At 41.7% G+C, this 71,744-nt stretch overlaps 3 protein-coding genes across 4 annotated transcripts in view; 1 reads left to right on the top strand and 2 right to left on the bottom strand.

The window, feature by feature from the left end:
- The first annotated feature begins 12,016 nt into the window (after positions 1–12,016).
- Positions 12,017–20,123, top strand: prune2 (prune homolog 2 with BCH domain). The gene is made up of 11 exons (XM_072454717.1): positions 12,017–12,187; positions 16,177–16,234; positions 16,926–17,123; positions 17,213–17,398; positions 17,637–17,739; positions 18,064–18,195; positions 18,264–18,350; positions 18,709–18,807; positions 18,886–18,924; positions 19,307–19,354; positions 19,470–20,123. Exons 2-11 carry the CDS (start codon positions 16,204–16,206, stop codon positions 19,513–19,515), a joined length of 969 nt encoding a protein of 322 aa, XP_072310818.1. The 5' UTR covers positions 12,017–12,187; positions 16,177–16,203; the 3' UTR covers positions 19,516–20,123.
- A 369-nt stretch (positions 20,124–20,492) lies between these two features.
- pcsk5a (proprotein convertase subtilisin/kexin type 5a) lies at positions 20,493–35,204 on the bottom strand. The gene is made up of 37 exons (XM_072454716.1): positions 34,905–35,204; positions 34,091–34,195; positions 33,375–33,536; positions 33,119–33,262; positions 32,897–32,955; positions 32,598–32,683; positions 32,344–32,516; positions 31,450–31,656; positions 31,257–31,357; positions 31,073–31,176; positions 30,863–30,983; positions 30,526–30,714; positions 30,125–30,255; positions 29,917–30,033; positions 29,708–29,810; positions 29,405–29,595; positions 28,940–29,024; positions 28,588–28,691; positions 28,335–28,473; positions 28,042–28,157; positions 27,719–27,821; positions 27,441–27,577; positions 27,141–27,341; positions 26,922–26,990; positions 26,753–26,795; positions 26,487–26,629; positions 25,039–25,239; positions 24,683–24,766; positions 24,374–24,572; positions 24,081–24,295; positions 23,768–24,010; positions 23,054–23,293; positions 22,791–22,968; positions 22,487–22,704; positions 22,311–22,411; positions 21,472–21,676; positions 20,493–21,202 (listed from the first exon to the last, which is right to left on the bottom strand). Exons 1-37 carry the CDS (start codon positions 35,049–35,051, stop codon positions 20,721–20,723), a joined length of 5,646 nt encoding a protein of 1,881 aa, XP_072310817.1. The 5' UTR covers positions 35,052–35,204; the 3' UTR covers positions 20,493–20,720.
- Positions 35,205–47,775: 12,571 nt separating this feature from the next.
- Positions 47,776–71,744, bottom strand: part of LOC140367892 (uncharacterized) — a 24,243-nt gene continuing 274 nt past the window's right edge. Inside the window, exons 1-3 of one of the 2 annotated variants that reach the window (XM_072454660.1) lie at positions 68,286–71,744; positions 65,238–65,309; positions 47,776–48,482 (exon numbers count right to left, since the gene is read on the bottom strand). The exon at positions 68,286–71,744 is cut by the window's right edge and continues 274 nt beyond it. In XM_072454660.1, the coding sequence (XP_072310761.1) occupies positions 48,293–48,482; positions 65,238–65,309; positions 68,286–71,744 (3,721 nt within the window). In that variant the 3' untranslated portion in view covers positions 47,776–48,292. Of the gene's footprint in view, positions 48,483–65,237; positions 65,313–68,285 lie in introns of both variants that reach the window. The other variant, XM_072454659.1, reaches the window with a different exon arrangement.

Here is a 71,744-nt window from a genome sequence, read left to right as displayed (position 1 = left end):
GTAGTTGTGGTCTCCAGGTATCACACACACCTTTTACTTTTTCAAATTAACCCTTTGTAGATTTTTAAGGAATATTTTTCGTCAAAAAACAAGGATTCTTTTCAATAGCTCCTAAGTCAGCTGACCTAGAAAGTCAAACCCAAGTGATTATAGTAGTTGTGATCTCCAGGTATCACGCACACCTTTTACTTTTTCAATTTAATAACCCTTTATAGATTTTTAAGGAATATTTTTCGTCAAAAAACAAGGATTCTTTTCAATAGCTCCTAAGTTAGCAAACCTAGATAGTAAAAGCTAAGTGATTATAGTAGTTGTGGTCTCCAGATATCACGCACACCTTTTACTTTTTCAAATTAACCCTTTATAGATTTTTAAGGAATATTTTTTGTCAAAAGAACAGGATTCTTTTCAATAGCTCCTAAGTCAGCTGACCTAGAAAGTCAAACCCAAGTTATTATAGTAGATTGAGTCTCCAGGTAACACCTTTTACTTTTTCAATTTAACCCTTTTTGAATTTTAAGGAATGTTTTCCGCCAAAAATCAAGGATTATTTTAGCAGTTAGCAAACACCGTAGAGTTGCTGAACTGACTGGTAAACGGTCAAGGAAACGGCCTGTGCTACTGGACCCTGGACCACAGAATGTCAGCAGAGCTTTGAGGCCTTAAAAGCCAAGCTCACCACGGCCCCGGTACTTTGCCTACGCTGACTTCTCCCTCCCATTCATTCTGAGCGCAACATGTCCAACTACAGCTCCATGAAGCTAGAGTTGTTGGCCCTTAAGTGGGCCCTGACTGAGAAATTCAGGGAGTAACTGCTAGGACACAAATGCGTGATCTATATGGACAACAATCCCCTGAGTCATCCCTCCTCAGACACACTGGGAGCTGTTGAGCAGCGCTGGGCCGCCCAGTTGGCCTCTTTTGATTTTGAATTAAAATATCGTTCAGGTAAGTGTAACCAAAATGCTGACACTTTGTCTCGCCAGCCTGGCACTTCCTTACAGGAAGTGGCACCGGGAACTTGGGGCACATGTCTGCCTGGGCAGTTAAAACAAGCCCTACAAGGAATGGTTACACAGGCAACACAGTCCTTGTGACTTTTCTACCGCAAGTTGCCCCTGCTGACCTCCGCGAGCGGAGATCCTGACCTTTTGGCAACAAAATCGACAGCCCACTCGTGAAGAGCGACGAGCCCTCTCTTCGACTGCCCTCTTAGTGCTGGCCCAGTGGGACCGCCTGGTAGAGTTAGAGGGGCTGCTGTATCGGCAGGTGTTTCGTCCTGACGGTGGTGGGGCTGTGTATCAACTCCTTCTGCCTAAAGCCTTGGTCCAGAATGTCCTCACCCAGGTCCATCAGGAGCATGGACACCAAGGAATAGAGAGGACTCTGGCCTTGCTGTGTTCCCGGTGCTATTGGCCAGGTATGTCACGGGAGGTAGCCCAATTGTGCCAGGCTTGTGAGAGTTGTCAGCATGCAAAGGACAACCAATCGGTTCCTCACGCCTTTATGGGCCACTTACTGGCTTCACAGCCAAACGAGATCCTTGCTATCGACTTTACCCTGTTAGAGCAGACCTCCACTGGTCTGGAAAACGTGCTGGTCATGACTGACGTTTTTAGCAAATACACACTTGTAGTTCCAACCCGCAACAAGCACGCTTCCACTGTGGCGCAAGTCCTGGTCACAGAGTGGTTTGCAAAGTTTGGTGTTCCGGCACGCATACACTCGGACCAGGGACGAAACTTTGAGAGCCCTCTCATCCAGCAGTTGTGTAAGCTGTATGAGATTACAAAGTCTCGGATATTGAACTATTGGCTATTGGCATGAGGCCATATTATCTGCCCCGGGAGTTCTCGCATGTGATTTTGATCGTAGTCTATGTGGCCCCGTCTGCCAATGCTGAATATGCTTGTGAAGCACTGCTCTCCTGCACTTGTAGGCTGCAAACACAGCATCCACAGGCTCTCTTCCTCATCTCTGGTGACTTTAACCACGCTTCTCCCTCTTCTGTTCTACCAACATACACCCAGTATGTCACCTGCCCCACCAGAAACAATAGAACATTGGACTTGTTTTTTGCCAACACCAAAGAGGCTTATTCTTCTTCCCCCCTCCCTCCCCTGGGCAGCTCGGACCACAACCTTGTACATCTGAGGCCTGTGTATGAACCCATCATGCGCAGGCAGCCTGTGGTGTCCCGTGAGGTGAGGATGTGGTCTGCTGAGAGCGAGGAGGCTCTGAGGGACTGCTTCAGCACCACTGTCTGGACTGAGCTTTACGGCCATGGGGAGGACATCAACACCATCAGAGAGTGCATCACGGACTACATCAACTTCTGTTTTGAGAACATTGTTCCCTCCCTGACGGTGCGGTGTTTTCCAAACAACAAGCCATGGATTACCCGTGAACTGAAGGCTCTGCTGAAGGAGAAGAAGAGAGCCTTCAGGTCAGGGAACAAGGAGGAGCTGAGGACTGTGCAGAAAAAGCTGAGGAGGAAGATCAGGCAGGCTGAAGCCGGCTACAAGAGGAGGATGGAGGAGCAGCTGCAGCAGAAGAACATTCAGGGAGTGTGGAGAAGCCTGAAAACCATCTTGGGCTTCAAAATCTCCCCTGCCCAGACAGAGGGGGATCTATAGTGGGTGAATGATTTAAATGCTCACTTCTTGAGATTTGATTGGTCACCCGCCCCTCCCCCTGCACAGCTGCATGCGCCCTCTTCCACAGCTGGACAATGCCCTGCATCCGTTCCTCTTCATTTCTCCGCCCCGGACCATCAGCTCCCCACTTCGCCTGGATTCACCCATCCCCCCAGCACACAGTCCCCCTGCCAACCACTGACTGTCACAGCAGCACAGGTGAGGAGTGAGCGGAAGAGGATTAAAATGAGGAAGGCAGCAGGACCTGACGGCATCAGCCCCAGGCTCCTTAAGTCCTGCGCAGATGAACTGTGTGGAGTTATGGAGCATGTCTTCAACATGAGCCTGAAGCTGAGGGTGGTAACACAGGTCTGGAAGACCTCCTGTCTGGTACCTGTGCCCAAGACACCGCGCGCCAAAGACCTCAACAGCTTCAGGCCGGTGGCTCTCACGTCCCATCTGATGAAGACACTGGAGCGGCTGGTCCTGGACCACCTCCGCTCCACCGTGAGCTCAGTCATGGACCCGCTGCAGTTTGCATACCGGCCTTGCATTGGAGTGGAGGTCGCCATCATCTCCCTGCTGCACCGCTCTCTCTCACCTGGAAAAGCCTGGCAGCTCTGTGAGGTTCCTGTTCTTCGATCTTTCCAGCCCCTTCAACACCATCAGCTCCTGAGGGACAAGCTGGAGACTGCTGGTGTGGAGTATGACCTGGCAGAGTGGATCCTGGACTACCTCACGGACCAACCCCAGTTTGTGAGAGCCCGGAACTGTGTGTCTGACACTCGGACCTGCAGTGTGGGGGCGCCCCAGGGCACTGTCCTCGCACCCTTTCTCTTCACCCTTTACACTGCAGACTTCAGACACGACACTGCAGAAGTTCTCTGATGACTCTGCCATCATCGGACTCATCACGGACGACGATGATGCAGAGTACAGGGGACTGGCGCAGTACTTTGTGGACTGGTGTTAGCGGAACCACCTCCTCATCAACGCGGGGAAGACCAAGGAGATGGTGGTGGATTTCCGCAGACGCCACCCCACTGCCCCCTTACCAGTGAACATCCAGGGAAGGGACATTGAGAGAGTGGACTCATACAAGTACCTGGGTGTTCATCTGAACCACAAACTGGACTGGACTCATAACACAGACGCACTGTACAGGAAGAGCCAGAGTCGGCTCTACCTCCTGAGGAGACTCAGGTCTTTTGGAGTGACAGGGCCACTCCTGAAGACCTTCTATGACTCTGTGGTGGCATCAGCCCTCCTGAACGGTGTGGCCTGCTGGAGCAGCAGCATCGCAGAGAGGGAGAGGAGGAGGCTGGACAAAGTCATCAAGAAGTCCAGCTCCGTCCTGGGCTGCGCTCTGGACTCGGTGCAGGAGGTGGGGGACAGAAGGGTCCTGGCTGGATTCACATCTATGCTTGACCATGAGTGCCACCCCCTGCAGTCCGCTCTGGAGAGCAGCTTCAGTGAGAGACTGATCCACCCTCGCTGTGTGAAGGAGAGGTTTCGCAGGTCTTTCCTTCCTGTTGCTATCAGACTTTATAACAAACACTGTTAGTCCTGAACACTCGCAATACTGACTTAACAATGTGCAATTCCGTCATATGTGCAATATGTGCCGTCATGACACATATTCATGTGCAATTACTGTCGTGATCACATGCAATGGTATTTATGTATTTATGTATTTATTTTTATTTTTATTATTTTTCCCCTCCATCCCTTGTTGGGTAATGTGAGTTTTTGTTTATAAGAGATCTTCTACTGAAAGTGTTTTTCAAACTTCCTATAAGTGATCTGTTCTTTTCTTCTGTATCTACCTCTGTATCTACCTGCGTTGCATCAATGAAATTTCCCCATGTGGGACAATAAAGGAATATCTTATCTTGTCTTATCTTACTCCGTACCACCCAGCAGGAAATGGGCAGTGTGAGCGGTTCAATCGAACACTTCACAATATGTTGCGTGCTCTTCCTGCATCCCGTAAGAGGGACTGGAGTGGTTGCTTACCCCAGGTTCTCTACGCATATAACACCACTCTCCACCAGTCCACTGGTGAGTCTCCATTCTTCCTGATGTTTGGGCAAGAACCACGTCTGCCTATTGATTGCTTGTTGGGTAGGGTGCAAGACCCCGGGGGGGGGGGGGGAAGTGTGCATGAGTGGGTGTTACGACCACCCGGCTCAACGGCAGCCAAACAAAGAGGGGAGTCCACACAGCACTCACAATAATTAATAGTATATTTTTATTATAAATAATCAGGCCCTGCAAAAGAAACTAATGTATCTGTGTAGATGGCAACTAAATAAGTGTAGTGTGATATGTATCGTTGCAATGAAAATGTGCAAAAATAAACATAATTAAACTGTGCTGCCACACAGTACAGCAACCAGTCTTGGGGCGTGGCGAGAGAGAGAGAGACCGCTCCCACCAGCCTCCCTTATATCCAGGCTGGCTCCACTCAAGCCAAACGATCCTAAGGTGTGTTAGGAGGGACCTGCAGTGGAGAGAATCACCTGGCAACCAGGAGAGGGTGCTGACTCCCACTGCCCAGGGAGCTGACACCCCTACAGAATCCCTAGGTTCGTAACAGTGGGTGAAAAGAGCACCAGACGCGTCTTCAGGTGGCTTTCAACGGGGCAAGAGAAAGATTGCGTCTGGCGGCCTCACGCAGAAAGGCAAATCATGACCAACGGGTCATAGATGTGCCATTTAAGGAAGGCCAGCTGGTGCTACTTCGCGATTACAGTGCTAGGGGTTGTCGGAAGACCCAAGACCTGTGGGGTCCTCAACCTATGTTGTCCTGCAAGCCCCAAGGGAAGATGGTGTGGTGTACATGGTGGCTCCTGTGGATCAACAAACCAAGGTAAAAAGGGTCCACCGATCCCCGTTGAAGGCCCTGCTTTGCAGTGACTCCCCTGCCACTGTCCCTGGTGTGAATCCTCCGGATGCACCTGTAGCACCAATCGTAGAAGATGAACAGTCATTTGAGGATGATTTGATTTTACAGCCGCCGGTGCGGCAGCCAACAGTTGTGCCCCAAAACTCCTCCCACGTCCCATTACACGTGCCGAGTGCTCAAGAACCATTAGTTGCTCTCCCCACCGTGGTCACTGACCAGGCTCTGCCAGCAATTGACGCTGTGGCCAATCCTGGCTTCAGCGAGGCATCTGTACGCCGGTCCACTCGCACGACCGCTGGCCAATACCTAAATCCCCACCGTATTCCAAGGTCCCTAGTTGAACAACTATCCGGCCAAGGTGCTCCTGTGTCATCCTCCAGGCTGACACAAGTAGTTTTTAGGCCTTGGTGTTAAGTTGTGTTTCATCGTCGGGGCGACGATGCATTTCGGGGGGGGTGGAATGTGGCAATATGGGCTGTAGAGGCCTGTGCTGAGGGTACACTTACCTGCCGCTCCGTGGCGCTCAGCTGGCAGACACTTTAAGCGCGCCCTCCTCATCCGCCTCTCGTTTCACCCACACGCTCCTCCGGGCCTTGGTTGTTGGCCACTCCGTCCTCCATTCCAGGTAATGACAATCCCGCGGCTTCGATTCATTTCACAAATTCATGAATTAAATTCTTCCGGTAGTGCCGCTGCAGTGCCACAGGCACCCGTAATCCGGTCCGGGGCTCTGGCAAATCACCTAGCAGGTAATGAACTCCCAATTCTCCTCAGTCATTCAGTTTCAACGCTCCTAAATCCCGGTTTGCCCCAGATACACCGGTCAAGTACACCCGTTTGGCTTTTAACGCCTTGTCCATGACCACGTGCCGCAGATTGCGGCGAAGGCGCTGTTGTGCGGCAACAGCTGGCCAACGTTGCATGCGCTGGTCCACTCAGTTTGGATGCAGCCTGTGGTGTGGAGCGATCCCATTGAGCAGCTAAGGAAGTATTGTGTGCTACTCTGTCAACCATGCCCGGTATGTGCCGAGAATTTATTTTGATCAGTTTCGATTGAATGTAGTAATTCCACTGGTAATATTGCAGGTCTCCTGTGGTGGTCCGCAGCGGCTTGGGCACGCCCCCCTCTGCTGTTCAGTTCCTTCTTGGCTTCTTTTTGTTTTGTTCCTGCTCTGTTCTGATCCTGTATTGTGCCTATTTTGCCGTCCCGTTTTGTTCCTGTTTTGTCCCTATTTTGATCTTATTTCGCCTACTATTATAATAACTTGGGTTTGACTTTCTAGGTCAGCTGATTTAGAAGCTATTGAAAAGAATCCTTGTTTTTTGACGAAAAATATTCCTTAAAAATCTACAAAGGGTTAATTTGAAAAAGTAAAAGGTGTGCGTGATACCTGGAGACCACAACTACTATAATCACTTGGGTTTGACTTTCTAGGTCAGCTGACTTAGGAGCTATTGAAAAGAATTCTTGTTTTTTGCCGAAAAATATTCCTTAAAAATCTATAAAGGGTTAAATTGAAAAAGTAAAAGGTGTGCGTGATACCTGGAGACCACAACTACTATAATCACTTGGGTTTGACTATCTAGGTTTGCTAACTTAGGAGCTATTGAAAAGAATCCTTGTTTTTTGACGAAAAATATTCCTTAAAAATCTATAAAGGGTTAAATTGAAAAAGTAAAAGGTGTGCGTGATACCTGGAGACCACAACTACTATAATCACTTGGGTTTGACTTTCTAGGTCAGCTGACTTAGGAGCTATTGAAAAGAATCCTTGTTTTTTGACGAAAAATATTCCTTAAAAATCAACAAAGGGTTAAATTGAAAAAGTAAAAGGTGTGCGTGATACCTGGAGACCACAACTACTATAATCACTTAGCGTTTAGTATCTAGGTTTGCTAACTTAGGAGCTTTAGTAGAAAAAGCTTCAGTTGTAGTCATCTGGACTCAGTTTGAAAAAATAGACATTTCGACTCTCATCCAAGAATCATTGTCAATAAAAGAATTTAGATCGAGAACTCCGATATTAATACTGTTCTGTGGTAAGTCCAGCCCATTGGGAGGAGCCTTCCTGAAGTAGAAAGAGTTGTTTGTTTCAACAGAAACCTCCCCCTTGTATCTACCGAGCTAGCCTATTCAGAATCTTAATGGGCTATTAGAATCCTCTTTGTCTTTGTGAGACACTGGCTCAACCACCCTGAGTACCTGATTAGCATCTGAATGTCCTCTACCTTTCCAGGGGTTCAGTAACCCATTATAAATAACAGGAAGATTAAACCTTAGCCCTCCATTTCTGTTTAAAGAAGGTCTTTCTTTTTTAACAAAAATAGCTTCCTTGACTCCTCTTTCAAACCATCTTTTCTCCCTGCTTAAAACCTTCACCTCACCGTCTTCAAACGAGTGATTAGAGGCTTCAAGATGGAGATGCACGGCACTCTGTGGTCCTGAACTTGTATTTCTTCTGTGCTGATAGAGCCTCTTGTGTAGAGGCTGTTTTGTCTCACCTATGTACCGTTCTTTACAGCTTTCTTCACTGCATTGGATCGAATAAACTACATTGCTCTGTTTTTGAGTCGGCAACTTGTCCTTAGGGTGAACCAGTTTTTGTCTTAAAGTGTTTCCTGGTTTAAAATAAACAGGGACTTCGTGTTGTCTAAAAATTCTCTGCAGTTTTTCCGACAGGCCAGACACATAAGGGATAGAAATACCCTTCCTTCTCTGTTCAGTTTCCCTTTTGTCCTGCTTCTTGGTTCTCTTCACTCTGTTGAGAGCCCAAGCGGGGTAACCACAGGCTGAGAGGGCATTTCGGACATGTTTTTCCTCTTTCTTCTTGCCCTCTGAGCTGGTGGGCACACCTTGAGCTCTGTGTTGTAAGGTTCTGATCACACCCAGCTTGTGCTGTAGTGGGTGGTTGGAACCAAAGAGCAGATACTGGTCCGTGTGTGTAGGTTTCCTATATACCTCTATTTGGAGTTTCCCGTCCTCTCCTCTGATCGTGCAACAATCAAGAAAGGCCAAGCGATTCTCCTTAGCGTCTTCTCTTGTAAACCTGATATGTGGGTCCACAGCATTGATGTGATCAGAGAAGGTTTCCAGCTCTTGTTTCTTAATTGTTACAAAAGTATCATCGACATAGCGGAGCCATAGTTTTGGGGCTATGCCTGAGAATGAGGACAGTGCCTTCTTCTCAAAGTGCTCCATGTACAGGTTGGCCACTATTGGAGAGACGGGCGAGCCCATGGCACAGCCATGAATCTGTCTGTAAAATTGTCCCCGGAATTGAAAGTAAGTGGTGTTCAGACAGATGTCCAACAGTTTACATATGTGTTCAGGTGTCAGTTTGGTCCTTTCCTGTAGGGTGGTGTCTTCCTGCAGTCTGATCCTCACTGCTGCTGCTGCATCAGTGGTCGGGATGCAGGTGAACAGGGACACAACATCATATGAAACCATGAGGTCATCTGGGTCCAGTTGGAGATGTTTCACTTTATCCACAAAGTTGTGCGTGTTTTCCACATGATGTTCCGAATTCCCCACAAGCGGAGCCAATATAGTTGTTAAATGCCTGGCCACATTGTAAGTGATGGAATCTGTGCTGCACACTATGGGTCTGAGTGGAACCTCCTTTTTGTGTATTTTTGGAAGGCCATAAATGCAGGGCATGGCTTCACCAGGATACAGTCTGTAATACAGAGGCCGGTCTATCGCTTCCTCTTTTTCCAGCCTTTGTAAACAGTCTATCACTTTCTTCTTGTAGCCACTGGTCGGATCTCTTTTCAAGCGCTCGTATGTGGTCGTGTCCTCGAGGAGGGTGTGGACTTTGGCTTCGTAATCAGCTGCGTTGAGAGCAGTGCAACGTCCCTTGTCTGCTGGGAGGATGTTGATGCTATGATCTTTTTCCAGTGCTGAAAGTGCTTTTCTCTCTTCAGATGTGATATTTGAAGGCGGTGGTTTGGCACTCTTCAGGGTCGCTGTGACACGTAACCTCAGGTCTGCAGCCTCCGATTCAGTCATTTTGTTGTTTCTAATTGCCGTTTTAGTGGCTGTGATGTAGTCCTCTGTAGGGATGTGTTTAGAGGTGACAGAAAAGTTGAGACCTTTAGAGAGCACCTCCTTTTCTGCCTGTGTCAGAACACGATCTGATAGGTTCTTAATCCAATTGTTTTTGCTGGTCGCTAATTTGTCTGTCTCAGTCCTAATGTCTAGCTCGACCTCACCTGCATTCTTTTTGTTCAAAAGAATGTTGAACTTCTTGATTTGGCGTTCTTTGCTCTTCCTGTGCTGTGCTTCTTGTGCTGTCTGTGTAAAATCCAGCACTCTTTTGAAAGCTTCTTCAGGGAGTATGCTGGTTAATTTCTCCTGTAAAGTTCCTGTTCTGTCTTTCAATTTATCAATTCTGACGTTGTTTTACTGGATCCTTTCACTGAGCATCTGCATAAGGCTCCTTCTCCAAATCTTCTCTGATCTGTGTCCTCTGACCGGTGATTTGATCTGCAGGCTCTTCGGGATCATGTTGTTCTGTCTGCATCTAAGATTGAACCTCAAGTGATTCCTGTTGTCTGCTAGTTTCCTGGCTACAGATTCGAGTTCCCGAACTAAATCCAAGGTTTTTGGCCCAAAATTCTTGGAAATATGTCGGTGTAATCCCTCATTCGTCCAGGCGTGTTCCATAGTAGAAAAAGCTTCAATATCGGAGTTCTCGATCTAAATTCTTTTATTGACAATGACTCTTGGATGGGAGTCGAAACGTCTATTTTTTCAAACTGAGTCCAGATGACTACAACTGAAGCTTTTTCTACTATGGAACACGCCTGGACGAATGAGGGATTACACCGACAACTTAGGAGCTATTGAAAAGAATTCTTGTTTTTTGACGAAAAATATTCCTTAAAAATCTACAATGGGTTAATTTGAAAAAGTAAAAGGTGTGCGTGATACCTGGAGACCACAACTACTATAATCACTTAGCGTTTACTATCTAGGTTTGCCAACTTAGGAGCTATTGAAAAGAATCCTTGTTTTTTGACGAAAAATATTCCTTAAAAATCTATAAAGGGTTAATTTGAAAAAGTAAAAGGTGTGCGTGATACCTGGAGACCACAACTACTATAATCACTTGGGTTTGACTTTCTAGGTTTGCTGACTTAGGAGCTATTGAAAAGAATCCTTGTTTTTTGACGAAAAATATTCCTTAAAAATCTATAAAGGGTTAAATTGAAAAAGTAAAAGGTGTGCGTGATACCTGGAGACCACAATTACTATAATCACTTGGGTTTGACTTTCTAGGTCAGCTGACTTAGGAGCTATTGAAAAGAATCCTCTTTTTTGACGAAAAATATTCCTTAAAAATCTATAAAGGGTTAAATTGAAAAAGTAAAAGGTGTGCGTGATACCTGGAGACCACAACTACTATAATCACTTAGCGTTTACTATCTAGGTTTGCCAACTTAGGAGCTATTGAAAAGAATCCTTGTTTTTTGACGAAAAATATTCCTTAAAAATCTATAAAGGGTTAAATTGAAAAAGTAAGGAGCTATTGAAAAAGTAAAAGGTGTGCGTGATACCTGGAGACCACAACTACTATAATCACTTAGCGTTTAGTATCTAGGTTTGCTAACTTAGGAGCTATTGAAAAGAATCCTTGATTTTTGACGAAAAATATTCCTTAAAAATCTACAAAGAGTTAATTTGAAAAAGTAAAAGGTGTGCGTGATACCTGGAGACCACAACTACTATAATAACTTGGGTTTCACTTTCTAGGTCAGCTGACTTAGGAGCTATTGAAAAGAATCCTTGATTTTTGACGGAAAAAAAATCTTTAAAAATCTATAAAGGGTTAATTCGAAAAAGTAAAAGGTGTGCGTGATACCTGGAGACTCAAACTATTATAATCACTTAGCGTTTACTATCTAGGCTAGCTGACTTAGGAGCTATTGATAAGAATCCTTGATTTTTGACAAAAAATATTCTTTAAAAATCTACAAAGGGTTAATTTTTCAGCCCAAAAGGACTATTGCATCTAATATTAGCAACTTGGATTCATGCTCAATATTGTTGTTTTTTTAAATATAAATACGTTTGATATTTTTTAAGACAACACATTTTTAAACAAACGGTACTTTAGAGTTGGTCCCTAACTGGCGTACCAAGCGGGACTTCAGCGCGCAGCTCCCCGCGTCGAGCTACTGCAGGCGGGGCACACTCAGAGGAAGCTCCCGCTCTACTTGCGGAGGCGAATGTCCAACGTCCAACGTGAAACTAACTTCACCGCGGTATTCTTAATAAGCTTTTATTCAATATCAGAGGCCTTCAGTGTAATAACGAGTAATAACATGCGTATGGATTTTGTTGTTGTTGTTGTTATTTTATTCCGCCACACAAATATATACAGTATGTTGTAATAGGTCACAAGCGCGTGCAGAGTCGCCGCGCGCGCAGAGCCGCGCGCGCGCGCGCGCAGAGCTGTCGTAGCGGGTTATTGTCCTTATATGGGAGAAGCCACGTGATCGCAAAATGGTGGAAGCTGTGAGCTGTTTGCAAGCCGAGCATCTCCTCCGAGGACAAGAGAGCAGGGACTAAGCAGGGGACAAGAGAGTGCAAATGGTCTAAAAGTCTGAAGAGTTTACAGATTCACGTGACTCAGCAACGGTGAGTAGATGGTGGTGTGTAAAGGTGGGAAACCAACAATGAAATGAGCTTGCACACAGGAAGCACAGAGGGAGGTGTAGTAGTGGTACTCCTCTTCCGCCGCCGTGCAAAGTGTCAGATGAAAGATGCTGGACCCTGAACATTTGGCTCTGGTGTTTGTCCGGTGGCCGTGTGTGAGGAGCCTGTTCCAGACACCGCAGTCCAAAGGGCGCTTTCACTTTCATGCGAACCAGTCTGTGCACATGACACCTGGAGAATTTGCATCACTGCCCGATCTGTGCACAGGAAAGGTTTGGCTTCAGTCAGTATTAACAGTGTGTTATTTGACCACTTTCTATGATATTATTACGTGCACAGCACAGGTTAGACTCATGGATCTATTATACATAATGCATAACACGTAGTGTACATGATAATGTAAAAACAAACCATTTCCTATTAACCTCCATGTTTGACAATTTAGGTTTAAATTGATTATGTTAATTCCTGGTTGGTCATATAATTCTGTTTCCTTGCAACCACACTGTAAAAAAGTGCCAAAACCTGTACCTGATAACACCTTTATTTTGTTAAATGATTGTTTAAACTGTCAGAAAGATTTATCAATTTTGTGCAAATTGTAGCTTCAATTTTTATTTGAATGTTGCTTTCTGATGACATCACAGAGCTCAGCTCTTCTTGTACTTTTCCACTTTTATTTAAAGAAAAAATATCTACTCAATGTGACGTAATGTGATGTAAAATTATGATACATATTTACCACAAGGACTAAACCACCAAATGTTTAGTCACCACCCAAATTGAAACAACAACAACAACAACAACAACAACATGGGAACATTTCATAGCTTCTCTATCTCCAGACAGGTTAGGTCTGTGGAGAGGCGCCCCTGTTCACAGTAAAAAAAATCAAGTCTTTCAATGTATTTGTTAAGCAATAGAAGCATGTTTGATGCCATACTAGGATATATTTCAGGGACAAGAAGGTAGTAGACCAGCCACCGGAGATAATTCATGTTCTTAATTCAACATGTGTGAATACGTGGCATCATGAACTAAGCTGGGTAGATTAGATTGCAGCATATTGTTTAAATATAATATTTATCATTTATAATATTATTGCATATATTATTTGTGCGTAAGGCAAGGCAAGTTTATTTGTAGAGCACATTTCATACACAAGGCAATTCAAAGTGCTTCACACAGGAGAAGAAATGCAATCAAATCACAAAGAAATTACAGGAATCACAAAACGGTTTAAGACGTGAAAGAGAAGAGTGGAAACAAATCCTTTCAGTCATATGCACAGCTAAACAAAACTGTTTTAAGCTTGGATTTGAACATTGTCAGCAGGGCCGGCCCAGCCTATAAGCGAACTAAGCAGCCGCGTAGGGCCCCGAGGCGTTAAAAGGGCCCCCAATCTGGCAACCCGTCTTATGCGAAGTGCAAGCGCAGCGTGCGCCACCAGTGCAGTAGCGATGCTGGCGCGGCAGCGACACACAGCGGTAACATATAACGCACAAACAGCATTTATTTGTAATGACAATCTGGCAACCAAGACACCAAACCTGCGCTGATTGGTCAACTTTGGTCATTGTGCGCGTGGAGCTCGAGAGCAAAACATAAACACAACACAACGTGGTCCTCATGTCCAGAGGAATATATCCCCCCGATGCCGAAAAACGAAAGAAGAAACTTCTTGACGATGTAAAGAAACTGCAAACTCAACAACACTCTCCAGGTATTGAACTTCTCTTACAAAGAGACGGTTAATGCTGCTGTTTGAAACAACACGATTCTGTCACGTTAGTTCGCTCAGGCTGGAGGCGACGAGAGCTCTGCCCCGCGCATAATAATATGTCTGAATGAAAGATAATAAGCTTAACATTTACACCAGCCCGGTAGTGTGAGCTGCAGGTGAGGCCGGTGAGGGGCGTCTGTGCCCCGGTCACTAAGAGGCGGAGATCCGGTCCGGACGAGCGCCGTCTCGTCCAGAACCTCTGACGTGAGACTTTGGAGTGAACAGTGTGCGGCCCCTGTCCCGGGCCCCTGTCCCGGGCCCCTGTCCCGGGCCCCTGTCCCGGGCCCCTGTCCCGGGCCCCTGTGCGGCCTCAGTTAGAGATGAGCGGGTTTGAGTTTGCGTCCCTCTCTCTCGCATCACCATGTGTGAGATCAATCGTGACTCTTGATGTCTGTTTTACTTTGACTTCTTAAAGTGCAATGAGAGGAACGTAAAGGTTTATGCACTTAAGGTCCATCAGCCAATCACATCGCAGCATTGTTTCATGCAGGAGTCCAGTGTGTGGTGTTCTGATCAGAACCAACATTTACATTCTAATTAACTTTTAATAGAGCAATAAAACATTTACATTTATTTAAAAAGCATCATTAGACTATTTGTTATACATTATAATAAATTGATAGTGAAACATAACCAGACATATTAAAATTACGTCTGTTATAGAATAATACTATATATTTTTATACAAAAGTGGCAAAGTTGCAGAAACGCAGTCTCTTCACTATAGCGAGGTTTGGACCTTCACTTCTAGTTCTGTTCATTCTCTGGGAATAACATGTTTGCACTGTTTTATCAGTGTTAATTGTTAATCAAGCAATGCTTATGCCATTTGTTTAATTTAATATAACTTGTTTTGTCACTTTGGCAAGAAGGAACAGTTGGGAGCAGTAAAAGATAAATTAGTAAGGATAACTATTACTTTTACGTTTTCAGTTAAAATGAATCAATTTGACCATAATTATTTTTCATAGCCAATATTGTATTGAGTAATTAAGTACACTAATGTATTAATAACTGGCTTTAATCATTTTCTCCTGGCACAGTTTCATCACATCATCATTTTATAGCATTACAACCTCAACATTTTACTCTTACTTTAGCCGGTTGGACCACATTAAAATGCAGCAGAAGACACACAAAAGGTCTGAAAATCTCTGGGGGAGGGCCCCCAGACCCCCCCCCGTTCATTAATTTAAACTGCTAATGTGGCTGTCGACCCTTAACGCCCACAAATACACCCAAAAACATATCTGGGACGTGTGTTATTTGTACAGGGAGTAGAGGTGATGTCAGCGGAATACCAAGTTACATTGTGGGATTTAAGTTATCAATATTTGACCCTGTGAGGTGTTGAGAATAAACTAACTGGCAAACGGATGCCCTGGAGTTTTGGTGCGCTTTGTTTGCGTTGAAGAAAGTTCCCATATGTGAATTGTTCACTGACAATGGCAATAAAACTGATTCTGATGACGTGGTGAGGGGCCCCCAAATATGTTTTCGCTTAGGGCCCCCTGAAGGCTTGGGTCGGCCCTGATTGTCAGAGTAGAAGCCTGTCTCACATCTTCAGGAAGAATGTTCCAGATTTTAGCTGCATAAAACTGAAACACAGATTGTCCATGTTTAGTCCTGACTCTGGCACCAGCAGGAGGCCGGTCCATGTTTAGTCCTGACTCTGGCACCAGCAGGAGGCCGGTCCATGTTTAGTCCTGACTCTGGCACCAGCAGGAGGCCGGTCCATGTTTAGTCCTGACTCTGGCACCAGCAGGAGGCCGGTCCATGTTTAGTCCTGACTCTGGCACCAGCAGGAGGCCGGTCCATGTTTAGTCCTGACTCTGGCACCAGCAGGAGGCCGGTCCATGTTTAGTCCTGACTCTGGCACCAGCAGGAGGCTGGTCCCTGAGGTCCTCAGAGTCTGAGATGGTTCATATGGCACTAACATATCCAAGATGTACTTTGGTGCTAGGCCATGGAGAGACTTGTACACAAGCAGAGCTGCTTTAAAGTCTCTTCTCTGAGCCACAGGAGCCAGTGCAGAGACCTGAGAACAGGACTAATGTGATGGTACTTCCTGGTTCTGGTCAGGACCCGAGCAGCAGCGTTCTGGATGTACTGCAGCTGTTTTACAGCTCGTTTGGAGAGGCCAGTGAGTAATACTGTATATTCATCCCATGGTACTGTGTTTTTGTAGGTCCTCCTGTGGACGGATTTTGCTAAAATGAACTCTGAAGGAGCTGAAGGCAGACCAGGTATGGATGAAAGATCTGTAATGAATCCCATTGATGCTCAAGATAGATAAATCACTTGTGTGTGTGTGTGCTTGTGTGTGTGCTTGTGTGTGTGTGTGTGCTTGTGTGTGTGTGTGCTTGTGTGTGTGTGCTTGTGTGTGTGTGTGCTTATGTGTGTGTGCTTGTGTGTGTGTGTGTTTGTGTGTTTGTGCTTGTGTGTGTGCTTGTGTGTGTGCTTGTGTGTGCTTGTGTGTGCTTTTGTGTGTGTGCTTGTGTGTGTGCTTGTGTGTGTGCTTGTGTGTGTGTGTTTGTGTGTTTGTGCTTGTGTGTGTGTGTGTGTGCTTTTGTGTGTGTGCTTGTGTGTGTGCTTGTGTGTGTGCTTGTGTGTGTGTGTTTGTGTGTTTGTGCTTGTGTGTGTGCTTGTGTGTGCTTGTGTGTGCTTGTGTGTGTGTGTGTGCTTGTGTGTGTGTGCTTGTGTGTGTGTGTGTGCTTGTGTGTGTGTGTGCTTGTGTGTGTGTGTGTGTGCTTTTGTGTGTGTGCTTGTGTGTGCTTGTGTGTGTGCTTGTGTGTGTGCTTGTGTGTGTGCTTGTGTGTGTGCTTGTGTGTGTGCTTGTGTGTGTGTGTGTGTGTGTGTGCTTGTGTGTGCTTGTGTGTGCTTGTGTGTGTGCTTGTGTGTGCTTGTGTGTGCTTGTGTGTGTGCTTGTGTGTGCAGTCCCTCCCACCTCTTTACCTCTAGAAGGAGGTCCAAGTCAGAGGAAGAAACTCTCAGCGCCTCGTATGAGCCTGTCTTTGGACCAGAGTGAAGATGACCTGGGTGAGACTCCAGACGACCTGGACATTAATGTGGATGACATGGACACTCCAGATGAAGCGGACCTCGACTACACTGACCATGAAATGGACTGGGAAGGTGGGTCTCAGAGGTGGCATCTTTAAGTGTAATGCTGTTTGTCTTATTGTATTTTTATCCATGTATTTATATATTATTTATATTTATAGAGCCGAAAAGGGACATTCAAGGTGGAACAAGTGATGCCTTCAACACGACCCCTACTTACAGCGCTGAGGAAGAACATCAGGACCGCCAGGACGGAAAACTGTGGCGAACTGTCGTCATTGGAGAGCAAGAGCATCGAATTAATATGAAGATCATTGAGCCATACATGAAAGTCGTATCACATGGAGGTGAAGTTTTGTTTCTTATTTTGCCAATTTAACAATTTCAGCAAAATACTTTTGATTTTTCCACAATTTTCTTGTGGTTTAAGAAGGAAAGATATTAGTAAAAAGCAACTGTGTTCTCAGTCAGCAGACAGCATCTTCACTGCACTTCATTGAAAGATTGTATGAAGATGCTTTATGTTGTTTTTTAATAGTAAGGCAAGCGATGATATTAAGTCTTTGTTTTGTTTTTTTCGTCAAGGTTACTATGGAAACGGCGTCAATGCTATCATAGTTTTTGCTGCCTGTATCCTGCCAGACAGTGACCTCCCAGACTATCATGAAATTATGGAAAACCTGTTTTTGTAAGTATTGCCTAAAATACGTTTGCACAGTGTGAATCTTATGAGTCTTATATATGAGTAAAAATAAAGAAAACTTTTACAATTTCCTCAGCTGACATTGGATGAATAATTGAGGGGTTCTTTGTATTTAATTGTCTCCACATTAAATCAAAATATAAACTTGATGCTACTTGTTTCATTATCGTGTGGATTTCAAGTGTACTTGTAATTTTTTTTCTTCTTATTGAATTATTGAAGAAGGATTGTCTTAAGCTCATAAAGAATTCTCTCTGTGAATGCTTTGTTGTTTGCTGATTGAGAGCCTTGTCTTTCTTTTTGGCACAGATATGTCATCAGCACACTGGAGCTGATGGTGGCAGAGGATTACATGATTGTGTATCTTAATGGGGCCACACCACACAGAAGAATGCCGGGTCTGGGCTGGCTTAAGAAGTGCTATCAAATGATTGATAGAAGGTGTGTTTACTTAAATAACAAATCATAAAAATCATGTGCAAAATTACAGCCTTGAATCCTCTCTCTAGGCTCAGGAAGAACTTAAAATCCTTCATTATTCTCCACCCATCATGGTTTATCAGAACTATTCTAGCCGTCACAAAACCTTTCATAAGGTAAAGTACTAAGCTTCTAATCTGTTTTTGGCATTTTTCTTTTTTTATACCCCCAATAAGTCCATTTGGGGTGATTTGTATTTGACCTCATCAAACACCCTTTTCCAATGTTATTATTGCTGCCTTCTATATTTATTAACCTTTATTTAACCAGGTAAAAAACGCAAAAAACGGTTGAGATTGAATTCAATGGTCTAAGCGTGACCTGGGGCAAAGTGGGAAAACTTGCAGCACACAATTATACAAATGTGTTCCTGCCTTTATGTCAATTGATTGACAATTACATCACGCTTTAGTTTGTTGTACACCTCTAAATGTACATTATTAATATCTGTTTATGTTTATTTTGCCCAAACAGTGCCAAGTTCAGCAGTAAGATCAAGTATGTCAACAGCCTGGATGAGCTGCAGCAGCTCATCCCAATGGACCTCATCCAGATCCCAGAATGCATCATCAGGTGAGCGCCTCCTCAAAACACGTCTAAGCTTTACACAAGTTTCCAATGACGTTATAATGCGTCTTGTCTCTCATTCAGACTGGACAAGGAGCTGAAGGAAGCGGCGGAGAACTCCAAGTAAGAAAACACATCACTTGACTTGAACATGGCATTAGTCACTGCTGCTGCTTCATACGGGGACGAGCATTCATTTACCAAATACGTTTTAGATGTTTGGCTGTACCATGACTTAATTTCTCATAAGTTGTATTTTGGAAGAGCACAGACAAAGTTTCTAAAATGTTTACTATGTGCATTTTGTCTCATTCATCATTCACTTAAATTGGGCTCTTTAATATCAAGTGATCCATTTCCCTGATATTTAATGCCAAGAACAAGCAGAAGACAGGCTAATTGTGTTTTTAAATCATAACTTGCACGTTTGATAGAATTTACCAATTAATTTTAACATCCCACAGTGATAAATCTTGTTCTAACCGTCCTCTCTCTTTTCTCCAAGAGTTAATAGTTTCTTGCTGGGACCTCTGCCAACAGCAGACAGGACACAGTAAGTTCTCCTCCGACACATTCAAACGCATTTACACAAGACAAACGGCCTTGTTTCTGAACTTTGTCACTCCTCACTTTTTAATGCCTCTATTGTTTTTCTTTCTCTTTCTCAGGGCAGAGGAGGCTGCAACTAGCAACCCACAAAGCCAGGCCTCCTAAATAACTTTCACTCACTTACTACTTACTAATAGTGCCTGTTTACTCATCTTGTCTCATTGTTCTTGCTGCTGTAGCACTGTGTGTAGTTCTAATGTACACCTGTAATTCACAACGCGGAGCAGAATCAGCTCCGTGGTTGTTGTTTGATGTGTGGTTGAAAACGGTTTCACTGCAGACTTGATTCATTTGAGTCTAGAATATATTGGTGTGAGCATGTGAAGCTGTGGAGCAATAATGACACTTTTACTTCTGTTGGATGTGTTTAGTTTATAGAAGAGCACAGGGTTTAGCATGCCTTTTGTGCCAGTGATGATGGCCGACCAGACACAGGCCTAAAGAATTATTGTAATTATTTATTTAATTTATTTTTTATAATAAATATTTAGATTAGTAACTTAATATTATGAACCCAGGAATTAAATGATGCCAATATAAAGAATGACCTCAAAATGAGAAATAAACACAGGGACTGTAAAGCACAAATCTCAGCTCCTTGTTGCCGTGTTTCCTGTAGCGTGCATGTCTCTTCACCGTTTTACTGTTGTCAAGTATAGACAGGGTGCAAAGACGTAAACAGAGTCAAGTATTTCAATAAAACAATACTAAGCGTAGACTTTTGTCTGTGTTGTATTCATTTGTGTTTATTAACAGTTGTAAAGCTAACATTTACATTTAAATACAGTTTGTCCAATCACATTTTTGAAGTTATAACCCACTAATAGTAAACGCACACACAATAAAAACTCACAATATCCTAACAACAAAATAAATGCTTTCACGTGAATATTGAAGCTGCCAACATTATCATTGCAGCTCCTTGTTTTGTGCATATAATATAAGTACTCATTTCTTTTTTTGTCGAGTTGTAAGCTCCATGTATTGTTTTGTTTCAGCCTTGTAAAAGGGCAGATGTAATAACCTTAAACAGGTAATCGTTTATAAAGAAACAATATTGTATCACTTTTTTCTTTTTTTTGGGGGAAAAGTAGCATCTCAACATTTCTGTGAACTTCCCTACAATAATGCAAAATACTACATTCAGGTTAATACACGCTGTGAGGTTTATTGCATCTCTAGTAAACAATTACTGTAGAATATAAATAGCCTTTCATGTCTCATTTAGTAGATACATATTCAGTGAGGGATGAATCGGCCTCTCCCTCGGGGAAAACAAACCGCACAGAAATATGACTTATTCTCCTTGTTCATCGGAAAGTGTAGCTCTCGTCGTCATACTCCAGCTCATCCTCATTGTCGTCTCCCAGTTGTCCATATTTGAACTTCCTGTACACAGTGCCGTCCTGGCCCATGTACACTATGTCCTCGTCGTCATCGTCATCATCATCATTTCTCTTATTCCCCGAGCGCCGGTCACTAAAGTCCACCATTTGGGACTCCTGGAAGCGGCCGCCGGATGAGCCTGACTGTCCGCCGCCGAAAGAGGTGGAGGAGGCCGAGCTGTAGCCGTGTCTGTCGCCCCCGAAACCCCCTGAGCCGAGCTTCTCATAGCCACGAGGGGGGATGTCCCGGGTTGCACTTTTTGACCGGGAGTGCCTGATGAGGAAGACTATAGCCACCAGCACAACCACCAGCAGAATACAGGCAGTGACGAATACGGCCAGGTTCCCTCGCTCCTCATCCTCAACGTCGTTTTTGAAGGCCAAGTTTGTGCTGAGGACACACTCTCCTAAAACAACGAGCAACAGATGATATTATAAAGTTGAAGCAAAGCAGCAAAGGCTGGATAAAATGTTTACATGTGTATATTTTCAAATCCACTTGAATTATATGGCACATTTTATGAACAGAAGTTGACAAAAGTGCTGCACAAACACAAATAATAAAAATGCATTATAAATAAATGTATGATGTGTAGTAAATTAATTTTGCATTTTGTGTTGTAAGATGAAAATATTCTTGTTTTAACGCAGGAGGAGTATGAGCTTTTCAGCACACCTTGAGACTCAGTGCAGTTACAACAGGCCTGCAGCTGCCCTTTATTATCTGCCCCCTCGTCGTCGTTGTTATGGCTACAGCAAAGCAGACAGCGCCCCCCAGGTTCGAGCATCGCCTGAGGAGGACATAAGGTGCAGCTGGATGGACCCTGGCCCCAGCACTCCAGACACGAAGCATCGCAGTCTTCACAGGCCAGCTCTATTCCCTGAGAACACATGAGCTCGCATGAGGCTACTTTGTCAGACACTGAAAGAAAGATTAGAGGTGGGCAATATGTTGAAATTTTGATAATATTGTGAAGGTTGTTTTTAAGAAATGCTACGAAAATAAATTTGTGTTGTAAACTTTCTAACAACGCTATGAGGGGACATTTCTGCACTTTTGTGATTAATTTTATAATTTTATTATGTATTTGTATTTGTCTGATAAATAATTGTCAGTTAATACATTTTAAGAAAAAGTTTTCACACATTTTTGTTAGACTGACATAATATTGTCTGATTATATTTATCAGGAAACATTTTGGGATATTCATTTTTGTCAATATCACCAGCTCTATTTGTTTATTTATTTTTCATTTGCAAGTCCAAGTCCTCACTTTTTCTGGACTCATACAACTTTCACAGTAAAGTTACTGTTTTATACCACATGCCACTTATTATAGGACAATGTCATAAGATAAGATATAACGTTAATCCCAAAGGAAATTATTGTCTCAGAGAAGCCATAAATAAATCTTTAATATGTACTCAATGTGTCATGTGCTTAATTAGCACTATATCATAGTACTACTATATTACTATATTAATTAGCGATATATACAGTACTAATAGCTTTACCTCTATTACAGGATACTGGCCTCTGTAGCACATAGATTCACACATACCATCTGACAGTCTGTACCCAACATGGCATGACTGACATGAATGGGATTCTTTCCCTAACAAAGAAGAAACATACATCATTAATCATTACCAGACTGAAGTGTTTTTGATCATATATTTTTTTTCCAAACCTAAACAAGTTTTGCAGGTGGAATGACACGGCTCGCAGGTCCCGTGCCCAGCGTCATGATGGTAGTCTTCAGGGCACGCTGGAAGACATCGACCTGCTCTACGCAAATAAACCAGGCCCATAGTACAGCTCAGGCAGCTGTCGTCTTCAGCTCCAAGACATTCACTGCAACTGGGGTGGCACTTCTCACACATCCGGGAGGCTGCGTTTCCATAGTGCCTGCCACATGGACAATGACATGAACAAAGTCTTCTCTTAACAAGATGGACGGACAAAACAGTTGGACATTGAGAGGGTTGAATTACCCGTGCTGGCAGGTCTCCACACACTCTTTGGCTTCTCGGAAAAGACTGAATTTGCAGGATAGACACTCGTGGCTGTGTTTTCCGATGCAGGACTCACAGGAGGGATGACAGGGTTCGCATCTTAGTCCCATCTCATCCTGGTAGTAGCCAGTTGGGCATCTATCAAAACAGGTACCATCTGCAGAGACAGATATCCAGGTATGCAGCCACAGAAACAGTAAGTACAGTGCTTTTGCGGTTAAATGACAATCACTTTGACTTACTGAGCAGGAGATGTCCCTGGTTGCAGGTCAGGCAGTGATTTGTACCAGGACCAGAGCATCTGTGGCAGTATTTGTGACAGGGATGGCATTCCCCGCTTTGGTCCATATACTGGTGAACTGTGCATTGGGAGTGGGTCACTGGTGCACAGTGACCATGGCCTTCCAGCCTGTAGCCATCTCTGCAGCTCGTACAAGAGTCACTGTATGGTCCGGAGCAAGTGAGGCAAGATGCATCACACTCTGTTAAAACAAGTCAAAAGTGATGACAAGTACATTAGTCGGAGTATAACGTACATCATGTGGTGAAAAGTACAATATCTGTTACTTCATGGGGTTTAAATTAGTTAAGTTCGTGCTTTACTGAAACATAGTGCTGACCCTTTTCTCCATATTTTACTCGTAACATATGCTTGCGTTGTATAAATGTTGCAAGCAAACTTAAACATATCCTTTGTCAGCTGCTTCTTGATAACATTGCAGAGCAGTGGTTTCTCCAGGGAACAATCTGCGCATCAGTTTGTGAGGTTTGACAGCTGTCAAATAAAATGTAATTTTTGGTGCAGTTTAAGATAGAAGGCTGTTGGTTTGAGAAGGACCTTGTATTGAACATGAAATGCATTTTTGATTTGCTGAACTGAAGGTGAGGATTTTGGAAATGCATGAAAAATGTCCAATGATGCTGACAAAATAAAACATAAATAGTTTCTGTCACACCGTTACAGTCTCCTGAGATGTCATCCAAATAGGTGTGTGAGGTACAGGTTGTTAGGCAAGCCCCATTGTGCAGAGTGGCCTCAGGGTCCACGCAGCTATCACAGTCATTGTTGTTTGGTCCATCACACAATGCACAATCGGGGTGGCAATGTGAACACTCCCTTTGCTCCGTGTCCGCAAAGAACCTCTCGGGACAGTCTAACACACACTGGCCCTCGTGCAAAAAATGATATTCTTCACATTCTGTGCAAAGAAAACATGTTAATGCTAAGTTACAAAATAATCACAATGAAACCAGAATACAATATTAAACCAATGCAGTGTCCAAGTGGGTTGCACTCTGGGCAAGCAGGTGGGCAGCGGTGACACTCCCCATCTCGGACTGTGTGGCCTGCAGGACAGTCCTCCACACATTGGTGCTTGTGCAGAAGAAGAGGGGCATCACAGCTTAGACAGTGAGTGCTGTTTCTCAAACAGGAAGCACAGCCTTCCACACAACTCCGACATACTAAGCCAGCAGGATAACCCCTGTGAGAAGGAATTTAAAACACAAATGAAATATAACAGTCAAATAACAGGCAATTGGGTGTTTTGTTGATGTTTGACCTGACACATTGTTCGACACATTGGCCATTCTGCAGGTATAATGGAGAGTTGCGGGAGCTGTAGCAGCGTGTGCAGCGCTGTGTGTCTATACATGTCGAACAGCCAAAGGAACACTCGTCACAAACATTGTTTAGTCGATTTGCAAAGTGGGCCCTTGGGCACTTCATCACACACGTCTGCTGAGGGCTGAGAAAACGGTCTGATACAAGAATAGATTATAAGGGTATGAGCATATAATCTAGAGGTCCAATTGTTACCATAATCAACAAAACATTGTACATTGACCACAATGTTGCACTCATATAATACCTTTTGCACATTTTGTACATTGATTTTCCTCATCTCCGGAGCAGGCTTCACAGGAAGGGTGGCAGTCCTCACATTCCCCATCATCTGAACATAAGGCAATCATCTACCATTATCTTTAATCTACAAATCAGCTCATTCAATCAAACATCATCAGCTCATTCAATCAAACATCATCATAGTGTCATCATACAATTTACGTATTGAGAAAGTTCTACAGTTAAGTCGAGAATATAATATTAATAACATAACATTTAATAATCTAAAATGACCCTCAATCAATCTGTAAAAGTTTTCAAATCCCTGCCTCATTATGGACAAAAAGTGGGATTAGCAGAAGACATAAATATAGTTCTTACCGCTGCGATACGTCTTCACGGGGCAGACTTCATGTTCAAACACGCACAGGCCGTTTTCCAGTGTCTTTCCGTCCTCGCAGGATTCACAGTCATAGTCCTCTGGCCCACTGCAGGTCACGCAATCCGAGTTGCACTCCTCACAGTCATTTGTGTCCTCGTCACCATAGAAACCATCAGGGCACACTTCAACACATCTACCCTCTGAAAACAGGAACAAATAGAATAGAGCTGCAGTGTCCATGTTACATTGCTTGTGAATCAATAAATAAATAAGTTATTATAAGCAATAGAAGTTACATACTAATTTACCTGGAGTTACTTTCTGACACACAATGTTTACTCTTACTCAAGTCATGTTTTTATTGCAGTAGCAGAACTTTTGTCTACAAGTGACAAATGCTTTAATTTGATTATACTAAATCATTTTAACATTAATTATGATTCCTGCACTGCTCCCTCGGATCATGTTTGTGTCTTTCCTTTGAAAATACCATATTTTGTGAATTATTTAATGATTTGTCCATTAAATTAAATTAATTTAAAATGATAAATTTGATGTTTGACTGTTACTCTGAAAATAACCCCCCAAAAGTTTACTCTTACTTGAGTCATTTTCTGGACCACTACTTTGTACTTCTATTAGAGTAATGTTATTTTGAAGTAACTTTACTCTTATTTGAGTACAATTTTTGGATACTCTACCCACCTCTGACAGAAGTATATTTACTACTAAACGGACAGTGTACAATTCTAATGTAGAAATGTCCTTCTCCATTGTATTTTGTATGCATGTCCATCCTTGGGAGTAGGATCGCTCCTTCACTGTGGTTCTTCCTGAGGTTTCTACTTCCCCCCTCAGGGTATTTTGTAGTATTTTCTCACTGAAAGAGGGTCTAAGGGAGGATATGCTCAAGGACAGTTATTCATTTGCTAAATTCCTGTGAACATTGTTTAATCAGCTTCTGCTTGTTTCATTGTTTGATTTTCTAACCCTTCTGTTGGTTAAATCAACAATTCTGGACTGCCCACCAAGGCAATGGCTGTTGGAATTTTGGTGCATTGCAAAAATAAAATAAACTGAATTGAAATTAATTGTGTATTGTGAAAGTTTAAATGAAGATATGTTTGTTTTCTTAAGTTCGTGAGCAGGACCACACCCCTTTCACGCCCCTTCCTGCGGCTACACTATTTAACCATCCAAGTCATACACACCCGTGTTCACTGTGCTCTTTTAGTCTAATTATTCTAATTTATTTCCTAGATGGGGGTATCGAGGCCCGGGAGCCTACAGCCCTCATTGCCAGAAGCCCCAATACAGAATCCATTTCTGTAATTTGTGTTGTTCATGTTTCTCTTATGCCAATAAACACTGCATCGTAGCTGGGGTTGTGGTCCTTGCTAGTGAATCAAGCAACATATAGTCTTCTAACCTGATGCAGCTTCCTTACCTGATAGGAACAGGTCAGATTCACACCAGTAGCACTCGTGTTCGTCACAGCTCACACATTTCTCATCACATGAGATACAAGTCATGTCCTCCTCCACGCTGTATGTCTTTGCTGGGCAGTGTCTGAAGCAACCATCCTGAAAACTGATAAATAGATGCTGGAACATTAAAATCCTGCTTTTCTTTTGCAGACACATTCAAAACCCACAATAAAGTAAAATAAAGTAAGAGTTCTGAAGTGATCACACAGAGGGCACACAACCTTACTTGTAAAAACCCTCAATGCAGGACTGGCAATGCTTAGGGTTATCTGTTAAATGCAGACACAAACAAGCTCTTCATCAGACTGGAACTACAATAGTAAATCATGCAGCAAGGCAGCGAGGATGATTCTAAGCTCAAATAACTTTCTGAAGGTTAGAGCGCGGTGACTTACATAAGACACACTTTTTGCAGCCTTCCTCGCAGGCCATGCAGTCGTCGTAATCTGGATCCTCCACCTCCCCTGAGAAAACAAGCATGAAAAAGACAGCGCACAAAGGTGTGAGAAGGGGCAGTCGGGGCAGGTGGATGACAATGTTTTTAAGGTCACTCTGATGCCCCTGTCACAAGGCACATAATAGCGAAGAAATAACCCGAATAAGACCTTGGTTACCTTCTCCACACTCTCGTTTGTTGCACAGTCCATCAGAAATATAGTAGGAGGAGTTGCACTTGAGGCAATGGGTGGGGCCAGAGCACAGCTGGCAGTGGTCAGAACAAGGCTCACAGCTCTTCTCTTTGGTGTGGTAAAAAGACTCTGGGCAGACATCCACACACTGGCCCATAAACAAGTACCGAGCCATGCCAAACTTGTCTACAGCAAATAGAACATGAAATTGAAATGAAGTACGGTCTTCTCTGAGTCAACACTAAATCCATACCAACACATGACGACAAATGATTTTCTCCTCACCCGTGTCACAGCTGGTGCAGTTGGTGGGCCCTGAGTCTGAACAGGTGATACAGGTGTGATCACACAGGTAACACAGTCCGCCTGACTGGTATTTGCCTTTAGCACAGTCCAGCACACAGTGACCGTCATCCAGAGATCTGTCACCAAAAACAACATACTATCTTAGCAACTACAGCACAGAATTAATAGAAACATTAAAAAAAAATCAAATGATTTTAAAACAAAAATAAAAATGTATTGGATTACACTTTGTTTGACTCAGACTGAGTCTAACTCACCGTGAAGAGGCACAGCTGATGCAGTTACTACTCTGTGGCCCTGTGCACTTCAGACATGTTGGATCACATATATGGCATTTCCCATCAGTGTCTGGATACTCTCCTAGTAAACATACAATTACAAATGATAAGGGTTAGAGATAACATGAAACAAACCAAGCATTATATTGCATTTATTTGTTTTGTCTATTTATTTTGACCAGCAATAATTCTTGTAGTGCAACTAAATATCTAAAAGAATCACATTTTTATCTCCTCTCAGAGTTGGCTGTATATCTTTACTCAGTGAAGCAGTATGTAATAAAAGGAGCCGGCTGACTGACCCTCTTCACACTCTGTGTTAAGCACACACACTCCATCCTGATGACTGTGGCCACTGGAACATCTGCTGCAGTTCTCCGGCCCCGGTCCCACACAGGCCGAGCAGCTGGCGTCACACCTGAGGAGCAGAGCATACAAACCCAAAAAGACCAGAAGTCCATAAAGGGATTAAAACTCCTCCCATCCACCCAACAAACTCTAGCGTCAAAACAAGCATGAACACAGGCAATGGAGCCAAGGGCTGCAATCAGCAGATAAACAAACCACCCACACCTGAACACACACCAGTGCTCACCTCCTACATATCCTCTGCCCATAAGCCATCTCTGGGCTTGGCTCTGTGGCATAGAAGCCAACACTGCAGGAGTGCACACACCTCCACTCCTCCATTAGATATCCTTTTGCACAATGTTTGCAAGATTCAACTCCTGGGCCTGTAGTCATATGACACGTCATTTCAAAGTCCTTTCACAAGTTCAAACACCTCATAAACACCAATCATGTGTTTGGTGCCTAATATTCATTACACAGCTGGACTTGACACCTACCTGCACAAGTAGCACATGCTTTGTGACAGGGTTTGCATTTGCCTTCCTGTTTGTCATGGTAAAATCCTGCTGCGCAGCTCCATAAGCACTGATTTCCCTGCAGACTGAAAGAAAAAAAGGAGAGAAACGTGACAACAAATCATTCAATAATGACTCGAGTCATCGAGTTTTCCTGTGCACAGAATAGGCCGTAATTTGTATTTTTTCCTTCTTCACAGATCAAGCCTTAAGAAAGTAAATCCCTTGCTACAATTATTTGTACTTGTGCTGCTCAAAGGTTGTAATAATGAATAATACAATATAGCGAGTACGGTAATTAAATATATCTAATGTATCAGGTTATTGGTTTTACCTTGTGTTTTGTTTGCATTCTGTGCAAATTCTTAAGGTTGTACACTTCAAACAGTTTTCACTGCACTTCCTGCACATATTTGCATCTGTGAGGAAATGAGAAAACACATCAGTCTGATTAATCACTCTCACTCACACGTCCTTCAACTGCTGATTTATGAGCTAACAGTCCATTGACATCACACATTCACTGTCGCTTTTATGATCTATAGTTCAGGCGAAAATAGTGCTTCTCTTTTAAAGTTTTTCACTTTTATCCAATTGTTTTGCAAGGAGAAAACCTCCCGAAAACACCCCAAAATCCAAGGAGAAACCTGCAACACTCTCATGAGTCTTTGGCAGATTTACTTTGATAAGAGTGTACTGTATTTTAGTGAATAGTCTATAGTCCTAACAAAGAGTCATTGCAGTTGAGTTCATAATACACATACATGCAGATAGTAACTGAACAAACAGAAAATACGACCATGATCCAGATAATAGCCTTCTCCACAGATGGTGGTGCAAGTGTTGGTGCCCTCAGTTAAGTGGTGCCCGGGTTGGCAAGATGTGCACTGGTCACTTCGACTTCCAGTACAGTTTTCACAAGTCGCATAGCATCTCTTGCAACGACGCCGGTCACCCCAAAATCCTTTTGAGCACTCTGATACACACAACCTGGAGAAGCACAATAATGTCTGACATCAATGATAATGTATCCATTTCTTTAAGCAAACTAGTGACTAACTACTAACTATTTGGTAAAGATCGCATTAGAACTCAGACTCACCTTGTTCCATTTTTGAATTTGAGAAAAAGGTGTAAGCATGCGACACACTGCTGTGGGCCGGGCCCTTCACAGCCATCACTAGTGCATTCTGCGTCACAGGGTCCTGTCAGAGCAGACACATTAACTGCTATTCTTACAATTGCTACGGCTATAAACCAAGATTTAGGGAACTGCCATTCAAAAGCACAAAAAGCTTGAACATAACTCACCAGTATATTCTTCCAAAAGCTCATTATCAAAGGGCTCCACTGAACGTACATTCTTTCGAGGCACATATGGGTTCTCTGCTGTGCCATAAATCACCAGGGACCACTTTGTCAAGGCCCCTAGAAGTACCACATAGCCCATAACAGAACAATTAGTTTCAAACTTCTACTGACTTATTACTGTAAGTTCAGGAAAAGGGATGAAGCAAACCTCGTTCAGCAGTGTTGATTGACGAAATATCATTTATTTTCAGTGTCCATTTTCCATTTGGAGGCTCTCCCCAGCAGTGAGTTGTCATAAATTCCCAATTCTGAAAACCCTCACTGGAGTTGTCTAGAGGCCTGAATATGCAAATTATAATACTAAAATAAGTATTAAGCTTTCTATGTTTTGCATGTAGTCATATTTTGAGTGTAGCATAGTCAACACCATTTAAGACACTCTCTGCCAAACACTAAACTATCAAGAACATTTCAAAGCTGACAATGTAGAGAAGAGACGACGAGCCAACCACTGGAGCATTTTTGTAATATCATTATGTGTTATTACAAACTTGAACAAATAAAAACACACTGTGGAAAAATAATGATTAGGAGATCACTGTTAGATACCTGTGTGCCAAAAGCTCTGAAATGGTGCCAGATGGAGAAATCAGTCTGATGGAGAGGTTTCCACGACGGCGGTGAGTGATGGTAACACGGAGAATGACATGCTCTGTATAAGTCACATGCTTCAAAGAGTTGCCAGCGCAACCTGTCGCCTCAAACACAGATGTCATCACAGAGCCGGGGTAAATGGTCCTGTCAACAGAGAAGGAAAGCTTAAATGAGAATGGAAAAAAAGTGAGAACATAACACAGAAGTGCCAAGACAGAAATAGATGAAGTGAGATAAAAAGAGGAGGCATCGGGGAAGCCCAAAGCAGGGATCATTTATGATTGTGTGTTACCTGATTTGCTGCACAGAAGCCTCCTCTGCACACATATGCTGTGAAGGGACTTGTTTCCACCGTTCAGCTTCTTTCACCATGCTCTCCGCATCCATCAGCCCAAAGCCATATAAATGGTTAACTGTGGTATTGAGGTGAAATTGTAAATATTAGGATTACTAAATAGCAGCAAAAATTAAATTATATAAACTAAATTGCTTGTTGGAGGACCTCTGTATCCTGCGCCGTTAATTCTCCAGTCTGGTGCTTCAAGATGCTCAGTCTTTGATGTACGAACAATAATATGCTGGACATCTCTCCAGGTTAGCAAAGGACTGACAAAAGCAAACAATAGATATTTATTGCTGCCATTGTGTCCTCATTGAATATACTGTTTTGTGGGATGTGTAGGTACTTGGCCTCTAAAGTGAGAGCGATGACACCTGCTGCTGCAGAAGCAGCGAGAGCTGAGGATGGACGTGCCTCAACACAGGTCTGATGATCCCCAACAGTCATCTATGAAGTCAAGTTGAGGCTTTGTTTTATAAAGAATGCTGAAGAAAGAGTACAATTGGTAGAGATGTATGTTTTGTGTTTTCAATTCTCACCAAGGTTTGGCCATCGCCTCCAGAGTAAGCTGTCGTCAAAGTAGAAGGACAACGCTCCTGGAAACCAGGCCTGGCTCTGCTCCACATGGCAGCGCTTATAGCCACAGTATAGATGCTGCTACTGTAGCCATCACAGGAACAGTGGTCACCTGACTGTCCTCCATTCCCAGAGGCCCAAAGAAAAATTGAGCCCCTGCCCCGTCGACCCTAAAAAGATGAATAGTACAGGTTAGTATGTCTAGTGTCCAGATGACTACAACGGATTATTTATCTACAATATAGACACAAATTCAGTAAAAGTAACGACGAGCAACTATAATCTTGTGTCCAAAATCTATATAAGAGACAACTCACAATGAAAATGACAGCACAATTAAAGGTGCACAATTAAAGGTGCACAATGGAACTTTTCTGGTCAGGTTCTGCCATCAAATTGTTTCTTTGGAGATGTCCAGCATTATGCAATTACATTTATCTAGTTGGGTCAACTTTCCACAGATCTGACCTCACCTACTTGTCTCTATGGAGATAGATATGTTTAATGTCATATTGTGGAACCTTTGAAGCAAAGCAATTAGGGCTGCAACAGGTGAGCAACTAGTCAGCAATTATTTCCTTGATTAGTCGCCTACTTTTTAAACACATTATCAATTAAATTAAAGGTTGAAATATGGTGACTGAAGGTTTCCAGTAAAATAGTATTTACAAATGAAGTGTTTTATATACTTTTTCTTACATTTTAACAGTTGACTAGTCACGATTAATTGTTACAGTATCAAAAGCCACTAGAAAGCTACGTAGTGCAGCTTTAAGGTTAGCACATTTACAAATCTGAATAAGAGGAAACCGGTGCTTTTCTGCCACAGGAAGACAAGCCACAAATATTTCTCTCACTCTTTTGACGCCATGTTGCAGTGCCAGTTTGGTCAAAGGCCCAGGTCCTTCCACAGTAATGCCATCATCTTCAGGTCCCCAGGTGCACAAGTAAATATCTATGTAGTGTGGTTTGAAGCTTAATGATTGGGCCTCTACAATATCTGTCACATCGTCACTTAATATGTTGATACCTGCAAGAAAAGAAGCATTTATGTGACAAGTCAAGACCTTCAGACATCCTTTATCACACCCTTTTTGCTACTTCCACGTACCACCTATTCTTGCATGAAAAGACACTCCGACTGTGCAGTGAGAGTTGTTTGCGGCAGCAATGATTCCGGCACACTGAGTCCCATGGCTTTAGCGAAAGAAGAAGAACATGAGGTTAGATGCATATGTATGAGCGAAAGATGGGCTATTTCTGTTACATCAAGACACTGAGAAGACAGAATAGAGAATAGAGTATTTGCATATATGCATGTAATTACTGAATGGAAAGGAAAACATGTATTAATTATGGATGAATAGGTAAATAAAACCACATAATAGGTAGATAAACTTTCAAACCTACTAGTTAGTGATGTGATTTGTTTGTTTGTGTCTGTTTACATCGTAGCTGGCGAGGGGATCCTAAACAATAGGAACAAGTAACATTATATAATGAGATGTCATCAAAAGGGATTTTCACCCAGTCCGACTGACAATAAAGCAGATTGGACCTTTAATGATTATTCCAATACCCTTAAATATTACTCCCTTTCTTGGGAGGAAAGTCCTGTCCCAGGGCACTTACATAATTTGGCTTCAGATCCAAATGCGTTCCCTCTACGCCATCATCTAGAACAGACACTACAACGCCCTTCCCAGTGTAGCCTCTATTCCACGCTCCTGCAATGTTCATATGAGTGCGACAGCCTGTGGCCCTGTCACTGCAATGCTGTGAAGCAAAAACCAAGACACCCGTGTTGGATAAGAATAGGCTCTATTTTAGGTTTTGTCGGTTTGACTTCGTTCATATTTGATTTTTTAAAAGGAAAAATCAGACTTACAATGAACCACAGCCTGCTCCACATTGAGTTGTTGAAGTGCAGAGGCATCGTCTGCTTTGACGGCAGATGGAAAGACGAGAAGTGTTTTGTGGAGTAGATTTGCCTGACCCCGGAGGCCCTCTTTACCCTTTTCTGAACAAACTGCTGCTGGAGCCATTTCACCTGAGAGAGAGAGGTTTATGTCATGTGTGGAAGCAGAAGCCAAAGAAGGACAGCTAGTCACATAATGAATAGATTGGTGCACCCCCACTTCACATGGCTGTTGTCTTTGGCAAGACTTAGTTCACCTCCAGTGTTTGTGGCACTGATGATATGTGCACTAGAGTGTGGTGTGTTCAGGTGGGAAGAGGCCTCTTCCCACTTCTCTGTCTGCCCCAGGGCAAATTTGACTTTGCTTAAGGAGCCACCACAGTATGACTGCAATTGATAAATAAATATATAAATAACGTTTTTAAGTACTACTAGTAAAAGTTCCCTTTTCACATCATTTCCATGCAGTGTACACCACCCATGTCTCCAAACAAGTCTGAGAGACACTGAACTCACTCTGTCTGGTATGACGTTTCACCAAAGTGTCTACCGTATACATTTGAACATGTCAAGGGTAAGACGTAGGTGTAAAATGCTAGCGTGTCATTAAATGGGAACACAGGGACATCAAGTCGATTAATAATGCAGCCAAGTCTTCCCGTCCTCTTTATGCCGAGTTACTTTACCTTGGTTTCCTTGGAGACAGAAACAGTGAGTCCATCATTGGACATTGTGGATCGTTTTGCCGTCTCATTGTGCCAGAAACTGTAATAACTCACCAGGTCTCCAACCTGATGACAAAGACAACAACTGAGTTAAAATTATGTTTTTGCAGTAACACTGCTGGCCATTCTCTGTGACTGTCCAAAAGACCTACTGAATTATGAATGTGTCCCTGCTATCTTTCACAGAGGGCCACCTTATACCTGTGGTGGTTTTTAGACTGGGCAACCTGATCCCAACACAAACCACTCAGGACGCTTATACACCTGTCCAATGTGGTGACGTAATGTGGACCTCTTTAAAGTTAAATAAAGCAATGGCATTGGCTTAATCTCAAAGAAAATGTAACTGTATAAAATCAAACAGCATTTGATTATTTATGGAGCCCCAAGAAATCTAGAGAAATGTCCAAATGTTATCTTATGCTGACAGAGAGTAATTAAATAAATAAAGCTTTAGGCCAATGATGTAGGCCTAGCCTCTATATTAACACTATATATAATTATTAGGCCGGATATTAAACATGTTGTTATTACATTTATTAAATAAAAACATTTGTTTTCTTATCTTGTTTTTTGTAGCATAAACCTTTCTCGCCATCAGTGAGATCAACGATGTCTATTATCTTACAATATAATTCACAATGCCTAAATATATGCATTGATAGTCTTTCTCAGTCATTAAACTTGACAAAAACACATGATGTAAGTAGAATAGCCTCATCCTACATGTTAACGTGTTAACATGTTAACACGTCAACATGTCACCTGAACCTACCTGACCCATATTTGAGAATCCATATTTCTCTGCGATCTCATTGACAGTCTTCTGGTCCCCGGTGATTTTTATGGCCCATTCATTTGTATAGACTGTTGCGTGACAACAGTGAAAAAATGTAGCCATTAACATAATTAAGAGCATCATATCTTCAGACCGGAACCCTTCTTCAGACACTGCGTAGACATGCGCTCCTCGTTTTCCTCAGTGGTAACTCTTCATTTGTGTCAGCTTCTATTGAAGTTCCCCAAAGTTTCAAAGTCCCTCACAAACTGATGGCAGGAGGAGCGGTGCCGCCAGGTCTCGACTGTCCTGTCTGTGGGAAACAATGGCTATCAAATGACCACCTCAATATGGCAGCCAGAGATCAGTCTTTGAGCAAGTCTTGGTGCGCTCATATTTAACCCAACTGTCCAGTCACAGGAGAGGCACGAAAACAACTGCTGCGTTCAGGAGGAACAGCCTTTATCAAGGGCAGTTTGGTTTTATGGGCGGCTGGTGGGGTGACTGGGTGGGAGGGTTTGCAGGAATGTTTTAGGGCACTGTAAAGCAATTTATGTTAGTTTGTGTGTGAAAAGTACTTTATATATATTTTTAAATGGCTCAGTTTCAACAAGGTACACCTGCATTTTCTTCTGCACCTGTCCATGCTGAAGCTTAGCACCTCTCATCTGAGTCTGACTAAATGAGAAATAAGCCAAATGGTTAGCCTGAAGCGGTTTGAGGATTTCAAGACACGTAAAGCTTTTCTTAAATAAATCTGGTCTTATTTACTAACCTTGTCTTAAGAAATGTAGATGAACTGGTGATGGAAATACAGGCGATTTGGCTGGACAAAATTAAAGTATATGACTCTTCTTGTGTTGTTCTTAGTATTTATGACGTAGTTTGGTAGGATAGCACCAGTGGTAAATATTGATCGTAGTTTTACATTCGTTAAGTTGCAGTTTATAAGACATTTTGAAAGATAGGAGTTTAAAATAAAAGGAAGTTGAGCTGACAAGAAGAAATCTCTGTGATGTCATCAATCACGAAAAAAACACATAGAGACAATTTACACTCAACTGACATACTTTTCTGACAGTTTAAACATTCAATCAACAAAATAAATTGTTAAATTGTATTATTGTTTGTCAAATCATAACCATTGTGCAAAAGTATATTGATTTTGGCTCTATATGGTTGCTAGGTTGTGGAATTACCCTACCTATCTCATATTTGCTGCTCATGTTCACCCAGGAAGTACAATTATAAACTTTACAAAAATGATCAAATTGGGGACAAATAGGCAAAACGTTCAGTAAAATCTGAAATATAATTTGTATTCTAACCTCTCATATAGACTTTAATGATGTTCAACCAATTTAAATTGTGAGATAATGCTTTTCAGCATTCAACAGCTGGTTATCTAGTTGGTGCCCTCAAAACAACTGGAGTGCATTTTGGGGAAAGCCCTGGCTCATACACAGGGATAGAATCCATCCAACTTCAGAGGGTGCATCCCTATTAGTTCAGAATTTGACCAATAGCCTTAGTCGTCTAAAGTGACCACCCAGGGATGAGACCCGGGCAGAGCAGCAGTGTAAGACGCTCCTCTGTCACTGAACTCTCGCTGAAGTGTTCAGATTCAAGGCAGATAGAGACTGTGTGTGTCCCTCGTGCAAATAATGCCAAAAAGTCAAATCTCAGAAAAACAAAACTATTTCAGGCGTCAGACCAAATAACTTAAGAAAAATAACACTCACAAATGACACAAATCTTAAAGAAGTTCTGATTCTGATTCTGTTTCTTAAAGAAATAATAGTGCCAATATTCAGTGACATGTCATGTGATCCTGCTGAGAACAGCTTTAGTCCCAGGGTAAGTGACCAATTTGTTGAATTGACCATGTTTTCCCTGAAGTCTGCACTTCATGTTGCAGCTCCGTTAAAACAGAAGGTCATTAGGCCAAAGCGCGCCTCCTATGGTAAAACGAAGTACTGCGTTCACATAAACAAAGAGTCAGAAAATTAGAAAGACCATTTTGACGCTCCCACACGCAAGAATACTTAAAAGCATGGAAAAGCTGCCTGTCCTATAAGCAGGCTCTAGGTAAGGCCCAAACCAGATACTAATCAAATCTAATAGAAGTCAACAAAAGTAACACTGGATTTCGTTTCAGCACTGTAGCTATCAAACTGTCACAGCGCAGTAGAGCCCACAATCGCAGCTTCTTTCAACTCTAATGATTTCCTTCAATTTTTTAACAATAAAATAAAACAATCAGAGATAAATTAGATTTAATTACTTCCACTATTAGCCCTGAACAAGCCCAAGCTGTAAAACTAGTGTCCCGTGTAAATCCATCAGTAACTTTAGAAAGGATGACTGCTGTTGATCAAGCAGAGATAACTTAGCCATTATGTCCTCTAAAAGCTCAACTTGTATCCGAGATCCGATTCCAAGCAGAGTCCTCAAAGAAATTCTCCCCCTAATTATAGACTCTTTCTTAATAAATACTTCACTAGAAAGTGGCTATGTTCCACAGTCCTTCAAACATGCAGTCATTAAACCACTTTTAATAAAGCCTAACCTAGATCCCGACCTATTGGTAAACTACAGACCTATTTCAAATCTTTCCTTTGTCTCTAAAATCCTTGAAAAAGTTGTAGTTAAACAGCTTTGTTGCCATCTGCGGGAAAATAACTTATTTTACATTTTCCAGTCAGGGTTCAGAGCCCACCACAGCACTGGAACTGCACCAGTTAAAGTCACAAATGATTTGTTATTAGCTGCTGATGGACTGGTCTCAATCCTGGTTCTGTTGGACCTCAGCACAGTGTTTGACACCATCGACCACAACATTCTACTGCAGAGGTTAGATGTGATGTAGGTGTCGGCGGAACAGCCCTCAGCTGGTTTAAATCCTATTTATCAGTTAGGTACCAGTTTGTTTATTTAAACAGAGCTCCTCACCTTCTAAATTCTAAATTAGCCTACGGTTTGCCACAGGGTTCAGTACTCGGTCCAATTCTGTTTACTCTTTATATGCTGCCGTTAGGTAACGTTATCAGAAAGCATGGCATTAACTTCCACTGCTATGCAGATGACACTCAGCTGTATTTATCAATGAAACCTGATCAGAGCGTAGACAGACTTAGTGCTTGTGTGAAGAAGATAAAAGTCTGGATGACACTTAACTATCTGCTTTTCATTGTGAGTCATTGTGCTCGGCTCTAAACATCTACGAGACGCTTTATCTGAGCAGATAGTCACACTTGACAATGTCAGTGTAGCCTCCAGTTCTACTGTAAGAAACCTTTGAGTCTTATTTGACCAGGAGCTCTCATTTAAAGCTCATATAAATCAAGGCTGTAAAATTGCCTATTTCCATTTGTGCAACATAGCCAAAACCAGAAGAATCCTGCCTGGAAACGATGCTGAAAAACGTATCCATGCATTTGTTATGTCCTAATTAGACCGCTGTATCTCCCTGCTCGCAGCGTGTCCTAAAAGCTCTATGAAAAGCTTTCGACTGGTTCAAAATGCAGCAGCAAGATTACTAACAGGAACTAAAAGAAGAGAGCACATTACGCCGGTGCTGAAGTCTCTTCACTGGCTCCCTGTCGAGTTTAGAATAAAATTTTAAAATCCTACTCCTGACTTACCAAGCCCTAAATGACATGGCCCCATCCTACCTCTAATATGCTATAGAACCATATCATCCAAACAGAGCTCTCAAAGTGCTGGCCTTCTGGTGGTCCCAAGAGTCTCTAAAAGCACAGTAGGAGGCAGAGCGTTTAGCTACCAAGCTCCTGTCCATGTTAAAGAGGCTGACACAGTCTCTTCATTTAAGTCCAGGCTTAAAACATTCCTCTTTGAAATCACTTATGGTCAGGCCAGTTAGGAACTGAAATAAACACATACAGTTTCCCAGCTAGGGGCAACTATGCTGCGGGAAGTATGGCAGCTTGAGCACTATCTTCTGATTCTGACTACTTATTCTATCAATTTATATTATTATAAATATATTATTATTAATATTTTAATTTCAGTGTTCAATCTGTTCATTGCCTTTTCTTCTTCTTCTCCCACTCCCCGCCACTCCTGGGGGAGGAGGACAGGCACATCGATGAGCTGTGGATCCAGATGCTCCTCGCGTCCCTGGAGAAACTCTCTACTCCATGGACAGTTCTTCATCTGCCTGGAAGAACTGATTCTCCTCCTCAGCGGGTCCAGCTCCACTGTCTATCTCGCGTCCGTCTGAGGGAGTCGGATCTCTCCTTCACTGTGCAACTCCACATTAATTTCACCATTTCTTTTTCCCAAGGAGGTTTGATAGTTTTTCCTGGCAGAGAAGGAGGGTCTAAGGACAGGGGACCCTGGCACATTGCCCCTCGTCCCTATGGACATTGTTTAATCTGTTTTTCACTGTCGCCCTCCAAAGCAACTGCTGTTGTGATTTTGGGCATTACAAAAATAAATTGAATTGAATTGAATAATGGGCTTTGTCACGTGTCCCTATAGTTGGTACTGAATTAAAACAACTTGGCTTGGCTGAACTTAATAAAATTACTTATGCATGGTTTTTCTTTTAACCCCATTTCCCCCCTTTTCTCTTAATTCATTGCCTTTTGTCAACCATCCGCATGACGAAAGAGAAAAGTGAACTATCAAGCAACTTGGCATGTAACACTTAAATGAAAAACTATATTATTTTTGTTTCAATGAAATCAACTGTTCTGAGAAGAATCAGGTTAGTTTGTACACCAAACCCAAAAGTAAAAAAATCTGCCAAAAATGTACAACATTTCAATAGGTCTTTTCACCTGGACTTAAAAAAAAAAAGTATTATATTTGGGGTGCACGGTGGCAAAGGCGGACCAGACCAACATCACATGATCTCTCTGGGTGGAGTCTGCATGTTCTCCCCGTGTTACCGTGGGTTCTCTCCGGGTTCTCCGGCTCCTCCCACCGTCCAAAGACATGCATGTGTCAGGTAAAATTGGTGACTCTAAATTGGCCCTAGTGAATGAATGTGAGAGTGAACTGTCTGTAATGTCTATGTCTCTGTGTTGGCACTGCAACAAGTTGGCCACTGTCCAGGGTGTACCCAGCCTAAGGCCCGAAGTCACTGGGATAGGCTCCAGTCACCCGCGACCCCAAAAGGGAACAAGCGGTAGAAAATGGATGGATGGGTTCAACAGCAGCTTCACTTTTCACTTTTTCACTTTCCACACTTTTTTTTTTTTTTTTTTTTTTTTAATCACAGCTATCTACTTATTCATGTTTACATTTTTGCTCTAAATTGCAGAGGGTTGCTGCTGTAATAAATTCTTGTTTTCTTCTTCATTGACTCATAAACTTTAAAACATAACATAAAACAATAGGATAGCACCTCTTGGCTGTGCAGTCTTTGACTTTGAAGTTATATAACATGTCTTCTGAGAGGCGGACTTTGATGTTCACAAAGCTAGTCCTCTCACTCACACCATCACCTGAGAATAATTGTTAAAATGTCTTCTTGAGTGTGCTCTCTAGCCCCAGGCACAGCAGCCATCTTCTTTTATTTCCTCTTCTCTGCCTCTCGCAATTTTGTAAACTCTCACAGCAGTGTCAGCTTCAGACACATCACATGTCTGGGTGATAACGTTCACAAGAGTCCCAAGTAACAGAAAGCCTGTTGTTGATGTTTGCAAAATACTTAAACTAATAATTGTGCTATTTTTAGACTGATTGTTGTGTGATGATGAAGAACATGCTAAAGATTCTCTCAACAAGCAGCACAGTTATAGTTACAACTAAAATGTATGTTAGAATTTTGTTCAGAAGTGCACATTTTTCACAGGGAAATACTGTGTTAGAGAAGATGTGGCTGTCCAGAAGCTCATCACGATCATGTGTTTTGGGACTGCCCTGTTATTCATAAATCCTGGAGTGAGTTAATGAAGTACTGCAGACTGTCTACAACACAGACATTTCATTTAACTTTAAAACAATGTTTCCCAGATGTAAAACTCCAACAACAGAAAGATAGATTGATACTGTATCTGTGGAATGTGTTGTTGGCTTGGGAAAAAAAAAACACTAACAAGTAAATTGATGACAGGCACAGAGCAGTGCCTGTCAAGTGTTATACAGGAAAACACATAATTAGTACGAACAGTTTCAGGATTGTTGATATTTTGGAATGCTTATGTTTCCTTTTTCTGTTACTCTGCAGACTGTGGTTTCCTATACTTCTTCACACTGTCGTCGCTGGTTGCAAGTGTCACAGCTACAAATAGCCCCTGTCACTGGAACATGCTGTGACATTTTCTGAAATGACTCCATCTGTCTTTGTGCACAAGGGTTCTTCTTGTCAAACTTGTCGAATCCTAAAAACATGTTTTAGGATTGTCTGCAAAAAAAACTCATCATCCCCCATTACTGAGCACAAAGGGGAAATAATATAGACCTAACCCATTATAATGATATGCAACAATTACATTTTTGACTGGGTCCTTTTTCCTTTGCTGTTATCACAGTTTGGGACTGACAGAAAGAGCTCTTTTATTCAGAAATATTGGATCGGCACTTCCACACATGTATGATTTATTTCTGATTTTTACATACTATATCTGTTGTATGAAGACAAGACCAGCGGGCTGAACTCTTTTAAGTTTTATTTAAAGTAAGCAGCACCAGATCACTTCCCTGCTCGGGCGGAGAAGGCAGATTTGTGTAATATTTGTGTCATTCACTTCACAACTGCTCCTGACAGCATCGGCCTGGGAAAATTAACTCATATTTTATTAAACCAATTGTGTAGCCGACAGAGCTAAAGCCTGACAGGTCGCTAGCAAAGAGTACATTTGAATTCATTATTTAATGTTCCCAATGTCACGCTCAATATACACACTGTTGTTTCGTAGATGAAGACGTTTACTTGAGTAAATAGAATTATCTTGCCGTTCTTTCGTATGTCTACAATCAAGGGACGCATCTGTTTGTTCAATCACTAATGATATTTGTAGGGACCTGCAGATGACCTCTGAATGTTGCCATGGTGACAGGAATGCGGGAGTAAGGTGGTACTGGAGATTTATGACGTCTGCAGAAAGAGAAACTTCTTGCTTTGAATGTTGGGAAAAACTTTGTCCATCAAATGACTGCTTTGGGATTAAATTGAACTCCAAAGCCATTTTCTCTCCCGAGACAAAAGCTAAAACGCCAAAAAGACTATGCGGTTTTAGTAAACAATCATCTGATTTCAGACTTTGTCCACAAGATACATTTGCTGTACATAGTGTTATTGTGTTCTGCATTCAGCTGTTTTATAACTCGTCTTGACAATATTACCTTTGTAACTCTGTGGCCTAATGTTACTGCTAAACAATGGCTGCATCTTTCCGGATCGTTTTCTCTGATCAACTCTGACTCAGCATGCGTGCTGATTGGTCGAACACTGGTGCAAAACTAACCCCCCCCAGGGGTCTGTGAGAGAGAGAAATAGAAGACAAACTCAGTTCTATCAGATCTTCAAGAAAAGAATGACCTCAACCCGGGAGATGAGAAAAGGGCTTATCTCTGGCCTAGCAAAGCTAAGCTAACCCACGGTACAAAGAACATTCTAGAGACACGCCCGTGGAAGCTACATTTTCTCTCCTGTAAGTAAGAATTCTGTGCCCGTTTTTTTTAGACGTGATTAAAACTGCGTCATGCAAACTCAAGTCTACAACCAAACTTGGATCCAGGACAGTCTCTTCAGACCAGCTTCACCGGTGAATCATTGCAACGGCCCTTTTTATCTGAAGAACCCCTCAGAGCCAAGGAGAACGCAGATCACTGAACCTGATCCAGTGCTTCTTCAGCCTGACACTGTCCTGTCCTTGCCCTGCCCAGCGTGTGGAGCGAGATGCAGTCTCTCCCAGCGTGACCCCTGAGTGAACCCTGAAGGCGACATGGACACACTCAGGCCCATCTCCTCAGGATCACAGCTCCTGCTTCTGGTCCTATGAATGCATTTCACAGCCTGGCTGATAATATCATTTTAAGAATTTACTCTAACACACAACTAGATAGATCTAGAACAATCATGTGTAGCTTCTCCATCTGGCATTAACTCATTTGCATCTTCCAATTAATATTTATCGGTTTAATTATTTGATCAATAAATCTTAATAAACCACATTTGGTAAAGTGTTCATTAAATTCCAGAAAAGGGGTCAATGTCATGTTCCCACAAACTTTCAGATTAACGAGCAAAAATGTATTATCTTTGCTTATTGTCTTGCTGTGTAAGTTACTGAGATAAGACACATTTAGAATACAAGTTGCGCACTTTTTTATTAGAGGATTGGGACTGGCACAAAGAGAGCACTGACTCATTGTTCCTCCGTTTCGTTATTGAGGCCTGGTTGGGTTCCTCTCAGCATTGACGCTGTTGTTTCTCATGCCCATTATGCATGCTTGTTGATGCCCGCAGACAGTTTTTTTCCCCTTCATTTTTACAGCAGCTCCTCAGTGATGTTGCTCTGAATTGCGTGTGCTAACTTTGACCCTTCATGTTTCTTTGAAGAGATCCTTCTTCAAAAACCAGCTGTGTTCACTGTTTCTCCACAGGCATCACGTCTTTCAGAACTCATTAACGACTGCTGCTCATTTAACATGAGAGACCGACGCCGCGGCAGCAGCGCTTTCCATGCTTTTTGCACCTTTATATGTGCCTGGCAGTGGAGTTGTTATTGTATTATGTAAAAAAATATTATGATTTTGTATAATGTATAATTCAAGAACAGGAAAATCAAAAACCTGCAATAAAAGATGAAAAAAAACTAGATAATATGCAATGGCTGAAGCCATTGCGAGTGTCTGCGTTCTTGCGTAAAAGTACAACATGTGTGTAAGAGTACTACATGTGTGTAAGTAGTACTGGTGGTACTACTTAAGATAAAAAGTCAGATTTAATTGACAACAAATTACATTAAAGCTGCGCTAGTGGCGATGATGACTCTCGCCTTCCCGCACAACCGCCTTCCCATCCGACCATGCTTTCTGCTGCGTTTTGCGGCATACCAAACGAAGCTCAGTAATTCACTGTTGATGATTGCGTAGTTTGCGATTCAAATAGTAGTTTGTCCTGACAAATTGCTAGATTGTGCTGAATGCAGACCTGAGCAGGGAGAAAGAGAGAGAGCCTCGGTGACCCGGGACTTTTCATTGATGTTCAGGGGTCAAACATACCCGAGTTGTGGCAGAAAGAATAAAGTCTAAAGAATAAAGTCAAAATAATTAAGTCTAAAGAATAAAGTCGAAAGAATAATAATTCTAATGCCCCATTCATTTCAATGTGGAAAAAGTACTAATACTTTTAAAAACTCAAAAGTAATAGCACACGTACTACTGTGAAAGCGATCGTAATGAGGTATAACATGTTGAAATCGGTTAAAGCGTTAAGGAGTTGAAACGCGCCAAATGGAAAACACTCAAAAACACTAGAACATATAGTGTCTGCGTAATCATTACGCAGACACTCAATAAAAATAGACTTCAACGTAACATAGACTGTCCAGGTCGAGCAAAACTATTGTGTACAATAAGTGACTATGCCTTGCACAGTGCTGGACAGAATAAATTGCACATAAAGTGACGTAAGTGTATTATAATGATATGAGTGGTTCTGACTATGTGCCGTGTGTCATGTGGACAAAATGGAATTGCTGGTAAAGTGACTTCTATGACCCTTTTACCTTATGAAAAAAATGCCCATTTCTTCTTAAACAGCCTTTACACAAATGAGCCGTAAAGTTATGAAAATGTTTCACCAGTTTGTGCAACTGCGTGGAGATTTGTTAAGGCATTGAAAAGCCACAAAAGTTGAATCTAATCATCTATATTTCTGACTATTCTGTTTTATTGCTTGTTAGAATGATCCATGTAGTGGCATTAAACTAAGTTCATCTTTGATGGAAACCACAAGTAACACCATCAGGTCATATTATAGTATAGAAAGTAAGATATTTTTGAGCAATAAATTGGAATTGGCCTATTAAGCATATTTACTCAGACAAATACCTGACTAACATGATCTTTTCTGCTTAATTATTTTGGGCTCCTTTGATTTTGTTTTGTTTGCTTTCGTAATATTTACACACCATAAAAGACTACGTGGACGATATGCAAAAAATTTAATATTATATTATGTTAAAAGCCAGATCACAAAAATCTGCTTCTTCTGAACGCTCACACTTCATTGTAACTTGTTCAATCCTCATGTCACTCACTCAGAGCATTGGGGGAGTGGATGGGAAAAAGTGTTGCTATTTGAGAATAGATCTGCATTTAAGGGAAAATTAGTAAATCACAATGTGCCCAACACATCACCACAAGAATAAGATCATGATTAAATTCTTATAATCATATCGCCCAGCCCTACCCTCAGAATCCAGGAACATCACTGGAGATGTGACCAGAAGCATCAGTAAATGTAGCTTCTCAGTGTGAAACCCCCAAACATACAGACTGAACATACAGCAGCTCACGATGACACACGGGTCCACACACAGTCTGGATTCTTACGGATTCAATCTCCGTCTCGGCTGGTTCTTTTGTTTCCTTCACCAGGCTGTGCTCGTATCCTCCTTGTATTGTAAACCTATGCTGGACTCTGGATTTTAGACTGTGCAGATTAATAACCCTGAGCTGGTGTGTGAAGGAGAGAGGGAGCAACTGCGGGGGAGATAATGTCTTGTGTTGGTCGCAGAACAATGAGTTAGCTGTGAGATTGTGTCTGTGTGAAAAGGGGTAATTGTGTCGACTGGATTGAGCTGAAGGTGGTTTTTAAAGACAACGCTGGTTTTAAATCAATGGCAGCAGCGCAAAGGTTATGTGCGCCGGTGTAAAAGATAGAAGACACAACATGCCCATAGTAAAATGTCGTAATAATTGGAGGGAAATGGTTGGTTATTTTTTTCCACAACACAACCCCAAAAAAAAAATAACTTTACTAAACAAAAATAGGTATCCCCATTGTTATGTTTTAATATGAAGCAGAGTGTGTCTTTAATTCATCAGGAGGTTTAGATAAGTCTCTCTTTATGCCGTTTGTGTCTATGGGACTCACATTTTTTTTTTTTTTTTTTTTTTTTATAGGAGATCTTCTACTGAAAGTGTTTTTCAGACTTCCTATAAGTGATCTGTTCTTCTGTATCTACCTCTGGATCTACCTGCGTTGCACCAATGAAATTTCCCCATGTGGGACAATAAAGGAATATCTTATCTTATCTTATCTTATCTTATTTGAACAACTCTGATGACGGTAACTTATATCCAGTGCAGTGTTTCCCAAACTGTGGTACTCTGTTGTTTAGAGTTTACTTCATTTAGAGAACATTTTATTCACACTTTTGCTCTTCTTTTTAGTAAATTATTGAATTTGTGAAATAATACTGTGAAAACAGATTAAACAATGACAGCCGGACACGCTTCAATTTGCAGATAGACTGCGGAACTGGAACCACTCAGGAGGAGAACCAGTTCTTTGAGGCATATGATGAACCGTTGGGCAGATGAAGAACCGTTGGGCATATGAAGAACCGTTGGGCATATAAAGAACCGTTGGGCATATTATGAAGAACCGTTGGGCATATTATGAAGAACCGTTGGGCAGATGAAGAACCGTTCCTAATAGTCCTAGTAGAGTCCTGTTACAGACCCAATTTAGATCTAGTGGTGGGACTTGTCTTTGGTGTAAAAGTGTTGAGAACCACTGTTCTAGTGTTTGTACAGTGTTAAAAACGAGTTTAATATTTTACACACGTTGTTAAATTAAGTATCTCATCACAGAAAATTCGTCGTATCACATCTTGATGGATTCGTTAACTTGAAAACTTAAAAGAGTAACCATTTTTTGTTTTCCATAAACACATGAAACTTTAATTGGATAAATAGAGTCACAGGGGGAAAAAACCCTTATCCTAAACTTATCCTGGCACTAAATATACCAACAACTAAGCAGAAAAGTTGGAGGCGACATTTCCCAGAGTGTGTGATAAATGAGCCCAGGATCTCACGCAGCTCAGAAGCTGCTTATGTGTGTCATGAATTACTAAGGAGTCATATCAGGGACTATTCGAGCTGAGACTTCATTTCCTCAGACCCGCGTTCAGGGAGAATGAGAGATGGTAAACAGCTTTCACGTGTTACCAAGCACCAAGTACTCATGTGATAACAGTCCTTTTGTGCTAAATTTGTACTAATACATGTTTGTCTTTTACCACTTATAATCATTGAAAGTGATTTGGCTCGGAGATTACTTTTTCAGTAAGAAATACTCACTTTTGTTACTTAAGTAAGAGTACAGATACAGAAGCAAAAAAAAAAGAAACAAAAAAAAACATTACATTTGCACTATAGTTTAACTAAAAAGTAACATGTGGTGATCTGGATAAAGAATTGTCCAGATTTGTTAAATTTCTCAATGTTTCTATTGTTTTTATTTGTATGTTTATGTTTGCTCAAAGCCAAGACATGAACTCTAACCTTTTAGGCGGCACGTCACCATGAATGTGCTCAAAAATAAGCCCTCAAACCAACAGAAAGTAAAGTTAAAACATTTTGAAAAGTAGAAAGGACAGATACCTGCTTTCAGATGTAGTGAAGTGAAATTAAAACATCCACTGTAAAATGCAAAGGAAAGGAAAGTAAACCTAAAACTTTTGTACTTTGTTACTTCCATTTTCCATGTCCATGACAACCAGTGTAAAGAGATAACACAGATATTCACTCTCATTCAGAGCTCAAATTGGTCAAGAATCTTCCCCAAAACCTACCACTGTATGAAGGTTTTGTGGATTTTAGACTTTAAAAAAAAGAGGAAGAAAAATAGAAGAAAAAGTGACACAACAGCAGCTGTGGTAAAATACTTTTATAGAGCATTAATCCATATCTGAAATATAGCATCCAAGCAGCTCTGATCACGCAGAGCTCGTCTTACTCTGTGTCTCTATATATACTTTAAATAATACATCACTGTGAAATTTGTATGTGCGTGTTGACATATAGTTTTTTTCATCAATTACAACATAATAAAAGATTTGAATACATATTATAACTTTATAACGTCTCTTAATATAAAAGCTGGTGTTCTGACCCTCATTAGTCCAATATTGAATTAAATAAACCATCTCTCTCTATATATATCATACTTTTGCCACATAAATATGTTTTTCCGTATATTTCAATATATCTCTTGTATTTTGTGCTGAACCATATGTTTTTTTTTTCATTTAATTTTTTAGCCTCAGCACGTCTTTGCTACAAACTGCCGCATCCATGAGTTTGCCTCTAAATTCCACATTTCTCTTCTTGTCCTTGCCAAAGTTTGTCTTGTTTTTAGTCGAGGGTGTGTGTCGCGCATCCGCTGAGGCTCAAAGGAACCAGAAGCACTTCTTCCGGTTCTTCTTGGCAGAGATAGGTGGTCGCACGGCCTGAGGAGAGTCCTGCTGGAGGGGCGTAGAGGGCGGGGGAGTGGGGGTCTGCGGCCGGTCCTCTGGGGGGTCGCCCACTTTCCATTTGCGAACCACCTGCCCTTCTTGAAGACGGAAATCATGCTCTACACTGTCGAGAGAAGCAACAGAAAGTACAGTTAGATTCATGGACCACTTTTACTATTAGATCAGGATTTTTCAACCGTTTTTTGAGTCACCGCACACTTTTTTGTCTCCGACTGAAATATTACCAAATCAAGTTTTGAACACTTGAAGGCGCTTTAAAATACAGGGACAATGTAAAAAGGCAGTGTAAGGATCCTGGAAATGTCTTTTTAATGTAGCAGAGTTTGCCCAATACTTCTGTGGCTTTAAATGTGGTGATGTTGATTGTTTTGCTTTCTCTTTTGACTCAGATGTTTTCCCAGTTCACTCCGAGATGTATAAAATATCCAATCACATCCATGAATCTGAAATTTTTTCAAGGCGTACCACAAGGCACATAAAATCAGGCCATTACACAACAACTGTTCACCCTTTTTGTCAATTGCAAACAAATAAAGTAGGCACCACATGTTCGTTATAACAGAGATGAAAAGGTTTAGGGACTTTAGAGGTGAAAGGCAGTTTGAGTAATGGATGTAGAATACTTTTGCTTTTCACATGTTGTCGCTCTGTCCCACAGGAGGGTTCTCTAACTCTCACCTGCCGGGATACTTCCTTCACCTTTCTCACGAGATGCCCCAGCAATGACAGGACCTTAGCTTTCCTGAGCTCTATATGTGCAAATGGAGACGCTTGTCAGTCCTGATCACATCCACAGTTGATCTCTCCTTCAGAGTAGTTCTCAAGGGATCTTTTTTTGCAAACTGTTCTTTTTTTTCTTGCTGAGAAGTATTCTTCTCAGTAATCTATTTGCTTGTTTCACTGTCGACTGTTGGACATTTTATCCAATTGTTTGTCCTTTTCCCTGCTTTTGTTGCCAGTTTCATTGGGTACATTTACATAATCAGTAAACATCAGATAAGAATAATTAGATAACCCAATAATCAGATCTGATTTGTGAAACCTGTACACAAAGAGAAATCTGATTATCAAAAACATGTCAGTTAATGAATTGTCCTTCAGTTGTGAACAGGTGTGAACAATCAGAAAGAAATCAGATTACTCACATCAGATGTAACTGTTTGTATGACTTGTCAATAATCTGATCATGCCAGAAATCAGATAATGATCAGATTTTTTGTGCATGTAATCTTGCAAGTCATCTTACAAACCCCAACCCGTGCCTAGTCGGGACCCCCTGACCCCCACTTTCTGCTTTAGAGGAAAGATGGACAGATAAATTGGGTGGGCAACAACGAGCAAATTGTTTGTGACACTTATCAGTCTGGCCCTGGTTGTAAGAACACACGAAGCTCTATCTGTGCCATAGAGTCAGACCTAAAAAACACTGCTCTGGATATTTAACTCCCTAATACACAAGGTATCGCAGTCACTGTACTGACAGCACTGAAAATAAAAAATAAAATGAGCCATATTCAGCCATTTAACAACAAAAAATTGGCCACAAAAGATAAATTATTGTTTTTAAGTAAGGCAAGGTCACTACCAAAGAATTGTATGGACAAGTTTTCCTCAAGTTAACTTTGTTGTGATAAAACAAAGCTTAAACTGATTGCTGACTAAAACAGAAACGTTGCAGCTTTTTGCATTTCTTCCTTTGACACACTGGCCAAAATCTACAGTCAGCACGCCGCATTGTCCATCACATGACAGTTTATAGCTTAGGGCTCTGGCTGTTGAAATAAGACGTGAACTCTGATGCACCTCCACCAGAGAGCAATAGGTAAACTATATTAAATGAAGGCATTAAAGGCATAGGGACAATAATTTTTGTTCGTTGAATTACTTCCGTCAGCAAATGGTAAGATTTCCCTATGAGAACCGATTCTTTTTGCCCCTTTTCTTCCCGACGCTGCTGCTATTCTTGCTTATTATGCAGTGCCCTAGTTAGCTGGTGTTTCTCATCATAGCACAGATGCTAGAAATAAAGAGGACTCCCTAGGTTGAGCATGTAGAAGAGTGGTGCAGAGGAAGCCATGGGAACAATGATGACTCTCAAACCCACCCGCATCTGCACAAAAAAACAACACACACCCACTGGCTCTTCACTGGATGAGCTGTTTTTTATGCACAGCAAAATAAGACATGAAAATACAAAGGACACTGCGACGACCAATGTTGTGTGTGTGCAAAACAGCAGTGCAAAGGGTTTCTTTTCAGCGCACGGATTTCCCTTTGTAGCATCTCAACGCAGGCGGAAATCCAAGTAAACCGAGGCATACGTGAGTGGAGTGACACGCTACTTGTAACTAAAGCAGTTTTTCCTCCTTTGCATAGCCTGCTTATTTACACTCAGCTCCCTGCAGAGTTCCACGGTGACTCCTGCCTCGAGTGTCCAGGGTCTCAGCGCTGCATGATGAAGGCGCACTGGCACTACGGAGATCTGTCCATCCTCAACCTTCATTATCTTCACACTGAGCCCACAAACTGCGGCGCACACCACCACTGCAAGACTGCCCTTCCATAGCCCCTCTTTCCTTTAATAAGGCTCGGCAGATATCATTGTTGTGTTCAGGACTTTATAGATTCCAGAAGATTTGAAGATTTATTTGCACCTCATTAGTCTGGATAAACCTGCAGTTTTTATGTAAAAGTTTCACCAAAACCATATTTTTTCTTATGCATATGCCATTCTGTATCTGTGCTATATATGACCTCATGTTTTTTATGGTGTGACACTCTGTGTCTTTGATCCAAATCCAAGTTAAAGGTGGACTATGTAACTTTTCTTGTGTTGTGTTCTTGTGCTTTGCCTGGAATGTTCCACAGTAAGGCATAATCTGATCTATCGCCATGGACACGCAAGCAGTTGACACCACCAGGCCAAGTTACAGGTCAGATCTGGGGAGAGGCGAACCCTTATCACAGTAACTATGCATGTGTTTCCAGGTACTTTTTCTATGTTTCTATGTAAATACATAAATGTTCACGTCGACGTTCCCGGACAAAGTAATAACATCGGCAAAAGTGACCTTACATTTTAAGTAAAGATAAATAAAAAATGAGAACTGTTTAAAGTTTTACAATTTGTCGCAAATGTATCGATATCGCACTGTTGGCTAACGCAATAATCGTTATAGCAACAGACTAAATATATTGAATACAGTAACACGAAGTTCCTCCCAAAAATATTGTTTTTAAAATGTTGAAAAAGGCTGATTATTCTAAAATCTGCCTTGATTTAGTCTCCGTTTTGTCTCTGTTCAGCTTGTTTGACAGAGTTTGACATTAAGACATGAACATGTATTTTAATACGACTGAACTGATTGTGTCAAAAAGATTTCAAATGTCACGATAACATTGTGATCACCGTAATTAACAGCCATATCACTTGTTGCAATATTTTTCCAATATCAATGTCTTTATCAGCTTCAAGATAAAAGAGAAAGAGAGAGAAACTTTGTCCAAGAGCAATAACCAGCTCTAACGCTAGAATCAACCCCCAGTAACAAGCAGGTTTGCTTTAGACTAAGTTTTATGGGTTTATTTGTAGAGAAAACAACGAATCGGATGCATGCAATAGTTAATGAGAAAATCTGAATAATCTGGTGTGAGTTAGTGGATGGAAGTCGTGGTAAATTTTGAAGAGTGAAAAAGCTATACTCAGAAAACACGTTAGGCAGAACAAGTGACAAAAAGTATATCTTAAAAAGTATATATTTGCATACAAATTGAGCGGGGTTTTAGTCCTTTTTCATTCTGTCGTGCATTAAACATTCATACAGCGTTGGCAGAAGCGAGAGATCATCAGTGCTCCCCAGACTCTTCTGCTTCTGAGTGGCAAGGAGAGACTTTTCATTGGAAATACAGCAGAGAAAAAGCAATCTACTCGACATGTCCGTGCAATTTTCTCAGAGAACATAAGAAAGGGAAATATTCTTAAAATGAGTGTTTCTCTTTTAATGGGAATAGCACACAAACACATGCGCCCGATGTGCCCTGAGCCTTGACACATGCATAATTAATAACTTTGTTTCTTTCAGTGCAGTCAAGTTTACGCGGGCTTTGTATTTATGTGCACTGAGCCAACTATACTAAGACTTCGAGATACATATTTGTCACATGTTCACTTGTGTCGCAGTGTCTCAGCTCAGATTAGGGCTGCAACTAACGGTTATTTTACTCATCGATTAGTCTAGCAATTAAATAATTAGTTGTTTGGATTGCGAATATCAGATTTTTAGTAAATTTGACCGAGATGAAGCTAAAATGATGCTGCTTAAAGACATATTGATGGAGAATATTTACAGAGAGATTTTTTAAATAAAAAAAATACTACATTTACACGTTTCCTGTGTCATTTTCATGTAATTCTTGCTTTGTCTGAATTGTAAAACCTTTTTTCTCAGCCCATGCCTTGTTTTGTAGTCAGTGCAGACTAGTTCATTATTCGATTACTAAATCAGTTGGTAGTAGATTAGTTGATATTAATTGATTCAGTTTTTTCAGCCCTAATTCAGATCACTCAAAATATAATGCATGAAAGCTACCTTATTAAGCAATCATACGGTCAATATTATTAGATATGTGACTTTGAGATTCAACATCAAACCGAATGTGAAAAACAAGAGACCTCCAAATCACGCACTTGAGCCTTTCAGGGACAAGCATATGAACAACAGCTCAAGTCCGTCATTTCCCAAAACAGAAAGCACCATTTTGGGATCAGGGAGACCAAAGAGATACAGAAACGTGCTGGCGACGCTCTTACACCTGCGATACAGTTCTGAAGTCGGACTGCAGGCGGCCCCGCTCGTCTTACTGCTACAAGTAGAAAAAAAGGTCACATCAATGGTCACAGTAGCATCATGTGACACTTGTGACAGCGACTGTAAGAATCTCAGAGTTACTGATGACGTAATGAACCCAATCTGACAACTGTGTGTGAGCTGGGGATGCTTTTGCGGAAAGTGTGAACAACTGCAGCAGATAATGGCTTCTAGTAATTCTACCTTGGTATTATAGAACATTGGCAACGGCGATTGGTGTGCAATTCCACACCAAAGCAACAATTTTCCTTTCTGTTTATTGTAGAAAAAAATACAGATTTAAAAAAAAAGAATAATTCGTTTCATAAAAAAGTTGCAGTAAGACACAAAAGCCAGCAAATTTAATAGATGTTTGGAGTTCAAGGATTTGTCTGAGCATATAAAGCTGAGTGAAAAGAGCAGCGATGGAATCAATAGTGAGATAATTACATAGCGTAAGCCAAATCAGAGATTGAAATAGCTCTTGGGAGAATAACAGGCTTGAATGTGCTGCTGAAGAATGGACTTAAAAAGTGTCAGGTATAAAAACTAACTACGGCAAACATTTCCGTCATGATTGATGTTGCACCGACTGGATATTTGGCTCACGATAAAAAGAGATGTGGTGCAGTGTCAGCACAGTGCGACAAAAAGCGGTTCACAAAAATACACAGAAACACAGATATTGCATATGCAGAGAGAGAACACCAAATAACGCCTCAAGTCGCTTACTTAATTCAGAATCATAACTTCATTTGTGCAAACTTTAGTACAAAGGTTATAAAAAAGGACTTCATTTCTTTCATTATTATTATTTTATGCTTTTGAAGACCACTGTATCACAATGCACATCCTGAGACACTTAATTGGAGATGTCTTTAGCCGATAAAATATGAAACTAGGAATTGCAATCATGAACCCGTTATAAAATGTGCCGCACTTTTATTTACTGTATTTTACTGGAATTTTACAACAGAGAAAAATATGTTTGTAGTTAATAAAACATGCAAACATACATGCTGGCTTTTATTTTACAGTTAAACTCCCATAAATGTACAGTTAATGATGGTATTTCTACAAAACTGTCTTTAAAATGAAAGTAATTGACAATATTTATTTTACAGTTGCAACAGTGCATTTCAGGACGCACTTGAATGGGTTCGGGGTTTAAATCATAAAATCAGATGATTGCTAGAGTTGTCAAGAAGAAGAAAAGGGATTAAAAAAAAAAACTGTGGCTTTAAAAGGGCAAATGATTAGTCTAACTGTATCGAATTTGTACCAACAAACTGCTTTGTCATTCATGGAGAGCAGCTTCTGGAGCTGTTTTACCATCAGAACACTGTCTTGGCACAGATCTCTGCTCTCCACTCACTTATTACGGTAGTTTCTTATTTGTGGGAATTGTGAAACAGAATGTGATCCATACAAACAGACCCGTTGACCAACACTGTAATGTATGCTTCATGAAGACATGAGACTTTATAGTGCTGACAGAATAAGCTTGATTGACAGATAAACATGACTCAGGGAAACATAAGCTCATGATTTATGCTTTTTGTTGTGGGCTTGCAGTATATGCAATAAAATGTATGAGAATAAATGTAACCAGCACACGTCCACCACTCCAGCGGTCACACGAGTAAAATAGATCATGAATATTCATCTTGTCTTCTTTAGTAGGATCGTTTTGTTGCTTCTCCTTTATTAGACAATAGATAAGATAACCTAAGATAAGATAACCTTTGTTTGTCCCTTTATTTGTCCCACAATGGGGAAAAAACACTGTTGCAACACAGAGTAGTTACACAAGTATAGTAATAAAAAACAGATAACTTAAAAAAAAGTGTTTATAAGAGTGTGATAAGATGTAATGATATAAATGTAATGACTTTGACATGTTTCATAGCTTATATACATTATCATGACCAGTTAAACCAAACTGAAAAAAAGAAAAAGACATGTGACCTCAAATGAAACCAGGTGTAGAGGACCATTATAAAACATATAATTGCGGGCGCATTTTTTCAAATGTATTTGTGTTCATGCATCAGAGATTCAATGAGGTGGTTGAATTTGAACTAAAAATGCTAATGTCTACAAACAATTATTAAAATATTTCCCAGAAAGTCACAGATGTCCCCTATTTGTGATGATAAGCAGCACCTCACTTGTGTTTCCACCATGGGGTTAATGTGTAGATCTTCAAAACCACTGCAGATGCGATTATTTATGCGCCATGACACTTTGCAACATCAACAACAGCGCAGCCGTCTCAAAGCATAAATAACCCTCAGATGAGGAGGCAGAAGGTTTAAGATCAGAGAAAAACCCCTGCATCAAAATGCTCCTCAAATGAAAGAGCAAGTGAGGTCAAAAGTGATTATTGAAGTATAAAGGAGTTGTATAAAGGCCAGTGATGAGGAGATACATATATATCTAAGTCTGAAGTATAAAGACTGATCAGAGAAGACTCAAACCGGCGGGAGACACGTTTGTTTTCCTATAAGTCTTCTCATTGTCAAAAAACTCAAGGATCCTCAAACATAATGCAGCCGGACATAACTATTGCACTCTAGATAGAATATGGCAGTAATAGACATTTTTCTATTTTCAATTCAGTTGTCTAACATTCACTAAGACAGTGTTTGAGCCGCTAAAATATATAAATATATTTAAGTACGCTGATGAAAACAAACCAAATCTTAAAAAATAAAGGTAAAAACGTTTTTCTACAAGTGATTTGATTATACACTTTACAATTTTACATTAGGAAGCTGGTTCCAAGACTCCATTAAGAAAAGAAATACAATAGAAATCACAGCGCTATAATAGAAAGATGAATCCCGGGGGCAAATAGTACAAGGGAAAAGTAAAAAGGATGGAAGGAATGCATTGTGCAAAGATTTGGTAAATTATTTGGTGTGAATGAAAAGACAAAACTGGCTGAGTGCAGTCAGCAGCACCTGTTTGTCCTGAACACTGCAGAGATATTGAGTGATAACTTGTGAAGCGGAAGGCTCTGATGGATGGGCAGCTACTGAAGAGAACTGAGACAGAAGTGTGACGCCGAGGTGGCAGCGTGCCATCTTCAAACAACTCACAGTCAAGGCCCATTATTTCTAATGGCTGTCTCATAATAGCACGCAACTGTCACAAGGTAATAATATTTCAGTGGAGGTGCAGTAAATATACTCTAAATACAAATACAAACCTTTGTTGATCAAATCAAGGAATCCCTACTTAATATTTCTCAAGATTAATACCTTTACTTGGAATAGCTGGTTTACCTTTACTCACAACCCTAAAGAGTACAATGTCTGTTAGCTTTTCTTCAGCATTGTTATTAAAATAAATCTTCGCTAACACTTTTCCACTTAAGTTTACTCATAATATCTGTGAAACCTTCATTTTGAACACGGGCCTAAAGTCACTTAGCAAAGTATTGTCTCCAAAAGTCATCTGATTAGTAAATTATATATTTACTCAAATATTTGAATACTTGAATAACTGCTCTAGTTTTTTTAATGTTTGATTGTTTGAGATAGCTGTCTAAAAACTGTTGTACTGTTGCAAATATAAAATTATTTGACTGTGTAATAAAGCTAGGCTTAAATGGTTGATCATCAGTTTATGCTTTTGGAAAATGACAAAATGAGACTTTGACAGTTTGGCAAAATGGCTTTTAACAAAAATAGATTGTGTGTTGTATGACCAGGTAAGAATGATGCTTTTCAAAATTGTAACTTTTGTGTGTTAAATTTGCCACGGTATTGAAGTCAGTACTGAACTCAGACCAACATATAAATGACTAATCTGTGAATTTGCTTTGCTCTAAGCCTAGTCCCTGACGCTAAACATGGTGAGTCATATTTTGGAAGCCTGTGATGCATATTAGCCAATATTAACATGTAATTCATAGTTTTGCAGCAGTATTAAAAGTTTTCCTTATGCCATTAGCAACAGCTGGGTCCTGTTTGTCCGAGTCCGGTCTTAGTCCTGTCCTAGTCCTGTCCTAGTCCTGTCCTAGTCCTGTCATAGTCCTGTCCTAGTTCTGTCCTAGTCCTGTCCTAGTCCTGTCCTGTCCTAGTCCTGTCCTAGTCCGGTCTGAGTCCTGTCCTAGTCCTGTCCTAGTCCTGTCCATATGACGTGTAACCTTTACATGTACAACAACAACAAAAGCACGCTGGTAGAATTTTGTGATCAAGTTATTATTTAGAATTCGGATTTAACTCCATTAAAACAAACCCTGCAAATATAAGAGAATCTTGATAACATTAACAAAAAAGATATATGGACGATTTGAACTAAAATGGTATGAATTATGTAGCATAAGTTCCAAATCAATGTTTACTGACAGTGATAGAATTGAAATGTCTCTCTTTTGTACTCTCATTGTAATCTTTGAATACCTTGATTTCCCTAATGGCTCACCACTGCCTGATTGGATAGATAAATATGTCACTAGAAATATTCCACTAGATTGAGCAAATATTTTGTGCATTTGCAATTCATATGTAATGATTAGCCAAAATGAATGCAGTGTAGGAAGGCGGAAAGTGAGCTGAGCTGCAGGTTTGGTGTGGGTGCTTGTGGAAGGGCTTTTGGGATCTCGTTTAGCTGTGGGTGTGACCAGCCTGATTAGTATTTCTATGACACATCATCCACATTAGGCCCTGCTTTCCTGTGCCACATGCCACTCTTGATCTGCCTCTCTCGTCCTGTTCAAAGACATTGTGCACCAGAGATGAGCACCATCTGGCACTCACTACTGGCACCAGTGTGAAGGCCATGTGATTATTGCCAAATGGACAAGACTCCTCATTCCACGTCCTGTGTGTCTATTCTGTTGTTTTATGACCAGAACTACATCTGAAACTCACAAACACAACCACAACAGGAACTAGAACAGTGTCATGAATTAACTGACAACATAAACTAGAATAACATACATACACTGTACACATATATGCATAATGATTACTAGCATTAACCCTTAACTAAACCCTATGTTAAAGTAGTGTGATGATAGTCGTGTAATGTTCAGGGAAATTTGACAGTAACATTAAAGAAGACATATTTTGTCTTATACAAAGTTAAAATCAATGACACTCACTAATCCTAAATTGCAACATTGATCTAAAACAATTAAACTAAAGAAAGAAGTCTGCTGCTTTCCAGTTGAATACTGTAGTGCTGATTTCCTTCTGTGCCTTTAAAGTGCGTCATCAGAAATGTCATCACAACAAAGCGCCGCACTGCCGGACCCTGCAGTCTAAGGAGAACTACAGTTCATGATCTCAAGCAGCACATTTTATTTTATTCATATCAAAATGGCTGCACAATATTGAAAAATACCATCACAGATTAACGAAATAAAATGGAGCACCAAGTAAGTCAAGACCAGTGGTTGTGTCTAGAATTGGTGAAAACAGGTTATTGGAGCAATGGCATTTTAAATCAATGCTGCTTGTGTGAGAATACATAACGTGAGTATGTTTTTCACAAAGGAAAATCTAGATTTTTTTGTGGGTCAGCACATTGTGACCATATTCTCTACTATCATTGCACATTCCATATATCTGTAATAGCCATATTGTCAGCAATAAAAATATAGTGTTTTTGTGTGTTTATCCTATTTAAAAGGGCCGTGCTGCAGGTTTCCTCTGTGTAGTTCACACATCAATGCGAGCAGTGCCTATGGTGTATTTCCTGCTTGTCCCCTGTGAGCTGCCTATTGCTCCACGGCTCAGCCCTGAAGTGAAGATGGATTACTGCAGAAGAACTGCCTAGCCTGCCCTTTACACATCTCACACACACCTCTTCTCTATTCTCTTCTCTGTCCAACACGAGCACACACACAGAAACACACACAGCTCTGTAAACCTCTGGCTCGGGCTCTTAGCAAAAGGTCAGAGTCAAGAATCTGACAAATCTTCTATAGACAAACTCATACCTCTCATATCTGGTTAAACGTTTTCTACAACAATGTCTATTTTCATTCTCATTGACTCTTAAAGATCCAGTTGTAGTGGGGTTGAACAAATAATAAAGGGTTCTGCAGGTTGGGATCAGTATTATCAGTATTTCTTGTCTAATTCAGACAATGTGGCCATTGGAGAGATCACGGAAAAGCAGATTGGGGCTGAACAGTTGACAGATTATGTGCTAATGTTGTCTGCAGGAAATCAACCCCTAGAATCAATACATGCATCTTTGAATATTTAGAGGGGAAATCTGCATTTAACAATGCTTGTGTTGCATTTAATTTCACTGAATGTTAAATGCTTGTCATTCTAGACTAATAAATACTGTGATTGGGTTAAACATTATAACCCACTGTTTTCCCATAAATTTTACTCCATTAAGTACTAATCAAAGTATCCACTTATGACCAAGGTGCTAGTCAGGACCAAAGCTTTATGCAAACATCCATCCATCCATTTTCTTCCGCTTATCCAGGGCCGGGTCGCGGGGGCAGCAGTCTAAGCGGGGACTCCCAGACGTCCTCCTCCCCAGACACTTCCTCCAACTCCTCCGGGGGGACCCTGAGGCGTTCCCAGGCCAGCCGAGAGACAGTCCCTCCAGCCTGTCCTGGGTCTTCCCCGGGGCCTCTTCCCGGTGGGACATGCCCGGAACACCTCCCCAGGGAGGTGCCCATGAGGCATCCGGAACAGATGCCCGAGCCATCTCAGTGACTCCTCTCGACGTGGAGGAGCAACGGCGCTACTTCGAGCTCTTCCCGTGTGACTGAGCTCCTCACCTTATCTCTAAGGGAGCGCCCAGCCACACGGTGGAGGAAACTCATTTCGACCGCTCATTTTGTCCTTTCTGTCATGACCATAGGTGAGGGTAGGAACATAGACCGACCGGTAAATCAAGAGATTTGTCTTTCGACTTTCGGCATGATATCCTGATTTTGGTAGAAGCGCTGTTTGATGAAGATAACAGTTGTTTGTGTTATTGTTGTAGCTGTGCAGTTGACTGTGTATTAAGGCTTTGAGCTTGGTTTTGAGCTAGTCCTGGAAAGCAAAATAAGACTAAAAATAAGCTGTGGGTGTAGTTTTTGAGATTTTTTAATTTCTATTTAGTAGTTACTTGGTAATTAATAACTTTCATCACTCAGAAACGCAGTTACTAACACAGATTATTTAGGGAAAAGTAACAGGTAACAAACTCCTTTTTTGAAGGCTCTTGCCCAACCTTGGTGGGGATCTTTTTAACACTATCATAACCAACTCCAAATCAATTACTATCCTGTCAGAAGTGTCGTAAGATATTTCATTAGCAACATCACAAGAGGCACTAAAGGTGTCGCTCTCAAAATGAAATGCATATTTCTGCTTGAGTTCTGTCTTGCAAGTTCTTTTTGTGCAGCCTTTTCAGCTGCTGTGTCATTTACTTTAAAGCTTTTCTTCTGGATGCAATCCCTGACGACACAGAAAGCATCCATTTAGTTCCTCTGAGGCATCTTCTGACCAAATATTGTCTTCTTTACTGGTTTGTTAGATTTGAACACTGACCTCTACGTGGGTATGAGGTGGATGCTCAGATCAAGATGAAGTGGATGCCTTGTTCTGGCAGTGTAGGCCTCCTTGATGCAACACTTTTCCAAGCACAAAAGAACAATTTTACTGTTTTCTAACACAATTCTTTTGAAAATTTAAAAAGCAGTGTAGCATTTCTGAGAACAAAGTGATCATTTTAAATAATGAGATCAATCATATATATATATATATATATATATATATATAATATTTGAATGACAACAAAACAATAATAATATATAGTGTAATTTCTGAATTAGCACTCATTATAGTTCCATCATTCAGTATGGTGTCCAACGGAAACTACTGATTCATTGGGGGGCGCGTGTGAAAATACAGAGTGAGGATTTGTTACTGTAGACTGCAGTCAGAAGAGCTGTGCGAGATAGTAAGAAATAGCATCTTGTTGCCTCTCCCTTCTGCCAGAATCACAAAAAATCCATCTGTAATGAGAGGAGGAATTTATTGACCTATGCTTAAACAGCCTTGGCAGCCAGTGAATAAGTTTGGAAAAACAAGCCTTTCTAGAGGAACACCAAGCAAAGAAAAGACACAGTGAACACAAGACTGCTTCCTCAGCAACACTCTTCTCAATGATCTGGTCTTCAGTGAAGAGCATGGAGGGCTTGTCTTAAAAGAAACTGTAGTGGACTTAAAGGTGCCATAACATGCTTTTTTTCACGTTTCGTAGTCTATCCTAAGTGTATAATTGATAATAATGAGTGTTGTGCAACACCCTTAACATAATAGTTAAGAAATATCACCCAGACCTTGGACCCCCTCACCAACCCGGAAATGCAAACGGCTCAGTTTGACATTCGCCCCCACCCTTGCGAAGAGCTATCTCGCTCCCCCGCCCAACCCGTGACGTAGTCTCAGAGAGCGTGTGTGCCCCGCCCACCCGTGACGTAGTCTCAGAGAGCGTGTGTGCCCCGCCCACCCGTGACGTAGTCTCAGAGAGCGTGTGTGCCCCGCCCACCCGTGACGTAGGCCCCACAGCTGTGTGCTGTTAGCTCCGCGGTGCGCCGCTCCACGCGAGTGAGTGAGAAAGAGTCTACTTTGAGACTAAATAAAACTGGTGTTTATTCTACAGCGTGCGCAGAACAGATAACAGACTTTTATATATATATATATAGAGAGAGAGAGAGAGAGAGAGAGAGAGAGAGAGAGGAAAGTCTTATGTCCATCGCGCTATTATTTCCTGGTTTTTCGGTATCGGATAGAACTTCTCTCCGTTTATTTTCCCGGTTGCTGCATCAACTGCCACATAAACCGTCACCATTGTGATAATAGTAAAGAGTGCGATATCATTAATGAAGTTTTGGGCCTCTTTGAACCGTGTTTCATCGTAAATCGAAGCAGAAAAACTCCCGGGCTTGTATGGGGAGACACGGGTTAGCCTGGAGCAGCGCGGAGCCGGGGGGAAGGGGGCGGGAGGCGGCAGACGGGAGGGTGAGGGGGGGGGGGGGGGGGGGGTGGAGAGGGGGGGGGGGGGGGTGAGGAGGGATGATGCCTGTGATTATGACGCGGTCTTGCTCCCACCGCCCGTCAGTTTGGAGATTCGCGGGAAGGAGATAGTCTGTAATATAGCTAAAAACTGCGGGAATCAATCAAAAAAAACACTCTGGGTACATATATGAAGCACAAATAGCAATGTAAGAAGGTTAAAAGCTCTGAAAAGTCGATTTTGCATGTTATGGGACCTTTAAGGCCCGTCCACACCGCCGCGGCCAAAGCGTCCAGTTTACTTTCAAAGTCTATGGTAAACGCGCGTCGAGCACGTAGTGCGTTATCCGCGGCACGATTTCTTCGTTTTTGCGGCGCGATTGGTGCGTTTTTTTACGCTCTCGACGCTTTGAGCGCACGTATGAGCCGGCCAAGGCGACGAAAGCGGCTACACGACGCGTTCAAATATGTTGAGGTCTATGGCAGCTGAAGCGTAGCAGCAGCCACAGCAGCCAATCAGAGCTGAAGCTCCAGTGACGTACGTACGTACGTATTGCCCCTCGGTATTCCCCGTGGAATTCCCCAAGCAGACGAAAGACCGATTGTGGCTGTTTGTGGGAGAAAGGAGCTCTACGATGTATTCACGGTGGAATACAGAAACAGAAACAAGTCCGGCGCCTCCGTGTGAGAGTTTTGAAAACCAAAAACGCTCTCGATATCCGTCATTTTACACAATGAACAAACAACTCCACTGCTCATGCGACAACACCTCTACTGCGCATGTGCGCAGACAGCTCAAGCGCGCCATACGCGTGTCTGTGTACAGTGGTCGGGGCGTCGATAGCGCGCGTCTGGTGCGTAAACCTTTCAAATGTACACGCGCTCAAATTCTGCGTGGGGCGCGATTAGGCCGCGGCGGTCTGTACGTAGCTTTATGGTTCAGCTACAAGCCTTCGGTCAAAAGTCATTAATCCCTATCAGAGCCCTCCCCCTTCCTTCATGGAGACAGCATACAGATCTGATTAGGCCTGTGTGAACCCCACAGGGATTCAGTTCCTTTTTAGAACTCCTGTTTTCATGTAGCTCATATAACACTAGAAAATTTGCAATGGCTGAAGCCATTGCTAGAGTGTCTGCGTCTCTCCCTCTCTCTCCCCCTCCCTCTCCGCCACCTCCCCCTCCCGTGTGTGTAGGTGTCCCCCTCCCTCTCTCTCGCTCCCCCTCTCTCCCTCCCTCCCTCTCTCGCTCCCTCTCCCTCCCTATCACTCCCTCCCTCTCCCTCTCTCTCTCTCCCTCTCCCCTCTCTCTCTCTCTCTCTCTCTCTCTCCCTCTCCCCCTCTCTCCCTCTCCCCTCTCTCTCTCTCTCCCCCTCTCTCCCTCCCTCCCTCTCTCGCTCCCTCTCCCTCCCTATCACTCCCTCCCTCTCCCTCTCTCTCTCTCCCTCTCCCCTCTCTCTCTCTCTCTCTCTCTCTCTCCATCTCCCCCTCTCTCCCTCTCCCCCCCTCTCTCTCTCTCTCGCTCGCTCAACTGGCTCCGTCAAAAAAGCCTAAAGAATAAAGTCTAAAGAATCAAAGAATTCCGCAGACACTCAAAGTACTAATACTAAATATAATAATAATAAAGTCTGGCGGTAATGCAACAATTGGATGCCAACCGCCATAAAACAACAACAACAACAACAACAATAATAAAAAATGTGTGACATCACTCAAAATACAAGAACATATAGTGCCTGCGTGACATCACGCAGACGCTCAATTAGCAAAAAGAATAACAAGGGAAATCACAACCTCAATGACTAATTATAACTTTCAGACATATTAACACGCATGTAATGACTTTTACCACCAGAAATATCAACCTTTTTTGAATTTGTAATATTCAAGGGCACAAACACTTATTATGCATCACACAACATGTGTTATATTCTGCCTCATGCAGCCAAACAAGGCAGATTTCACATGGATGGACATTAAAGTAAAGGGAAAACGTGTAACAGTTACAGCATGCAAAACATTGTTTGCTGTTTTAGCTAATAACGCTTTCATGTTCTCCTGTAACTACAGAAAAATACATCAGACGAAGATTCTTTATGAGCTTGAAAAGTACACATTGTGCAGAAACATCAAACCATTCTGAAGACCTATTTACCTTGCTCGCATTTTAACACACATTTTATCTTAATGAAGTAAAGAACAAGGATTTATTGTCAAAACAAAACAATTTAGAATACAATCTATGATACTAGGTAGGGTTAGTATTCACACAAAAGTATTTATCCAAATTTTTATGAAATTTCCCCATGTGTGGACAATAAAGGATTATCTTATCTTATCTTAAATACGGCAGTACAGTCTTATATGCACAGTATAGTTTATTTCATCTCATAGTGAGTGCAATTCACAAGTCATGGGTGAATTGCCATTGACGATTGAGAACTTTTTGCCCATTCAAAATGTATGATATTTTGTTTTATTTAGTTTTATTTAGCAACTGTTAATTGCATGGCAGTTTTGGTAATTTATCATCTGAACCCTAAGGATATAATTAAAATATCCCATAATAGTTTCTGTCAATGTTTCTTTTCTTTTTGTCCACCATTCCCATCTCTGCTGATGTCGTTTAAGTATTAAAAAGATATGATATGTAGACATGAATCATCCTCATCTGTCCGTGAGGCAGCAGCAGCCGCAGCAGTAAAGGATGTCAAGTCAGCAGTGAATAGTGAGAAAGACCTGTTCCGTTCAGGGAGATATTGATGAGCAGATAAAACAGGTTTCTGTCATGTTTCTATAGCTGCACAAAAGTGTAACACTTAAAAGAAGGTGACACTTTCTGACACTTTCAAACAATATCACCCACATGGTCACATTAATCGTGATTTAAATAATAAATGTAAATAATTATTTTCTTAATAAACCTTTTTTTTAAATACATTTGATCTTTTCTGTATAGTTTTATAAATGTTTGTGTTTTTTATTGATAATGCTTTTCAAACACATACAAAGATTGAATTACCTGTAGATGATGCAGGCACAGTCCCTGCAGGTGCCACAGTTCTCAATGTCCTGTCCTGTTCTGTACAAATGTCTTCTGTGGACAAGCATGGAGATGACATATCAGGGGTAAAATAAACACTTTCATAAATGCATCTGTCTGTGTGTTCACATGCTCTCACATGTGTGTGGACAAACATTTCTCTTCCAGTATAAATTAGTGTATAGCTGCACATCTGCAATGTCCTCTGCAAAATCAACCCTTGAATCATTTTCAATGAATGATACCTCATCCAACCAGCTCAGGCGGTTATATAAACTGTGACTCACTATCTCTCTCCAGGCATAAAATAATGCTTATGAGGTAAAGTCAAGTGTGCATGCATCAGACTTAGCCTCAATACTAAGAACAAAATGCTCTATCTGTGTCACATTTCTTAGCCAAGTATTTAGTCATTAAATGAACTGGGGATTTTGATTAGATTCAGTCACTGATTCAAACTATACTATACTATGTATACTAGCAGCAACATAAACTGTAAAAGAAGCAAATATCAGGCTCAAGGGCTATGATATGAGCTGATATTTCAAAAACCTAGTCTCAGATACCAAACAGTTGTGACTGTGTTCTTTCTGCTGTGTAAAGCCAATATCAAGGCATGTCATAGATTACTCGATGGCTATTTCTAGTCACAATTGGCCCTTGGCCCCTGAGTGTCTCTTGTTAGCCTCAGGCTTACAGTTCCAATTACCTAAGGAACTCACTAATTTCACATTCAAAACTTTAATGTAAAAAGGCTCAACTTTGACCCAAAAATCGTGTGAAACATAAAATCTGTAAATGGGAAAAAAGAGGGTAATTTTGTAAGAATACTGTTGGAAGAATGTTGCCCGTTTTTTTTTTTTTTTTATAGCACCAAGTCAAAGTGCTCATTATTCACAGGGAGGGGCTGAATGTCAGAGAAATGGTGGTTGCTAGGAGGCACATCATTATCATGTTTTCTGGGAGTGTCCTATTGCACAAAAATATTGGAAAGAAATTACTAGGGCATTGCAGACCACACCACCATCCCACTCAATTTCAGAACTATGTATTTGGGCCTCAAAACCCCTACAAGATAAATGGAACATGCTTCTGGTGGCAGGGAAAAGGCCATCACAGAAACAATTAAGGACACATTAACTTACAATTTCTCTGACCGTGTGTGTGTGTGTGTGTGTGTGTGAGTGTGTGTGTATGCGCGTGCTGATTTTTGCCAAGTTTGCCACGGTAACATGCTTGCAGATAGTGGTTTTTGTTCAGAATGGTAAGAAGGATGTTTATGCCAGATTTTCTTTGTCTACTTAACTAAAATATTCAAGGGGGCGCTGTAAGGCAACCATAAAATATAGCTCTATATTGTGTACATCATTGCTCTCGGCCAATCATTTTGCACAAAACGTATATATGTGCCGGAAAATAGAACATTGCATGCCAGATACACAAGTTTTAACACTTAAAAAATTGCAAATGGCTTGTCATTCCCACATTTGAAATTGCTAGCAAGACATTTGGCGACATTAACTTTTTTGGACACCAAAAAAACAAATTTTTCACCGTCCTTGAATATTGGGTAGAAAAATAAATATCACGTTTTCGTTGATGTTCAGGGGATAAAAAATGGGGAGGTTTGTAGGAGAAGAAAAACAAAAATTATTATAATAATTAGGCTACCCCAAATAAATTGTCTGTTTGCTGTAACCCGAGTCAACATTTTTCATCTGGCTCGGTCGGTAGGCAAATTCTTATTTTTTTCACTTTGAAGGCAAAAAAAAAGATCAAAATTTTGTCATTTTTTGAGTCGGAGTGATCACCAGGGGTCAGACTTCAACAGTCAATGACGGAAAACGTCTCTATCAACCCGATCGGGAGACTAAATCTCACGATTTTAAGATATTTCAATCAGCCTTTTGTATGCCGCTATCCTTTATTTTGGTAGCTAAGGCGAGCGGGGGCAACATGTGGGGGACACGGGCGCCGCCATGTTTGTTGTGATGACGCTACTGGGCGTGTTTCAATCCCAGAATGCATTTGCGTAAGTCAAATTTCACACTCTGATAGAGCCTGTCATTACTCTGGACATTTCAGTGGCGCCGACAAGGGTAAACCATCTTGTTAAAGGCAATATGACGGCTTTATCGCGTGCCCTGTTTTGTTACTGATGCATGTGGAGGACTGAAAATGATCACGCGCATGTGTTACGCGGTGCGTTATCAGTCCTTTGAGGAGATGAAAGTAAAGTTAACAAGCGTGATAAAATATTTGACATGGTGGATCAGGACAGACCGGTCGGTGAGTCGGAGAAATAATTGAAAAATAAAAGATTTTGATGTTTTTTCAGCAATATGCTGATATTTATTTTTCAGTCGGCTAGTTTCATAGCGGGTCGGTCGGGTTACGGCAAACAGACATATTATTTTGCTCAGCCTTAGGGAAACTTTTTTTTCGACCTACACTTTTCTCTTATAAGGACTCGAGCTAAAGTCACGTGACTGTCACATTGTGCCCTGTTACAAATGAAACCCAAGTAATTTCTTGCAGTTGTCTACACTAAACTATTTTTTTAAATTAAATTTGAAGAGGGTGCAAGAGAGTCTTTTATTACAAAGCAACTTAATTTGCATATTGTTGCGTTCAACTTTAAAATGTTCCAAACGCTCTATTAAAATTTTTCAATCATTTTTCTTGAAGAAACACTGATATTTTTTGTAATTTTCTAAAAATTGTGATATTGTTTTTGGCCCCATGTTAATCGATTTTTATGGTGGCGCTACTGAGTTGTCTTGACTCAAAATTAGAGCTCACTGAGCTCTAATTTTCGAGGCCACTTACGTGTATTTGTCAATGTTTACTACTTTAAATTTGAAGTCTCTCGCCGGGCTTGGTCCTAATAAACATAAAATCCAACCAACCCATTTCCAAAAACAGTACCCTATAAAGCTACACAACAGAAATTAACCAGGGCGTTCTGTATCACAATAGAGGTACAATCCTGAATTAAAATAAAAATCAAGTGAAATATTGTCTCACCCATCACGAACAGCTTCTTTCTTTTCAAGGTCTTGTATGACATCCAGCAGAATCTTAATGGTATTCTGGCTCGTCTCCAGGACTCCCTCTAAGCTCTGAAGCTGGGTTTGCAGGCTACGAATGTCGCGCAGTGGTCCATTGGGACTCAGCAACTTTTCAGTCACTATAGACGGGTCCAATTTGCACTTGGCTCCAGACATCAACCCCCCCAAAATCTCTTGGACCTGTCTTAGTGTGTCAGCTTGAGCAGGAGTCAATGGTCCGGCTGTTGGACGTTCTGCAGGAACAGAGCACCTCCTCACCCTAGAGCAGCCCTGCTGACTTTGAGGAAGAGGAAATTGACATGGGGTATTGGGCCTAGGTCTAGCGCCTGAGCAGAGCATTTTATGTAGAACTCCTAGTTGAGCATGGGCTGAACTGAGACAGCTGGACTTAAAACACGCCTTAGCAGGGGAGCCCCTTCCCTTCATGAGAGCAACTGGTGGAGTTTGGGCCCTGTGTTTCAGAGTGCTGGCTCTTCCACTCATCTTGGGTGATTCCTTGCATTTAGCATCCTCTTGAATGTCTTTACTTCCATCTTTGTCTTTCTCAGTGGTCTTGTCGGTCCTGAGCACAGAGATTTGAGTTGCAGGCTGATTTGTGTTTTTACGTGGAGTGTAAGGAGGCGGAGGAGGTGGTGGAGGCGGAAGCCGTAAGCCCCTCTTTACCTGAGTCTGAAAGGGGGGAGTGTAAGGTGGTGCGGCGCGAAATGTGGAAGAGTATAAGGGAGCAGTTTTAGTTGGTGTTACACACTGCTGCATAATTGGAAGATTGGATGTGTACGTTTTCACTAGTATAGGCTGAGATGTGCAAGATTTGAGTTTTGGAACAGGGGAAGAGAAGGGGGTTATTTTGGCGCTAACAGTATTTTGCAAAACCTGACAAGGTATGTTACAATGTGATACGGTTTGGACAAGAGTGGCATAAGCTGGGGGCAGAATGTGTGACTGAAGACCTGTCGGACCAACTGGATGTGTAGTAGTGTAATAGGATATTGATGTGCAAGATATGGCAGTTTGGGTTACAAATGTACAAGGAGCTACATTTGTAGGTGATGTTGCATTTGGCAGTAGAGACATTACATTTACAGGGGTAGGGACATGCCTTGTTGTATCAGTTACATTTGGGGGCACAATAAGAGAGCTTCTTGGAACAGAACTTGGAGTAGAACATGTTAATGGTATGGGTGAATCAGTGTTTGAAATAGTAGGAGGACAATCTTGGATCACTGATAATGATGTACTACAAGAGAAAACAGGCAAAATTACTGCAGGGTGAGACACGACTGAACAATCTGGAATTAGATGTGGTGTAAAAACGGGAGTTGAAAGAGAAATAGCAGGCGCTACAGACTGCGATGTTACAATAGGGGCAAAATCGTGTGGTGTAACAACAGGGGCTACAGAGTATGGTGTATCCATAGCAGCTAGAGAGTTTGCTGTCACAACTGGGGCAACAGACTGTGGTGTAACAACAGGGGCTATAGAGTTTGGTGTTACAACATGGGTTACAGAGTTTGGTGTTACAGCAGGGGCTACAGAGTTTGGTGTTACAACATGGGTTACAGAAAGTGGTGTAACAACAGGGGCTATAGAGTTTGGTGTTACAACATGGATTACAGAGTTTGGTGTTACAGCAGGGGCTACAGAGTTTGGTGTTACAACATGAGTTACAGAGTGTGGTGTAAAAACAGGGGCTACAGAGTTGGGTGTTACAACATGGGTTACAGAGTGTGGTGTAACAACAGGGGCTACAGAGTTTGGTGTTACAGCAGGGGTTACAGAAAGTGGTGTAACAACAGGTGCTAAAGAGTATGGTGCAACAACAGTGGCAACAGTGTGTTGTGTTGCATCAGGGTCTACAGAGTGGGGTGTTGCAAGAGGGCCATCATCATTGGTTCCAGACCATTGTGAATTAGCAGGCGTTACAGAGTGTGTTGTAACAACAGGGGAAACAGAATATGTTGTAACATCAATGATCACAGATTGTGGTGTAACAACGGGAGTTACAGAGTGTGCTGTAGCAACAGTTGCTACAGTAGAGTAGGGACTAGACAGTAGTTTTGTTGAATTGGAGCATGTAGGTTTTTCTACTGAGAAAGAAGCCTTATTGGCACTATTGTGATCAATATGAGTTTGTAAACATGGTGGTAATTGAGTAAAATTGTAAGGCACGGTTTGATTTGGAAGAGATTCTCGATCCTTCACAAGGGAAGAATCGAGGCTCTCAGACCTAATTTGCATTGTGTCCACCGATGTTGGCAATTCTTGGGAAGCACATGGGCTCTGTGACTGTGGCTGGGTAGTGCAAGGTTCTATTGAAGACGCATGGGGAGTGTGACAGGAAGATGACCTTTTTTGTGTTTGGATGCCATCAGGAGGTAGGGTCTGGTGATTTACTGGGGAGGACTGAGTGTGGCCTTCAGTTTGACTTTGGGTGGTGAAGTACTTTGATGTGTCTGGACATGAAGATGGAATCTCAGTTAGAATTTGAGTCTTACACAGCTTTGTATTTGAGCGAGGTGGAGACAGACTATGGCTCTCAGTCTGTGTAGGGGTAGTGCAGTAATGCACTTCCTTTCCAGGGTCACTGGTAGTCCGACTAAAACGCTTTCTTCTTCTGACTAATGAAGGGGTGCTACTACCCTGGCGTTTGGGACCGACTTGGGATGAAACAGAGGAACAGTGACGTGGCTCAATATTACTGACTGAAGGAGGGCCGCTGTGTCTTGGATTCTTTACAACAGTAACAGCTGATTTCATTTCCGTCCTAGATTTTGATCTCCGTTCTATAGTAGTTCGTTCTGAACATCCAGATGCGCCATTAAGATCCTTGGGCCTATGAGCAGATATGTGATTGTGGAAAAAGTTTTCATCCTGGGAGTCATGTTCATCATCACCATCAATGCCTACTGAGTCTCCCAGGCTGTGGCTACGTGTGTGGGTGGAGAGGGGCTTTTTTAGACATGGGGAAGTCTGAATTGCTGTGCTGGTGCTGGGCTTCCGTATCATTGGCAAGGTTAATGAATTGGCCTGAGGTGGAGTCCAACATCTGCGTGTTGGACCTGGTGTTAATGGGTGAGGTGGAGCTCTAGCTAAGAAAGCAGCCACTACTTCTATGGTACTTGCCATGTCCCCACGCACAGCGCCGACCACAGAGGTTTGGCCAGGTAGACTACTAATGTGTGGTTCATCTGCCCATGGCAGAGGAGTCCTGCTTCCATGTTTACGTATAGGATGTGGACTTGAACGATCGGTAGAAGTTCTTTGATTGATATTGTTTTCACCCGTTCCACTGTTTCCACTGCTGCTACTACCATCTTCCAAATCTTTAAAGCGAACTTGGTGAGTACGGTTACGTCTCTTCTTAAGACGACTTTCAATATCAGGGGAGTCTCGATTAAGCAGTACAGAGCGCACA

Source organism: Eucyclogobius newberryi, unplaced genomic scaffold, assembly GCF_026437365.1.
Source record: "Eucyclogobius newberryi isolate DKJ021-1_F unplaced genomic scaffold, fEucNew1.0.hap1 SCAF_2, whole genome shotgun sequence".
In the NCBI taxonomy this organism is placed as follows: Eukaryota; Metazoa; Chordata; class Actinopteri; order Gobiiformes; family Gobiidae; genus Eucyclogobius; species Eucyclogobius newberryi.
The sequence above is the reverse complement of the archived record's forward strand: the minus strand, read 5'-3'. Positions and strand labels throughout refer to the sequence as shown.

Bases quoted from the DNA above. Each gene is read 5' to 3' on its own strand.
- prune2 (XM_072454717.1), top strand. From the start codon at position 16,204: ATGAACTCTGAAGGAGCTGAAGGCAGACCAG. The intron at 16,235-16,925 runs GTATGGATGAAA...TTGTGTGTGCAG, and splicing joins AGGAGCTGAAGGCAGACCAG to TCCCTCCCACCTCTTTACCT. The intron at 18,351-18,708 runs GTAAAGTACTAA...TTGCCCAAACAG, and splicing joins GTCACAAAACCTTTCATAAG to TGCCAAGTTCAGCAGTAAGA.
- pcsk5a (XM_072454716.1), bottom strand. From the start codon at position 35,051: ATGATGCTCTTAATTATGTTAATGGCTACATTTTTTCACTGTTGTCAC. The intron at 29,596-29,707 runs GTGAGTCTGAGT...GTGCTTCTCCAG, and splicing joins AAATTCAAAAATGGAACAAG to GTTGTGTGTATCAGAGTGCT. The intron at 26,796-26,921 runs GTAAGTCACCGC...TGCATTTAACAG, and splicing joins CTGCAAAAAGTGTGTCTTAT to ATAACCCTAAGCATTGCCAG.